Source organism: Lolium rigidum, chromosome 4 (assembly GCF_022539505.1).
Source record: "Lolium rigidum isolate FL_2022 chromosome 4, APGP_CSIRO_Lrig_0.1, whole genome shotgun sequence".
In the NCBI taxonomy this organism is placed as follows: domain Eukaryota; kingdom Viridiplantae; phylum Streptophyta; class Magnoliopsida; order Poales; family Poaceae; genus Lolium; species Lolium rigidum.
The window spans coordinates 243,520,357-243,592,445 of NC_061511.1; the positions used below are offsets into that span (position 1 = coordinate 243,520,357).

The 72,089-nt window shown below is 44.2% G+C and overlaps 2 protein-coding genes across 2 annotated transcripts; both read right to left on the reverse strand.

The window, feature by feature from the left end:
• Positions 1–19,181: 19,181 nt before the first annotated feature.
• On the reverse strand, positions 19,182–23,374 carry LOC124707425 (B2 protein-like). The gene is made up of 6 exons (XM_047239079.1): positions 23,231–23,374; positions 21,286–21,895; positions 21,077–21,177; positions 20,029–20,112; positions 19,840–19,950; positions 19,182–19,650 (listed from the first exon to the last, which is right to left on the reverse strand). The coding sequence occupies exons 2-6, from the start codon at positions 21,878–21,880 to the stop codon at positions 19,609–19,611; spliced, it is 933 nt and encodes a 310-aa protein (XP_047095035.1). The 5' UTR covers positions 21,881–21,895; positions 23,231–23,374; the 3' UTR covers positions 19,182–19,608.
• Positions 23,375–35,927: 12,553 nt separating this feature from the next.
• On the reverse strand, positions 35,928–38,133 carry LOC124648506 (probable serine/threonine-protein kinase PBL7). Its single transcript, XM_047188263.1, has 7 exons — positions 38,030–38,133; positions 37,678–37,946; positions 37,186–37,367; positions 37,106–37,138; positions 36,879–37,068; positions 36,373–36,764; positions 35,928–36,230 (listed from the first exon to the last, which is right to left on the reverse strand). Exons 1-7 carry the CDS (start codon positions 38,131–38,133, stop codon positions 35,928–35,930), a joined length of 1,473 nt encoding a protein of 490 aa, XP_047044219.1.
• Between the last annotated feature and the right edge of the window lie 33,956 nt (positions 38,134–72,089).

Sequence of the window (72,089 nt, forward strand, 5' to 3'; positions counted from 1 at the left end):
AGTTTGGGATTCTCAGAACTTGATTATTCAGAGATCACTTGGTCATTTCCATGCATGGCTGTCGAATGTCAAACAAATCTAGTCTATTACCCACATGAACAGATTGTCTGTCAATCTTATGGCAGCTCAAATAGCTATTGTTTATTCCAGGGAGGACAACCAAATTGATGAACAGTCTGCATTTTTTTTTTTTGCTTAGTTAAATCTATCGATGTTTCAGGCAGTAATTATTGCTCCAATTCATTAGTAGTATCAGTACTGACAAGTACTCAACTCTTACTGCTGCATTTCAAGCTTGAAATTTGAATTCGAATGATGTGGTGTGGGTTAGCAACAAAAGAAAGATCATGTTCTTTATTAGTACTAGTCTACTGGATTCTCTTGCTGCAAATTGTAGCTACAGCCCTTCCTAGAATTGGATCTCCATATCCAAAACCGGTACAATTATATCTCAATGAAAAAATGCATCTGACCCAAAATTTTGTTAGGTGGTACATGGACATCCATACTACAATGATGAACATGAACTAGCCCACTACCTAGTACTCCTAACCATCGCCATAGAAACTTTTGTTGAAATATTGGGCCCATTTTTAGTGGCCCAAATTAGATTTCAGTTTTTCCTATAAATCTCAAAGCCCACATAGTGGCAGCCTTGTGAGTTTGAGCCCAAGTTGGTGGCAGCTCACTAGGAGTGGCAAGAGGTGGGAAGTTTAGTCCCACATGGAAAGTTGGGAGGAAGTTAGACCACCTTATAAGGTGGGTTGTTCCACCACTAGTAAGTGAGTGAGAATAGGAGTGCTACACGCGCGCTCCTCCTCCTCCTCGCTCGCTCGTCTCGACTCGACTCGACTCGACTCGACTCGACACGTCACGACGCGCGCCGCGCTCGTGGTGAGTGGATTGAGCCTCGAGCCGAGACTTTCCTTACTTTTTGCAGCTCAGGAAAACGAACAGAGTCCTAGACGGACGCGTCGCAGTTAGTCGGTTCGGTCGCTCCCGGATCGTGGGCTATCTGTAACCGACTCGAAACGTTCGTGCGACGTGGGCGTGGCCCACATTGCCTAGGGTTTCCCGAGCCTATATAATCTCCCGCCCGGCTACCGCAGAAATACATCCAATACACGAGTTAGGGTTTCCACCTCTCTCGCTTGCGCCGCCATCGTAGCCTACTCCATCCCGCGAGCCGACGTGCATCGGCGAACGGGAGAGCAGGTCTCCGGAACCGCTCGTCCTTGCGATCCCGTACGGGAGAGGGCGAATTAGGTTTTTGGGAAGCGCTCGCGCGATCGCTCAAGCTCTTCATCACGGGTCGCCTTCCATCCAAGTCGGGCGGTGCTGCCTACCGTCGTCTTCAACGCCGTCTACTTCGACCCGTCGTCCCCGTCGTCAACAACGTTGTCATCAACAACGTTACTCGCTGCGACATCGTCCGCTACACCTCCACCGCCACCACCACCGGATCGGTACGTGCGACATATCTCGATCCGTTTAGCGATGGATGCTTTACCGTTTGCGCTGCTGCTACTCATGTTGATTAATGCATCTAGTATGTTTGAGTTTCACATGTTAGTAGTTGCTGCCATCATGTTTTATATTCTGGAATTAATCATGGAAATTGTGCCTAATTATCCAACAATCCAAAAACCTAATTGTAGGCAATTTCCGAGTTAACAATGGCTGGTTTTTCCGATGCACCGAGGCCGGATAAGTTTACCGTGTGCACTTTAAGAGATGGCGATATAAGGCCATGCTCGGCTTACTCATCCGAAAGTGTTCGAAGTTACCGATGGTTTACCCGAAGGAACTATATCTCGACCAAGATCAGAACAAGTTCAAGGAAAACAATACTCTCTTCGTCGGATGCGTTCTAAGTATTCTTGCCGATCGTCCGTGTGATGTGTACATGCACTTAACGGACGGTAAAGAGCTCTGGGATGCACTCGAATGCTAAGTTCGATGTAACCGATGCGAGCGAGTGAACTCGTACATCATGGAGAGCTTCCATGACATCAGGATGGTTAACAACCGTTCGTAGTCGAACAAGCTCATGAGATACGAGTGCATTGCGAAAGAGCTTGAACTCCTTAAGTGTGCCTTACCCGACAAGTTTGTGGCTGGATGCATCATCGCTAAGTTGCCCCCTTCATGGAGGAACTTTGCCACAACTCTCAAACACAAGAGACAGGAGATATCGGTTGAAAATCCGATAGCGTCTCTTGATGTTGAGGAGAAAGCTCGGGCTAAGGATAATACCGAGAAAGGAGAGGGTCGGCCTAGCGCCAACATGGTGCGGAAGAAACCCTACAACAAGAACAAAGGGAATAACAAGCCCTCCTTCAATAAGCCTATGAAGACTACAACCTTCAAGAAGAAGAAGATGATAAACAAAGCGGATCCGAGCTGCTTTACCCGTGGAGAGGCTGGCCACTTTTCTAAGGACTGTCCGGAGAGGGCAGACCGCAAGAAAAAGGGGAGGCAAGTCAACACGGTGACCGCTAGCAATGCCGATGGGTACGGTAATCTCTTTATCTGTTCTTTCGGTATTTCAATCTCCATGTTGGTGGATTGATACGGGTGCTAATGTTCATGTGTGTGCCGACATATCCATGTTCACTTCTTACCAGGTCGCCCGGGATTCTTCCGTCTTGATGGGGAATGGGTCACATGCTTCGTTCGTGGTGTTGGCACGGTAGATCCGAAGTTCACTTCGGGAAGATCGTGCGGTCGAGGAACGTGCAAGCATGTCCCTACTATGAACAAGAATCTCGTTAGCGGCTCCCTTCTATGCAGAGATGGGTTTAAGGTTGTTTTAGAGTCGAATAAAGTAGTTGTTTCCAAGTTTGGACAATTTATTGGTAAAGGCTATGAGTGCGGAGGCTTGTTCCGCTTTTCGCTTTCCGATTTCAGTAATAAGTCAGTGAACCATATTTGTGCAGTGTTAGTGATGATACCGGTGTATGGCATTCTCGTTTATGTCACATTAATTTTGGTTTAATGTCTCGGCTATCCAGTTTAAGTTTAATTCCGAAATTCACCATTGCCAAAGGTTCTAAGTGCCATAGTTGTGTGCAATCAAAGCAACCTCGGAAGCCCCATAAGGCGGCCGAGGAGAGAAACTTGGCACCTCTAGAACTCATACATTCCGATCTATGCGAGATGAATGGTGTGTTGACAAAAGGTGGAAAGAGATATTTCATGACATTGATTGATGATGCGACTAGATTTTGCTATGTTTATTTGTTGCGAACTAAAGATGAAGCTTTAGACTACTTTAAAATTTATAAGGCCGAAGTTGAAAATCAACTAGAGAGAAAGATCAAGCGTCTTAGGTCGGATCGTGGTGGCGAATATTTTCCTAAAATCTTTGATGAATTCCGTGAGGAACATGGCATTATTCATGAGAGGACGCCTCCCTATTCACCCCAATCAAACGGGGTTGCCGAGAGGAAAAACCGCACGCTGACCGACTTGGTGAATTCCATGTTAGCCACTCGCTGGTTTATCAAAGGCATGGTGGGGGAGGCTTTGCCGACTACATGTCATGTCCCGAATAGAGTTCCTAACAAGAATAAAGATAAAACCCCTTACGAGGAGTGGACTGGGAGAAAACCATCACTTTCGTATTTGCGCACATGGGGATGTTTGGCGAAAGTCAATATTCCAATTACTAAGAAGCGCAAACTTGGACCAAAGACAGTGGATTGTATCTTTCTAGGTTATGCTCCTCGGAGTGTAGGATATAGATTTTTAGTAGTTCAATCCGAGGTACACTGATATGCATGTTGATACTATTATGGAATCTCGTGATGCAACATTTTTTGAGAATATGTTTCCTATGAAAGATATGCATAGCATTGCTAGAATTTCTACCGAGATAATTCCCGAGTCTAGTACATCTAATGAGTATTTTGAACAATCACATGAGAATGTTACGAGAAGGATGACAATGAAGCTCCTAAACGGAGCAAGAGACGAAGGATTGAAAAATCCTTTGGTGATGATTTCATTGTGTACCTTGTGGATGATACTCCCACGTCCATTGCAGAGGCATATGCATCTCCGGATGCGGATGATCTGGAAAGAAGCTGTCCATAATGAGATGGACTCGATTCTTTCTAATGGAACTTGGGAGCTATCGAAACGACTCCCATGGATGCAAGCCTCGTGGGCTGCAAATGGGTGTTCAAGAAGAAGCTAAGACCTGATGGTACTATTGAGAAGTACAAGGCGCGGCTTGTAGCTAAAGGCTACACGCGAGAGAAGGCGAAGATTACTTCGACACCTATTCACCTGTCGCTAGACTTACCACCATTCGAGTACTACCGTCCATGGCTGCCTCCTATGGTCTTATCGTTCATCAAATGGACGTAAAGACAGCTTTTCTTAATGGAGAGTTGGAAGAGGAAATCTATATGGATCAGCTCGATGGATTCGTAGTAAAAGGTGAAGAAAGAAAGGTGTGCAAGTTGCTGAAATCTTTATATGGCCCGAAACAAGCACCTAAGCAATGGCATGAGAAGTTTGACAGAACTTTGACTTCGTAGGCTTTGTTGTCAATGAGGCCGACAAGTGTGTTTACTATCGCCATGGTGGGGGCGAAGGTGTTATACTATGTTTGTATGTGGATGATATTCTGATCTTTGGTACAAACATGAAAATAATACACGAGGTCAAGTCTTTCTTGTCAAAGTGCTTTGATATGAAAGATCTGGGAGAAGCCGATGTGATTCTGAACATCAAGCCGATTAAGAACGAGAGTGGGATTACTCTAACGCAATCCCATTATGTTGAGAAGATCTTGAGCCGGTTCGGCTATATTGATAGCAAGCCTTCTTCAACACCTTATGATCCCAGTGTGACACTACGCAAGAACCGGAGGATTGCCATAGATCAATTGAGATATTCTCAGATCGTTGGCTCACTCATGTACTTAGCGAGCGCGACTAGACCCGACATCTCTTTTCTTGTTAGCAAGTTGAGTAGGTTCATGTCAAACCCGGTATCGATCATTGGCATGCACTTGATAGGGTCATGCGCTACCTATGTGGTACAATGAGTTATGGGATTCACTATTCGGGGCACCCAGTCGTGCTTGAAGGATATAGTGATTCGAATTGGATCTCGGATGTAGCTGATCCGTACGCCACAAGTGGGTATGTATTTACCTTTGGAGGTGGCGCGTTGTCATGGAGATCTTGTAAGCAAACCATATTGACGAGGTCAACTATGGAAGCAGAACTTCATCGCTTTAGACACAACCACCGTTGAATCGGAATGGTTGCGTGAGCTCTTGATGGACTTGCCTCGTGGTTGAAAAACTCGTTCCGACAATCCTTTTGAATTGTGACAATCAAACTGTAATTGTCAAAGTGAACAATTCTAAGGATAACGCGAAGTCATCAAGACACGTCAAGAGACGTTTGAAGTCCGTCGAGAAATTGCGAAACTCCGGAGTAATAAGCGTTACATATATTCAAACGGACAAAAACCTGGCAGATCCCTTTACAAAGGGACTATCACGTAATGTGATAGAAAGTGCATCGAGGGAGATGGGTTTGAGACCCGTTGATGTTACGCCATAGTGGTAACCCAACCTTTGTGATCGGAGATCCCGTGAATTAGGACTCGGGAAGAACAAACTAGTGGTTTAATTGAGGAGAGTATTATGTAACCCTCTCTATGTGAAGATGCACAACTCTCGGTTCTTTGTAAGGCAGGTTGGCAACAAGCCTTAATGTGTTTATGTTGGCTATTTTAGCAAAGATGCTGTCCTACAGAGCATTCTTGAAATAACACACCTATATGAGTCCGATTGTTAAACGTCGCAATCTATGAGATTTGGGTGATCTCTAGTAAACTCATGAAGAGACCACGAAGTATGACGCATATGCTTCACCCGCGGGGTAGGCTACTGGCAGCCATGTACTGGTCATGACTTTGAGTGAAACCCTGTTCACGCAAAACTTGCAATTCAAGGCTTAGTCCATTGTTCAAGTGTGAGTGGATGTAGCTTAAGGTTCTAGGCGGAAGTTCAACTTAACGGTCTCACTTGAAACACCTGGTATATAAACAAGCAGCGAGTATTGGTAAATCTCTAAATGGGATTTGAGATCCGGTGGGGGATTGTTGAAATATTGGGCCCATTTTTAGTGGCCCAAATTAGATTTCAGTTTTTCCTATAAATCTCAAAGCCCACATAGTGGCAGCCTTGTGAGTTTGAGCCCAAGTTGGTGGCAGCTCACTAGGGAGTGGCAAGAGGTGGGAAGTTTAGTCCCACATGGAAAGTTGGGAGGAAGTTAGACCACCTTATAAGGTGGGTTGTTCCACCACTAGTAAGTGAGTGAGAATAGGAGTGCTACACGCGCGCTCCTCCTCCTCCTCGCTCGCTCGTCTCGACCTCGACTCGACTCGACTCGACACGTCACGACGCGCGCCGCGCTCGTGGTGAGTGGATTGAGCCTCGAGCCGAGACTTTCCTTACTTTTGCAGCTCGGGAAAACGAACGGAGTCCTAGACGGACGCGTCGCGGTTAGTCGGTTCGGGTCGCTCCCGGATCGTGGGCTATCCGTAACCGACTCGAAACGTTCGTGCGACGTGGGCGTGGCCCACATTGCCTAGGGTTTCCCGAGCCTATATAATCTCTGCCCGGCTACCGCAGAAATACATCCAATACACGAGTTAGGGTTTCCACCTCTCTGCGCTTGCGCCGCCATCGTAGCCTACTCCATCCCGCGAGCCGACGTGCATCGGCGAACGGGAGAGCGAGTCTCCGGAACCGCTCGTCCTTGCGATCTCGTACGGGAGAGGGCGAATTAGGTTTTTGGGAAGCGCTCGCGCGACTCGCTCAAGCTCTTCATCACGGGTCGCCTTCCATCCAAGTCGGGCGGTGCTGCCTACCGTCGTCTTCAACGCCGTCTACTTCGACCCGTCGTCCCCGTCGTCAACAACGTTGTCATCAACAACGTTACTGCTGCGACATCGTCTGCTACACCTCCACCGCCACCACCACCAGATCGGTACGTGCGACATATCTCGATCCGTTTAGCGATGGATGCTTTACCGTTTGCGCTGCTGCTACTCATGTTGATTAATGCATCTAGTATGTTTGAGTTTCACATGTTAGTAGTTGCTGCCATCATGTTTTATATTCTGGAATTAATCATGGAAATTGTGCCTAATTATCCAACAACTTTAAGTTTTTTTTGTTTTGCAAATTAATAGCATCTCTAATGCACGGAACAACTGCTTTTCATCCAATATCAGACGTATCGAGGATACAAGCATCACATATAACAATAAACTAAATCAACTCGCTAGAAGTCAAGGCAGCAAGGCTGTCGGTATTACCCCTTATCCAGAAAAAAGGTAAGACAACAAAAACATTTCTTTCATGTTTCTCGGTTCAACAACAATTGTCGTCACATGCATACTTAGTTCTTTGGGCGTATGCCGGTTTTACCATTCTGGAAGAACTACAAACATGATTCAAGCTTTTTGGATCCGAAATGCAATGGCGGTCAGAAGTAAGTAGGCACACTCTTCTGATGTCAAGTGCACATGCATGTACCAATGTATCATCTATCGAGTAGTGTCACGAACATGTGAACGTGTATTATGCTACATTTATAATGCATGGAGAATTAATTTATCACATGTACATGATTTCGGTTCTCAAGCTCCATAGAGAGTCCTTGTTTTCTTAATGCAAAAGCCACATTTAGTGAAGGAGATATGCCCTAGAGGCAATAATAAAATGGTTATTATTTATATCTTTATATTTATGATAAATGTTTATATATCATGCTATAATTGTATTAACCGAAACATTAGTACATGTGTGATATGTAGACAACAAAGAAGTCCCTAGTATGCCTCTTAAACTAGCTTGTTGATTAATGGATGATTAGTTTCATAATCATGAACATTGGATGTTATTAATAACAAGGTTATATCATTGTATGAATGATGTAATGGATACACCCAAATTAAGCGTAGCATAAGATCTCGTCATTAAGTTATTTGCTATAAGCTTTCGATACATAGTTACCTAGTCCTTATGACCATGAGATCATATAAATCACTTATACCGGAAAGGTACTTTGATTACATCAAACACCACTCGCGTAAATGGGTGGCTATAAAGGTGGGATTAAGTATCCGGAAAGTATGAGTTGAGGCATATGGATCAACGAGTGGGATTTATCCATCCCGATGACGGATAATATACTCCGGGCCCTCTCGGTGGAATGTCGTCTAATGTCTTGCAAGCATATGAATAAGTTCATAAGAGACCACATACCACGGTACGAGTAAAGAGTACTTGTCGGGAGACGAGGTTGAACAAGGTATGGAGTGATACCGAAGATCAAACCTCGGACAAGTAAAATATCGCGTGACAAAGGGAATTGGTATTGTATGTGAATGGTTCATTCGATCACTAAAGTCATCGTTGAATATGTGGGAGTCATTATGGATCTCCGGATCCCGCTATTGGTTATTGGTCGGAGTGAGCACTCAACCATGTCCGCATAGTTCACGAACCGTAGGGTGACACACTTAAAGTTGGATGTTGAAATGGTAGTACTTGAATATGGAATGGAGTTCGAATATTTGTTCGGAGTCCCGGATGAGATCCCGGACATCACGAGGAGTTCCGAATGGTCCGGAGAATAAGATTCATATATAGGATGTCATTTTATGTGAATTAAAATGTCGCGGAAGGTTCTATGGAAGGTTCTAGAAGGTTCTAGAAAAGTCCGGAAGAAACCACCAAGGAAGGTGGAGTCCACATGGGACTCCACCTCCATGGCCGGCCAACCCTAGTGGGGGAGGAGTCCCAAGTGGACTCCCCCTTAGGGGGCCGGCCACCCCCATATGGGAGGTGGAACTCCCACCTTTGGTGGGAGTCCTAGCTTGGCTAGGTTTCCCCTCCTTATGGAAGGTTTTTTGTTCGGGTCTTATTCGAAGACTTGGAGACCAACTCTTGGGGATCCACCTATATAATGAGGGGCCAAGGGAGGGGGCCGGCCACCCCAAGACCACAAGCTGGCCGCCCCCTTGAAGTGGCCGGCCACCCCCTCCCAAACCCTAGCCGCCCCCTCTCCTCCATATCTCCCGCGTAGCTTTAGCGAAGCTCCGCCGGAGTTCTCCACCGCCACCGACACCACGCCGTCGTGCTTGTCGGATTCAAGAGGAGCTACTACTTCCGCTGCCCGCTGGAACGGGAGGTGGACGTCGTCTTCATCAACAACCGAACGTGTGACCGAGTACGGAGGTGCTTGCCCGTTCGTGGCGCCGGAACCGATCGTGATCAAGATCTTCTACGCGCTTTTGCAAGCGGCAAGTGAACGTCTACCGCAGCAACAAGAGCCTCATCTTGTAGGCTTTGGAATCTCTTCAAGGGTGAGACTCGATACCCCCTCGTTGCTACCGTCTTCTAGATTGCATCTTGGCTTGGATTGCGTGTTCGCGGTAGGAAAATTTTTGTTTTCTATGCAACGTTATCCTACGGTGGTATCGAGCCGTGTCTATGCATAGATGGTTGCACGAGTAGAACACAATGGTTTTGTGGGCGTTGATGCTCTTGTTATCTTTAGTTGAGTACTTTGCATCTTTATGGCATAGTGGGATGAAGCGGCTCGGACTAACTTTACATGACCGCGTTCATGAGACTTGTTCCTCGTTCGACATGCAACTTGTATTGCATAAGAGGCTTTGCGGGTGTCTGTCTCTCCTACTATAGTAAAGATTCAATTTACTCTTCCATTGACAACATTAGTATCAACGTTGTGGTTCATGTTCGTAGGTAGATTAGATTTCTCTCGAAAACCCTAAACCACGTAAAATATGCAAACCAAATTAGAGACGTCTAACTTGTTTTTACAGGGTTTGGTGATGTGATATGGCCATAATATGATGATGAATATGTATGAGATGATCATTATTGTATTGTGGCAACCGGCAGGAGCCTTATGGTTGTCTTTAAATTTCATGTTGAGTAGTTTTTCAAAGTAGTTGTAATAGTTGCTACATGGAGGACAATCATGGAGACGGCGCCATTGACCTTGACGCTACGCCGACGATGATGGAGATCATGCCCGAAGATGATGGAGATCATGTCCGTGCTTTGGAGATGAAAATCAAAGGCGCAAAAACAAAAGGGCCATATCATATCACATATGAACTGCATGTGATGTTAATCCTTTTATGCATCTTATTTTGCTTAGATCGCGACGGAAGCATTATAAGATGATCCCTCACTAAAATTTCAAGATAGTAAAGTGTTCATCCTTAGTAGCACCGTTATCAAGTCTTGTCGTTTCGAAGCATCTCGTGATGATCGGGTGTGATAGATTCAATAAGTACATACAACGGGTGCAAGACAGTTTTGCACATGCGGATACTAAGGTGGCCTTGACGAGCCTAGCATGTACAGACATGGTCTCGGAACACATGATACCGAAAGGTAGAGCATGAATCATATGGTTGATATGATGAACACTTTGAGTGTTCGCCATTGAAATCACACCTTTTCTCGTGATGATCGGGTTTAGGTGCGGTAGATTTGGTTCGTGTGATCACTAAGACAATGCGAGGGATATTGTTTTGAGTGGGAGTTCACCTAGGTTTTTAATTATGTTGAATTAAAATTTGAACTCAATTTGTCATAAACTTAGTCTAAACTTTTGCAAATATGTGTTGTAGAGATGGCGTCCCCAATCAATTTTAACCAGTTCCTAGAGAAAGAAAAGCTTAAGAACAACGGTAGCAACTTCACCGACTGGTTCCGTCATGTGAGGATCTTCCTCTCTGGTGGAAATCTGCAATATGTGCTTGATGCACCGCTAGGTGACCCTCCTGCAGAAACTGAAACCGATGAAGTAAAAGCTGTTTACGAGACTCGGAAAACTCGGTACTCTCAAGTTTAGTGTGCCATACTGTGCAGTCTGGAATCCGATCTTCAAAAACGTTTTGAGCACCACGATCCTCATGAGTTGATGAATGAGCTGAAAGCTATATTCGAGACTCATGCGGCCGTGGAATGCTATGAAGCATCGAAACAATTCTTCGACTGCATGATGGAAGAAGGCAGCTCCGTTAGTGAGCACATGCTCGCCATGACCGGGCATGCGAAGAAACTCGGTGACTTGGGAATAGTGATTCCTAACGGATCGGGGATTAATCGTGTCCTTCAATCACCGCCACCAAGTTACAAGAACTTTGTGATGAACTACAATATGCGTAACATGAACAAGGAGTTACTCGAACTCTTTGGCATGCTAAAAGCTGCTGAGATTGAGATCAAGAAAGAGCACCAAGTGTTGATGGTCAACAAGACCACCGGTTTCAAGAAACGAGGGCAAGTCTAAGGGAAAATTCAAGAAGGGTGGCAAGAAAGCTGCCACACCTCCCGTGAAACCTAAGAACGGCCCTAAGCTTGATGCTTGAGTGCTATTACTCGCAAGGAGAAGGGACACCGGAAGCGTAATTGCTCCAAGTATCCGGCTGATCCGAAGAGCGGCCTTGTCAAGAAGAAGAAAGAAGGTATATCTGATATACATGTTATAGATGTTCATTTCACTAGTTCTCGTTCTAGTACCTGGGTATTTGATACTGGTTCGGTTGCTCATATTTGTAACTCGAAACAGGAACTAAAGAATAAACGACAACTGCTGAAAGATGAAGTGATGATGCGCGTTGGAAACGGATCCATGGTCAATGTGATCGCAGTCGGCACACTTCCTCTACATCTACCTTCGGGATTAGTTTTAAGCCTAAATAATTGTTATTATGTACCTGCGTTGAGCATGAACATTATATCTAGATCTTGTTTAATGCAAGACGGTTATTCATTCAAGTCTGAGAATAATGGTTGTTCTATTTTTATGAATAATATCTTTTATGGTCGAGCACCACAAAAGAATGGCTTATTTCTGTTAGATCTCGATAGTAGTGATACACATATACATAACATTGATGCTAAGCGAATTAAAATGAATGATAATTCTACTTATATGTGGCACTGTCGTCTTGGTCATATTGGAGTGAAACGCATGAAGAAACTCCATACTAATGGATTACTTGAATCACTTGACTTTGAGTCACTTGATAGATGCGAAGCATGTCTAATGGGAAAAATGACAAAGACTCCATTTTCTGGTATGATGGAGCGAGCTACCGACTTATTGGAAATCATACATACCGATGTGTGCGGACCAATGAGTGTAGCATCGCGCGGTGGTTATCGTTATGTTCTAACCTTCACGGATGATCTGAGTAGATATGGGTATATCTATTTCATGAAACATAAATCCGAAACTTTCGAGAAGTTTAAGGAATTCCAAAGTGAAGTAGAAAATCAACGTAACAAGAAGATCAAATTTTTACGATCTGATCGTGGAGGTGAATATCTGAGTTATGAGTTTGGCATGCATTTAAAGAAATGCGGAATACTTTCACAATTGACACCGCCAGGAACACCACAACGAAACGGTGTGTCCGAACGTCGTAATCGAACTCTCTTAGATATGGTTCGTTCTATGATGTCTCTTACCGATTTGCCGTTATCATTTTGGAGTTATGCATTAGAGACAGCCGCATTCACTTTAAATAGAGCACCATCAAAATCCGTAGAAACGACACCGTATGAATTATGGTTTAATAAGAAACCTAAGCTGTCGTTCCTGAAAATTTGGGGTTGCGAAGCCTATGTAAAGAAGTTACAACCGGACAAGCTAGAACCCAAAGCGGAGAAATGCGTCTTCATAGGATACCCTAAGGAAACTATAGGGTATACTTTCTATCACAAATCCGAAGGCAAAATATTTGTTGCTAAGAACGCAACCTTTCTTGAGAAAGAATTTCTCACTAAAGAAGTGATCTGGAAGAAAAGTAGAACTCGATGAGATTGATGAATCTATACTCGTTGATCGAGTAGCGCGATGACCGGAAGTTGTACTCGTACCGCCTACACCGGCAACAGAGGAAGCTAATGATAATGATCATGAAACTTCGAACGAGGGAACTACTGAACCTCGCAGATCGACAAGGGAACGTACCACTCCTGATTGGTATGATCCTTGTCTAAATGTCATGATTGTGGATAACAATGATGAGGACCCTACGACGTATGAAGAAGCGATGATGAGCCCAGATTCCAACAAATGGCAAGAAGCCATGAAATCCGAAATGGGATCCATGTATGATAACAAAGTATGGACTTTGGTAGACTTACCTGATAGCTGCAAGGTCTGTCGAGAATAAATGGATCTTCAAGAGAAAAACAGATATTGATGGTAATATTACTGTCTATAAAGCTCGACTTGTCGCAAAGGGTTTCCGACAAATTCAAGGAGTTGACTACGATGAGACTTTCTCACCTGTAGCGAAGCTAAAATTTGTGAGGATTTTGTTAGCAATAGCTGCATTTTTCGATTATGAGATTTGGCAGATGGATGTCAAAACGGCGTTCCTTAATGGAGACATTGAGGAAGAGTTGTATATGGTACAACCCAAAGGTTTTGTCGATCCTAAAAATGCCGACAAAGTATGCAAACTTCAGCGTTCAATCTATGGACCGAAGCAAGCATCGAGAAGTTGGAACCGACGCTTTGATAAGGTGATCAAAGACTTCGGGTTTATACGGTGTCATGGAGAGGCCTGTATTTACAAGAAAGTGAGTGGGAGCTCGTAGCATTCCTAATATTATATGTAGATGACATATTATTGATTGGGAATGATATAGAACTATTAAGCAGTGTTAAAGGTTATTTGAATAATAGTTTTTCAATGAAAGACCTTGGTGAAGCATCGTATATATTAGGCATCAAGATTTATAGAGATAGATCAAGACGCCTAATAGGGCTGTCACAAAGTACATATCTGGACAAGATTCTAAAGAAGTTTAGAATGGACGAAAGTAAGAAAGGGTTCTTACCTATGTTACCAGGCAAGGTCTTGAGTAAAACTCAAGGACCGGCTACGGCAGAAGAAAGAGAAAGGATGAGTAATATCCCCTATGCCTCGGCAGTAGGGATCTATCATGTATGCCATGCTATGTACTAGACCGGATATAGCACATGCTCGTTAGTTTGACTAGCGAGATATCAAAGTGATCCAGGGAATGGAACACCGGACAGCGGTCAAGAATATCCTGAAGTACTTGAAAAGAACTAAGGATATGTTTCTTTGTTATGGAGGTGACCAAGAGCTCGTTGTAAATGGTTACACCGATGCAAGTTGGAACACCGATCCCGATGACTCTAAGTCACGGTCCGGGTACGTGTTTATATTGAATGGTGCTGCAAGTAGTCGGGCAAGCTCGAAGCAGAGTGCACGGTGGCGAAGTCTTCAACAGAATCGGAGTACATAGCGGCTTCGGAGGCTTCATCGAAGCGGTATGGATGAAGAGGTTCATTGTAGAGCTCGGTGTGGTTCCTAGTGCATTGGACCCATTAATCATTTACTCGTGAAAACATGGGTGCCATCGCCAATGCACAAGAGCCAAGGTCACACAAGAGGCTGAAGCATATCAAGGCTGTGTTACCACTCGATTCGCGAGTACATCGAAGATGGAGAAGTAAAGATTTGCAAAGTACACACCGATCCGAATGTAGCGGATCCGTTGACTAAAGCTCTCCCTAGGGCAAAGCATGACCAACACCGAATGCCATGGGTGTTAGGTATATTACAATGTAATCTAGATTATTGACTCTAGTGCAAGTGGGAGATCGAAGGAGATATGCCCTAGAGGCAATAATAAAGTGGTTATTATTTATATCTTTATATTTATGATAAATGTTTATATATCATGCTATAATTGTATTAACCGAAACATTAGTACATGTGTGATATGTAGACAACAAAGAAGTCCCTAGTATGCCTCTTAAACTAGCTTGTTGATTAATGGATGATTAGTTTCATAATCATGAACATTGGATGTTATTAATAACAAGGTTATATCATTGTATGAATGATGTAATGGATACACCCAAATTAAGCGTAGCATAAGATCTCGTCATTAAGTTATTTGCTATAAGCTTTCGATACATAGTTACCTAGTCCTTATGACCATGAGATCATATAAATCACTTATACCTGGAAAGGTACTTTGATTACATCAAACACCACTCGCGTAAATGGGTGGCTATAAAGGTGGGATTAAGTATTCGGAAAGTATGAGTTGAGGCATATGGATCAACGATGGGATTTGTCCATCCCGATGACTGGATAGATATACTCCGGGCCCTCTCGGTGGAATGTCGTCTAATGTCTTGCAAGCATATGAATAAGTTCATAAGAGACCACATACCACGGTACGAGTAAAGAGTACTTGTCAGGAGACGAGGTTGAACAAGGTATGGAGTGATACCGAAGATCAAACCTCGGACAAGTAAAATATCGCGTGACAAAGGGAATTGGTATTGTATGTGAATGGTTTATTCGATCACTAAAGTCATCGTTGAATATGTGGGAGTCATTATGGATCTCCAGATCCCGCTATTGGTTATTGGTCGGAGTGAGCACTCAACCATGTCCGCATAGTTCACGAACCGTAGGGTGACACACTTAAAGTTGGATGTTGAAATGGTAGTACTTGAATATGGAATGGAGTTCGAATATTTGTTCGGAGTCCCGGATGAGATCCCGGACATCACGAGGAGTTCCGGAATGGTCCGGAGAATAAGATTCATATATAGGATGTCATTTTATGTGAATTAAAATGTCGCGGAAGGTTCTATGGAAGGTTCTAGAAAAGTCCGGAAGAAACCACCAAGGAAGGTGGAGTCCACATGGGACTCCACCTCCATGGCCGGCCAACCCTAGTGGGGGAGGAGTCCCAAGTGGACTCCCCTTAGGGGGCCGGCCACCCCCATATGGGAGGTGGAACTCCCACCTTTGGTGGGAGTCCTAGCTTGGCTAGGTTTCCCTCCTTATGGAAGGTTTTTTGTTCGGGTCTTATTCGAAGACTTGGAGACCAACTCTTGGGGATCCACCTATATAATGAGGGGCCAAGGGAGGGGGCCGGCCACCCCAAGACCACAAGCTGGCCGCCCCCCTTGAAGTGGCCGGCCAGCCCCTCCCAAACCCTAGCCACCCCCTCTCCTCCATATCTCCCGCGTAGCTTTAGCGAAGCTCCGCCGGAGTTCTCCACCGCCACCGACACCACGCCGTCGTGCTGTCGGATTCAAGAGGAGCTACTACTTCCGCTGCCCGCCTGGAACGGGAGGTGGACGTCGTCTTCATCAACAACCGAACGTGTGACCGAGTACGGAGGTGCCGCCCGTTCGTGGCGCCGGAACCGATCGTGATCAAGATCTTCTACGCGCTTTTGCAAGCGGCAAGTGAACGTCTACCGCAGCAACAAGAGCCTCATCTTGTAGGCTTTGGAATCTCTTCAAGGGTGAGACTCGATACCCCCTCGTTGCTACCGTCTTCTAGATTGCATCTTGGCTTGGATTGCGTGTTCGCGGTAGGAAAATTTTTGTTTTCTATGCAACATTATCCTACATTTAGAAGTCTCGGAAGCTCCAAAAACATTCTACCATGTACTCCCTTGGTCTGTGTTTGTAATACCCCTGACCAACAAAATATGAAACGTTTGCCATAAAAAGGTATGTTGTAGATTTTTTTCAAATAAGATAACCATGATATAGTCAAAATTTTAGGAGGCCTTAAACCTTTGATAGTGAGGAGCACATTTAGGTTTATATCTCTACTTGATTTCATAGAAAATTATTCTCAAATATAGCTGCACGAAAAGACAAATATAGTGATCTAAATTAGCAATCATAGTAGATGAAACTAGGGCCGGCGTGAATAGGAAGTTAGAGCTATGGAAGCAAAATTTGGAGTCAAAGGGGTTTAGACTTAGCAGGACCAAGACCGAGTACATGCGATGCGACTTTAGTGGTGTTGGTGGCGAAGACGGAGATATCAGTTTAGAAGGAAAGATAGTGCCCAAGTGAGACACCTTCCGTTACTTGGGATCAATGTTGCAAAGCAATGGTGATATCGATGAGGATGTTTGCCATAGGATCAATGCAGGGTTGATGAAGTGGAGGCAGGCATCTGGTATCCTATGTGACAAGAAGATCCCACAAAAGCTAAAAGGTAAGTTCTATAGGACTGCTGTCAGACCGGCGATGCTTTATGGGGCAGAATGTTAGCCCACTAAAAGACAACATATCCAATAAATGAGTGTCGCGGAGATGTGCATGCTGCGTTGGATGTGCGGCCATACAAGAAGGGACTGGATTAGGAACGAGGTTATTCGTGATAGGCTAGGGGTGGCACCGATCGATGAGAAGCTAGTCCAACACCGACTAAGGTGGTTTGGGCATATCCAGCGAAGGCCTCCAAAAGCTCGTGTTAACAGTGGAACTCCAAAGAGTATGGAGGAATCTAGAAGGGGTAGAGGACGACCAAAGTTGACGTGGGCGGAGGCGATAAAAAGAAACCCGAGGGATTGGAATGTACCTAAAGTCTTGGCTCTTGATAGGACTGTATGGAGATCAACGATCCATGTGCCGGAACCTTAGTCACTCGCTGCTTTTCTCTTTCCTTTTTTCCCTTTTTTCCTTCTTTTTCTTTTTTCTTTTTCTTTATGTCTCCTTGTTTTGGTTCTCTTTTTTGTTGGATTTCATATCTAGCCTACCCCAAATTGCTTGGGAAAAAGGCTTTGATGTTGTTGTTGTACTTAGAAGATAAAACCATTTACCATGAATTTCAATTATCTAAAATGTTTTTTAGTGAACTTGTTATAGCTTTAGTGATACATCATACTGTTTACAGCGATAGATATTACACCATGCATTACAAGGAGCCACAAATGACTTCCTGCACCTAGAAGCTAAAGCAAAGCAAGCGAGGTTATGGGCCTCACTATTGGAATTCCGTCCTTCATGAACGAAAATCACTTGATCAAACTCACTGATCTGGTATTCATTTCATTCATAATATTGTCATAGGCGCGTCCAAAGTCTAGTTGATATCATATAGCTCCGGCTTGCAATGACAATCAATCTACAGACGCCGAAGGGTAAGGTAAGGTACCACTTGATCAAACTCACTGATCTGGTAGGGAACCTTGGTTTTGCTACGGGGGAGCTCTTAACATGCCTATATGTGAAACAATTATGTCCAAGAGAAACCTTGGTACTCCCTTCGATCCATATTAATTGACTTCAATATGGATGTATCTAGAACTAAAATGTGTCTAGATATATCCATATTAGAGTCAATTAATATGAACCGGAGGGAGTACTAGTTTTCCGTTTTTGAAACTTGTAACACTGTAGGCCCATATTTTTCTTGAGCCTTGGGGAGTCGCTCTTCTTGCCCCAGCCCAGGACCAGCTAGTCCACCATATGGCAGACCTTTGCTAATGCTTTGCAAAATCCGTTTCGAAAATAACATCAGTTGAGCTCAATATTACAAGAGATTTTAACTACAACATGGCCTCATATAAAAAAAACTACATGACCTCAAAACATAATATTTTAGGTGATGTCACAGAGAGCACTTGAACTGATACAATGTCACTATGTATTCTGTTCACGCATTAATGAAGTGTTTGGTGTATCTACAACACAACCTTGATCTACTTTTTTTTACATGACCTTGATCTACCTTTTGATACAAACAATTCAGCTCACCAACTTTCAGCAGATATTCAGCAGGCCATTTCAGTACCTACATCACCCAAATTAAGCCCTGCCAATATTGGCTGACCGTTTTTTTGGCATAGGAATCAGCCGCCCACAGTTTGCCCGCAAATTGGCCTGAAATACACCGTGTGTGGCCAGTGTAGGCCGAGCTAGCCAATTATTTGGTCTCCAACCAAACTCAACTAAAGAGTCATCGGCTTGCAAACTTTTGGCAAGGCCTCCAGACTATGCAAAAGAATCGAGGCCGGGGGGTGTCGTCCATCAGGGCCCCCCCCGCCTTACAAATGGGCCGTCCCCTGCAGCAGTACCTTGACCAACTCCAGGCCCAATAGAAGCAAGCCCTACGGCCAATCCAGCAGCAAGCTTTGGCATAAAGACCAAACAGACCCTAAATTGCCCTATGCTACATGGCCAAACCTGAACAAAATGTGTATTTAAGACTCAGCACCAAGTCCATCGGCAGCCAAAGCATTTACATGGCGTAAACACAGAACACTGGGTAGAGAAAAATAGCAGCAACAAGTCAAAATGCAAGGTTTCAATTTTCACCACTGGCAGTACGGAAGCAGCATCAAGTCAAATGCAAAGGTTTTAACTTCCAAGGTACAACACAGATAAACTCCAGCATCAACCGCCCTTACTTTAGGGCATCATGATGCAGATGCATTACAGTAACCACATCTTTCGGGGTTCCCCGTTGGGTAGACTGCAACTACAATACATAAATAGGAAAACATACACTTCACCAAGATTAGGGACGGCACGACACAGACAGGCGCACATCTTAGAGGCCTTCGAAGCACCAGGTCCTTTCTGGGGGAAATGCAAACAACAACAGCTTGCGCTTCATGAACGAGAGGACATCACGAACCATCTTCCACAAGATTACAGGGATGATATTTACTAAAACCACAAGGCAACCACCTCTGCAGCAAACTCAGACATCGTCTGACTTGCACAGGTCTAGCAGTGACAGTGTCTGCAAAATTGAGAGAAAGAGTGTTCAGTTCTAGTGATCACATTGGAAATGAACCTTATAAACATGATAATGCATATACAAGTATGATTAAACCCTGCCTCGTGCTTCTACAGTTCCTTTGTAGGTAGGAGCTGTGATTGCATGGCTGAATACTAAATTAAGAACAAGCAGCCAGGACAAGGCATATACCTCTGCTATGGAGAGCTCAAGGCGAAATTTAGGACCATCATAGTGGTGCAACACTGGCCTAAAAGCATCCTCTTCCAAAGCTTTGCAAAGCTTTCTAATGCGAATCCTCACCTGATACAGTTGATGATGTCAGAGCATGAAAATCCAAATCCCAAAGTCCCACTGACATATGTCAAATTGAGTAATTACCTGTGCTGGGAATCTGGATTCACCTTTACACTTTTTATCTTCCCAAGCGGTGGGATCAATGTTGGATCCTCCAAAACTAGCAGCCTATCACAAAGAAAATCTGGTTAGAACACTGAAAGACAATCACTATAACCTATAAGATTTCAATCAAGACTACATTTCAAAATGGAACTTCATGAACAAGGTACACACTGGCGGACCATGGCTGCCACTCAAGGCAGGGCCAGTTGAGGTAGACTGGGCCAATTATTGTTGATAAATCAATACTTAATGAACCTGATGGCTAAAAATAATTTGCTAATACTGTTTTTCAGTTAGCAAAGACTAGGCCATAGCCTGGTTTGGTGCCCAAGAGGGTCCGCCGGTGAAGGGAAGGGCCACAAAAACACATTTGGCTAATAGTATTTCCATCACAAGGATCACATAGATTATTAGGTTATATATATAAGAATGCTGTTCAAAAAGGCAAACAACTTCATGATAATTGGTAAATAATAGTTCAAGCAGTATGATTCCCTAAAGCAGCCTAAGAAAGAAACTGCTACATCACTGCAATAACCCGTACAGAACAAAGTGTAAGAATGTCCCACAAATGTTGCCGAGACACGTACAACAGGTTATATATATAAGAATAGTAATACTAATACGTAACAACTCTAGTAATTCTAAGTACTAACTGAAATGGCCCTAAGGATCGCTATGCATCCACACAAAGTGGACACAGTCTACAAAAGTGATATTCGTGAAAGTCATGTTTCTTGGTTAGATATTGTAGAGTATCTAGATCACCAGAATTACCATTTCTATTTAATGTTGTTACAAGAAAATACACATGCAAAGAACAAAAGGAAAAAAAACGAAGAGAACACACGATAATTGAATTTATTACTTTGTTGCATATTGATCTCTAAGCTGCACACATGCGCATCAAGTGATATAAGCATTTAAGTAGGGAAAATGAAACCATTTAAATATCTTCATGAAGAGGCTTGCAGGTTTGTTCAAATAAGGGGGCTTGTGCATATAAGAAAATCAAATAATCACACACCTCAAACACCCCATGGAGCTGGTGGGTGGTGTAGTTGTAGAGGAAAAGAGGTAGACCAGGAGTAATCGCCCGGACTGAATCACGATATCTTGCTGGCAAACCTGCATAACAGTAACAAATCTTGAGAGGCCATATAAAGAAGTAGCTTATATGATCTTTGTTTTAAATGATAACTGAAAAGGAAATTGTGTAGTAGCAGTAGCACATACCAAAAAGCTGCCTCTTGAGATCCTCCTGCATGGTATCATTGTTGCAGACAAAGATGTATCCACCAAGAACTTCATTCCTTGGCAGCATCTCGCTTGTTGGCAATGTCTTGAAGCGCTTGTCGACAGAGTTGTTGTTGCTGTTGCTTCCGTTATTGTTGTTACTACCATTGTGTTTGCCATTTGCCTCTTTCCCATTTATGTTATTCGAATATTTGTTGACCCCAGCATTCATCTTGAATGAATTGACATTACCATTGTTTCCCTTGGGGTACATCTGATTCATGTTGTAGGGCATGTTGCGGAAAGGGTACTTCATGGCAGCCTCGTTCATCTTGATATCATTCATCTTAAAATCTAAGTTCATGAGGCCAAGATTGAGGTGGTCGATCTTGCTGTCATCTTGGTGGTAGGGTAGCCTATCCCACTGCTTCATCTCAGGGACAGCGTTCATCCGCGCATAGTCAAAGTCATTCATCCTCTCAGCCTTTGACTTTGTGATCTCAGCCAACTTTGATGTCATCAGAGACCATTGACGGTCCTCCATCACCTTGGACTGCCCACGGAACTCATCTCCAAGATGCCACAAGTTGTCCATAGCTCAGTTCAAGCTCTGCACGTTTTACAAGAATAACATAAATCAGGTCACAAGCATATGCTAGTAGGATACCTTGTTTTCCAAACTAAATGCACCACAAGACATAATGAGATTGCAGCACCATATCTCTCATACAATACACTTTGCAATTAAGAAATTTATAGAAGCTGCTATTTAACTTCAGGATCGACTAGACCACAACTTCAACAAAGGAAATGCCAAGATAAAAAAATATTTACAACTCAGACTAGGTGAGTCATGATAGACCAAGCCAAAGCAAATCCTTGGATTGATAATTTATGGGCAATCATCAAGACCGTCCAGTTTCGACACCAACATAAGCTCTCAAATGTACCTCTCCCCCTTCCATTTCCGTCCTGTCCCATTTGTTATTGTGCTGCTCTCACAACTACAACTCCCTCTTCTCGCTTTCTGCTCACGTGCTAGTCCATCGTTTCAACTACTCCCTCCGATCCGTAGTAAGTGTTGGTGATTTAGTAGAACTTCAGTACAAAGTTGTACAAAACCACTAACACTTGTTATGGACCAGATGAAGTAGATCATACCAAGTTCAATACCAGAACAAATGGAAATAACACTGACCCTATTCATGTTCATGACAACTGTCTACTGCAACCAAGCTTTCTATTACGACAAATCAATCTTCCAACCGCGCAAAATTAATTGTCTATATACGGATACGGAGGTATGTAGACATATTTTAGTTACAGTTAATTGTCTATATACGGATACTGAGGTATGTAGACATATTTTAGTTACAGATACATCCGTATCTAGAAAATGTTGAGCGGATTTTTTTTTTGTGACAGAGGGAGTACTAATTTGGTACTCCTAAGTGAATTCGTCACCAGAAAAATCCTCAATCACAACTTCAGCTAGATCTATCGGAGCTCTAAACGACTCAACCCAATTTCACGGAGCACCAATCCCCAATCCCAGATCTGCCACCCCATCCCTCCTACCTCGCCTCGTAGCGGGCCTAGGCGGCAGCCAGCGACAGCACGGAGTCCACGAAGGGTGGCTCCGGCGCGCGACACCTAGGGAGGACGGCCGCTCAACGAAAAGCTAACGCACGCGGCTGGAATGATACAACGGCCGCGGCAAAACCCGTCCCCCAACGCCCGAGACCGTGCCGCGGCCGGGGGACGGCAACGCGCGAGGCGAGGAATGGAGGAACGGCAGCGCATCGGTCGCTACGAAATGGAGATGAAAACCAAGGCAAATCTGGCGGAACCACCCTCACGACCGCGTCGAAATCGACGGGCGAAACACCGGCGAGATCGCACTGCGGAGGGTGGAATCCTGAGATAGCAGAAGAGGATCCCATACCTGGCTCGATCCGGCGACGAATTCCGCCGGGGAGGTGGCCGGATTTGGGGGAGCGCTGCGAGAGAGGAGAGGAGACTTGGCTGGGCTGGCTTGGCTCCCACTTCGCTGCGCCCAGTCCACCGGTCAGAGGGATACAGATGCAGAGGGGGAAGGGAGGTGAGCTGTCCTGATGGAATTTATAGAGAGTGGTGGCGAAAGGGGGCACCGGGGTGCGGGGTATTTACGTGGTGTGCCACTGGTGGGGCTGGGGAGTCATTTGTTTGCTTTGGTTGGTGGTCGGCCGGACTCGATGGTGGTTGTTTTGGGTGGAGCGAACGTAGTTTGGAGAACTCGGTAGAAAATGCTAGATGTTGTTTGTATGTTGCTAGTGTTGGCTAGAATCTCTTAGAAGACTTAGACCATAGTACTTGGTTTAGATATGTCTGATTTTTTCCCTTTGCAATGAACCCAATATTTGCCGCCTATATAAACGTTCTATGCAACACGTGCTCATGATGGTATGTATTTCACGGCGTCAATGTGCATTTGTCTTGTATAATGGCGGGGGAAACGAGATAGTACATGGTAGGTTGCACAGTTATCCAGATGTCTAGAAACAAACATACGGGCACCGATATAGATAGCGGTACGAGTTTGCCAACATGTACATCATCATCGGATAGATAGATAGAAACATCAATCCGAAGACGTGTACACCAGGAAATATAAATCCCCAAGAAATGAAATCTAAAAGGACGTACTCCGGATGGATAGATAGGTAGATAGGAGAGACATATCATGCATACACGCATTTGCATACTCTGAATTCAGGGGCGGAGCTGGAGAGAACATCTCCCTGATGAACATCTAAGCTTGGAGCCTTTTCTACTTATATTTCTACCTCTCTGTTGCACGTTTTGCTGCCTAACCTGATGCACTACCTCTCATTAAGCTCATAAGTAGTAGTAAAAAAAATTCTTACCCTGATGCGTGTGCATCAGGGTTAGCCCAAGCAGATCCGCCCCTGTCTGAATTGACACATACGTCGCATCATTTGCGTGGCGGTGCGTCTTTAGTGACGTGTATGAACACACGCTTCTCATATAAGAACAAAAAAGAAGGAGCAAAGTGGTAAGCGGTTCCATTAGTCGGTCGTCTAGAAACAAACACATGTGCACCGTTATCGATAGATAGAAACCTAGCAATACTGACACCATCGTCGGTTAGATAGAAACATCGATGCGAAGGAGTATAGACAACACAACAAAATCTTCAAGCAAAGAAACCAAAAAAAGGAGGTAATCTATCTAGATATATATGAACGTCATAGAACCATTTATGGCTTGTTCGGTGGCAGAGGAGAGGGGAATCTTATTAGCCTTTACGAATGATGTACCTTTGAACATGAAACTTTTTCAATATATGTTATTATTGATGCACGACCAATATGCGAGAATGCCTGAGGTTGTAATGTGGATAATTAAACGTCTTGTTAATTTGGTTGCACAACTCTACCCTCCAGGACGTAAATCTTGATTCTCGATTATGAACATGTAAAATGATTTTGATGAGAACGATGTGCGATTTTGGATCCCCCCCCTCGGCCCGAATCTTTGCCGCTTGTATAAAAGTTATATGCAAAATTTGCTCACGAGGGTGTATATTTCGCGGTATCAATGTGCATGTGTGTGACATGCATGGTAGGTTGCACCGCTATCTAGATGTCTAGAAACAAATACATGCACCGATATGGATAGCGGTAGAAGTTTGTCAGTTTCCAACATGTACATCATCATCAGATAGATAGAAACATCAATCCAAAGAATTGTACGCTAGAAAATAGCCCAAGAAATGAAATCTAAAAGGACGTATTCTGGATGGATAGATAGATAGGAGAGACATATCATACGTCCATTTATGGCACACTCCTGACACATGTCTCGTCCTTCCTGTGGCGGTGCGTTTTTAGTGACGTATATGAGCACGAGTTTCTTGTATGACAACAAAAAAGAAGGAGCAAGGCGGCATGCAGCGCCATTAGTCGGTCGTCTAGGAACAAACATCGGTGCACCGCTGTCTATAGATAGAAATCTAGCAATGCTGACACCATCATCGAAGAGATAGAAACATCGATGCAAGGGAGTATATACAACACAACAAAAACTTCAAGCGAAGAAACCAAACAGACGAACGTAACAGATGGATAGATAGAATGTCATAGACCTATATATGGCTCGGTCCCTTTGACCATGACCCTTTTTCATCTTCGTCTTTTGATCCTTTTAACCATATCGCCCTTCACTGTTTCACCTCTCTTCCTCTTGTTGGAGTTGCCAAATTTACTGTTATCGCCTCGCGTCGCCTCACCGACAAAGAGAAAAAGGATTGAATGAAACAATCCTAAATGATATGGAACAACGGGGAAGACATCTCAAGCTCAATCAAACGGGATCTCCTTTGGCTCCCTCGATTGCCTGGAGCCCTATATAGGAAACGTTGGTTGCTTGGTTGGTAGATCTTCAGGGTGCGAGAATTGTTATCATAGTATCAATGTTGTTAGTGACATTAATCGCTTTTACTAGAACTATTTAATAATATACTGCGTACGCAATGTCACTGGCATATTTAAAGAAATGACACGAAAAAAGTTATTTTCCTCGCTTCATGTTGATTAAATCACGTAGGCAGACATGTATCAACGAGTGTTTGAAGGAAATTTATCAAGTGTGATTTTATAAACATTGTGTACAATAACTAAGTGAAACACAATAAAACATACAACCTCGGTTTCTTTAATACAAAGTACTCCCTCCATCCCAAAATACAAGGCATACAAGATTAGTCAAAAGTCAACATCTTCTAAGTTTGACCAAGTTTAGTTTATATACAAAATTATAAACTTCTAGAATATTTAATCAATGTCAATAGGTTCACCATAAAGTATATTTTCTCAATATCTCTATTAATATTGTAGACATTGATATATTTTCCATAATTATTTGGTTAAACTTAGTAGGATTTAATTTTTTACTAATCTTATATGTCCTACATTTTGGGAGGGGTGGAGTATAAGACATTTTGACAGTTCAAATTAAACTGCCAAAACATCTTATAATTGGGAAAGGAGGTACTAGTTAGCACATGTTCAGGAAACATGTAATGCTTAGTTAGTAGCAGTGTTAAGATCTAATGACTCTTGATGCCATATCATATCTCATATTGACTTATTTTCGGCACTTGCCATACAAAGTACTACATTTTTATGCGTGATTAAGCATATTGTCAAATAATTAGCACAAGTAATTGATGCACTCCTTCTGTCCTAATCCTAAAGCAAGTCATGTTGAAGTACTCCCTTAAGTTTCTATGTTCCGACACATTTTAGTTGTAGATACATCAATTTTAGCATGAAGTAATATGGATCGGAGGGAGCACTTGGTTTAGATATGCCTGATTTTTTTCTGGAAACTCAATTCGGCTCCCGGGTGCATATGCTCTCTCTACGAAAAAACACTGTTAAAAAATTAGGCCGATTCAGCGATTACTAGGCCGATTAATCGCTACCAGGGGCATGACCATGTCAATTACCATTAATCTCTTGTGTTAATCCTTTAGCCCGATTAATCGTACCGAAAGTCCGATTACTAGGTATTTTCCCGATTAACTACTACACTTGGTCAAAAAAGTTATAAATTTTTCAATGCATATAGCTAGTACAGGCGCTGCCCCTCCCCAATAAAGTAGGTTTTGCAAAGCTCCCGCTTGATTGCAGCCTCCAACAGCTCGAATTCCGTTGTTGCCAACTAGTTCCTTGCCCTCCCAGACCAGTTACTCTCAGTTGCCTAGATACAGGAGCTCGACCACCTTGAGTAGCTCGTGCAGGAGCTCAAGGGCGCCTTCGATAGGTTAGGTGGTTGAGGTGTAAGAGGGGTCGTACCCTAGCTAGGTAGGTGGTGGGAGAAGATAAACTTCAGAGGTGAGAGGATAAGATGTGGAAGAAAGAAACACAGCTTCGACTAGTGGATCTTGATTCGCTCGTGACCTTGAAGATTAGGTCACGGAGGAGAAGCATACATGTTTTTCTGGGATTTTAGGCTCTAGAGAAGTAGGGCCAGACATATAGAGGCTCATATACTATTTTTTTTTATATAAACTGTTTTTTACGTGCTAATTTGTGTAGGTTAGATCGATTAATAGCTAAGCGATTAAATCAGTTAATCATCCGAATTCCGATTAATCGCTAGTCCCAAGCCGACCGAGTATTTAACGATTACCGATTTCCTTACCATTGCAAAAAACCATATTTCGGACTATCAAAAAAAATTGAGATTTTTTTTACATGATATATGTGGGTTCATCAAGTTTTGCGAAAAAGCGATAATTTTTATGGTCTATGTAAAAAAGAGAAAATTTATCTTGTGAAAAGCCTTAAATTTATCACCGAATTTTGTCATTTTGACACATGGCACATGACAAGTCGATTTTTCATGAAACAACTTTGTTAGCGTGTAACACATGAACATGTACATTCGATTTTATTTAAAAAATCTAACATTTTAAAATATGTTTAAAACGTATTTCAAAATAAAGGGAGCATATGCTCCCATGTGTCAAAACATCACTCCCTGATTTTTTCCTTTGCAATGAGCCCATCTTTTCGAAAGCGTAATGAGATTTTGTTTATCATCATGGATTCAGTTATACATAGGTTTATTAATGCACAACCGATGTGAGATAACGCTTGAGATCATAAGGAGGAGAAACATCTAGATAGATAGGAGCGTCATACACCCATATATGGTTCGTTCGGTGGCAGATGAGAGGGGAGTCTTATTAGACTTTAGTAATGAATGTCCCTTTGAACATGAACCTTTTTAATCTTCGTCTTTGGATCCTTTTAAACATCTATTCCTTCGCCATTTGACCTCTCTTTCTCTTTTTGTAGTTGCCAAATTTACTGTTATCTTCTCGCATCGCCTCACCGACAAAGAGAACAAGGACTGAATGAAATAACCCTAAATGATAAGCAACAACGGGAAATACATTTCAAGCTGAACCAAACGGGGTGCTCCTTTGGATCCCTCGATTTCCTGGAGCCCTATATAGGAACCGTTGGTTGCTTGCTTGGTAGATCTTCAAGGCGCGAGCATTCTTATCATAGTATCGATGTTGTCAGTGACACCAATCGCTTTTACTAGCTTTTTTTAAGAATATATGAAGTACGCAATGTCACTGGCAGATTTAAAGACATGACATGAAAGAAGTTCTTTTCCTCGCTTCAACGTTGATTAAATCATGTAGACATGTATCAACCAGTGTTTGGAGGAAATTTATCATGTGTGATTTTATAAATATTGTGTACAATAGCTAAGTGAAAAACAATAAAACATACTACCTCGTTTCTTTAATACAAAGTACTCCCTCCATCCCAAAATACAAGGCATACAAGATTAGTCAAAAGTCAACATCTTCTAAGTTTGACCAAGTTTAGTTTATATACAAAATTTTGAACATCTAGAATATTAAATCAATGCCAATAGGTTCACCATAAAGCATATTTTCTCAATATCTCTATTAATATTGTAGACAGTGATATATTTTCCATAATTATTTGGTTAAACTTAGTAGGATTTAACTTTTGACTAAAACATCTTATAATTGGGATAGGAGGTACTAGTTAGCACATGTTTAGGAAACATGTAATGCTTAGTTACAAGCAGTGTTAAGATCCTCACACTAATGATTTGATGCGATATCATATCTCATGTTGACTTATTGTCGGTACTTGCCATACAGAGTACTACATTTTTATGTGTGATTAGGCATAGTGACAATTAATTAGCGCAAGTAATTGATGCACTCCTTCTGTCCTAATTAATCCTAATGCAAGTCATGTTGAAGTACTTCCTTGAGTTTCCATGTTCCGACTGATCTATCCAACATATATGATTAGTGCATACGAGTCAATTTCAACATGGTATAAAAAACTCAAATGTGAGAGGAAAAGGAGTGTTAAGAATAAATACGCATATCACATCTTTTTTGCTTTTAGTCTCACACGGTAAACCACAGGTCAGCACTAGTGGGTTAGGAAAGAAACACATGAAAGGCAATCTCATCAATTCGTGTATATCCATCTTTCTCCAACCACACCGCTCCTGCTTTCTGGCAACACACATCGCTTTGATATGTGCTTTTGTTGTTCCAACGCATTGTATCCACACAATGTAGCAACGGGCACTTTGAAGATGTCACGTCCAAGACCAACGGGCACTTTTTGAAGATGTCACGTCCAAGACAAACGGGAGTATATATCAATACTATGCATGCATGTATCTAAACTGGAGTACTACTATAGGGGTAGGAGCAAGTACATTTTGAATTTGAACGGAAAGAGTACGTACGAGTTCCAGTGATATTATATTTGTTAGCTTATGGGGATCGAAGAGGTCGGTTTCTCTCTCTGTACAAGTTTTATACTTATATGCATTGCATGTGCATTGTCTCGCGCAATGCGTCGTGACTGGGAGGCAGGGACGTGGCAACCCGCCGCGCATGGAGCAACGGGAAAATGACGGTGCAGGGGGCATTGTGCCGCACGGCCGCTCTCACATATTCCATTTGTCAGTGGGTACTGGGTAGTGACAAGTTCGCACATGGAGTTGTTCTCTTGGGTCGCAATAGTACCCAGTACTATTTTTGTTTGTATATTATTCGGATTTTGAATTTTGAATCGGGTCTGGCATCTTGCTACCATTGGAAGATTCTTCAGACCTTGGCCTGATTGATTAACAGAATAAATAGATGAAATATTAGCAGAGGATATATACCAAGATCTGCAAAGAATATCCATCCAATTCGGATAATCACAGCTCACAGGCTTCCTGCTCTTCAGAAAAAGGAAAAAAAGGAGATAATCACATGGTTCAGTTCATTACTTAATTGCTAGTTGCAGCGCATCTGAACTGCTACTAGCACTTCAATCTTCTCCAACATCTTTCTTCGATAGATTAGGTGGATATAGTACTGATCTAGCCCAATAATTAGCTTAGGCCATTATTATGTTCTCCAAAAATGAATTAGAGTAGATAAAGCAATTCTCATAAATTAGGATCACATGGAGCTAGTGGCCATGTGCTCCAGCTTTCAGTGGGTGCATATGCCATCACATGAGCGAACCGGCCTCCAATTAAGCACGGCATTGACCATCACTGGTTCCCAAGGATGCATATCAACATGTGAAGAGCATAATTAGCTGCATTAATCTGCAACATACAGCGTACTTGTGCACCGTAAAGAGGAGTACGAATGTCTATTGAATGGGAGCTGCGAGAACACGAGGAAACAAGGAGAATCCTATGCAAACTCTCCTTGAGATAGCAGGATGTGAGTGATCTCCATCACTGTACTGCTGTCCTCTGATCATGTTAGTGCTAGATAAACCCAGGAGATCCTATGCAAGCTCGGATAGCAAGATGTGAATGACCTCCATAAGTGTTCATACTACTAGATGAAGGCAGGAGATATTAATTTTGCCTTGTGACTTGTTAAGCCCATCACCTCCTCCCAAACTCCCTGTGTCGCCTCACCCGTGGTGTCGTGGGGGCTGAAACCCTAATCGCCATAGGCCCTCCAGCCGTAGGGCCACAGGGCCCGCTCCCAAAGGAGCGGGTTCTTCTGGCAGTCCTGTGCAGGCGACGGACGGAGGATCTCGGGCGGCGGCTAGCATGAACGTGGTGGACGACGCTGTCGGAGTTGGTGGCTAACGAGGGGAACCTTGACAATGTCCATGGATGATGGACTTAGGGTTCCAGGGAAAAGAAGTGCACTAATGGTTTCGTCTGCTGGTCAGACAACCAAGGCAATCCGATAATATATTAATTATAAGTCAAAGTCGCCGTAATACTAGAGTAAAATCTAGGGTTACAACAAAGGTTTGCTCCTCCTAGCCTTTATATAGGAGGCTAAGTCCCGGAGTCCAGTTCGATGTGGTTTGCAATTGTTTATACAAGGCTATGTTTATGTCAGCTCGTCTGATGGGTCTTTCCGTATTCGATACGCTTTGGCTCCTACGCTTCAGTTGCCTTCGTCTTCTGGTCTCATGGGCTTCTCCCGAATACGTACCAGGGTTACATGCCCAATAAGGCATACCCATGTCATCAGTGGCGGTGCAACCGGCCGCTCCTCGGCTCCTCCAGTCTGCGGGGTGTAGGGTGCTCGCTCGACGAGGTCGTCTGGCGTGATCTTGTTGGTCGGTGGTCGATCTGGAACGGCCGTGTTGCTCCTGCTACTTCTGTGTTGCTGGTGGACTATTGGTGGTTGCTCCTATCAGCGCGGTGTAGGGAGGAGCTATCTTTGATCTGGTGTAGGATGGTTAGGTTATCTTTCCTCCAATTATGGTTTTTTGGAGGTGTGGAGTCAGGTTTGGCTGACGGTGAGGGATCTGTAGGTGGCCGGCCCGATGTGCAGGCTCCTGGATGGAGTTCTCGAGGCAGATCCGAGTGAAAACTTTGCTCTTGGTGTTTGCCGGAGCTGGTGAGGCTCCAACATCTACCTTGGAGGGAAACCTTAGATCTATGGATCGGATGATGGCGGTGACCCTACGTCGTTTCTCCAATGGGGCCATCATCCTTGGAGTTGTGCATTAGACAGAGGGACCAGTCGGTTGGCTTTGGTTGTGTAGGGTGTCGTGTGGTGGCTTGCGTGGCAACGACGACGGTGACGAGTGAAGGTTTGGTTGCAGCAAGGTTTTGTTAGTCGGCTTCTTGTTGTGGCGTGTCCGACTCGTCTTCATGTTGGTCTCCCTCTGTTGTGAAGTTGGAGCTACTGCCTCGAGCGGCGAGTGACGACGACATGCGTTGTGTGGTGGCCTGGTCTCGAAGAACTTCATCGACACGAGTCCTGCACATCTCCTCTTCCGAGCTCATCTTCAGAGTCAGAGCTACCAATCTTCGGTGCAAGGGTCATATGTTTGGCACAGGACAAAGTGGACTTCATGAGGCCACTTCGATGAGTCTCTCTTGGTGGTTGTTTCTTCGTGAAGTCGGAGTCTATGGCTCGTGGAGGAGTGATGACGATGATGCCTCTGAGCAACCATGCTGACCCTCGTGTTTTGCGGCGTGTATGGGGTGCGTGTTTGGTAGCTAGGGTAATTGTGCATGCCCTCGCCACTGGCATGTTCCATGACTGCAGGCTAGGTTGTTTGTACCCGTTTTTGCCTAGTTTTCCGCTAATTAAGGGCATCTCCAACGGGGCGACGCAAACGGTTGTTGATCGGGTCGAAAATGTGTTAGGTACCACTTCTAGTGGGGCAACGCATCGTGACCGGGCCGTCCGCAGCGACGCAAACCCGGCGCATATTTGCGCCTGGAATGCGTCGCGGTGGACGCTGCGCGGACACCCCAAGTGACCGCTCGCTTCTCCACCGGGCCCGCCTGGCAGCGAGCCTGTATCGAGGGCATCGCTTCTGCGGTCAGCGCTTCCGCGTATGCGCCGCAGCCTCGCCATCAATGTCGCGGCTGCCTCTTCTGCGCGTGCACTGGCGGGCGGCGGCTGGGCTTCTGCACTACCTTCAATGGCATCGTTTCCCGTGCGCGTCCGGCCTTAAAAGTCCACCGACATCATTCTTGCCATCGCCCACACCTCCACTCCCACCACCACCGCCGCGCGCAGCCGCAACACCACGGGGAAGAAGAAGAATGACTTCGAGGCGTCCGACAGCGGCACCAAGAAGTTCAAGCGGCCGCACAGGGTACCTCTTCCCGTCAGCGTGGGGCGGATGATGCACGCGAACTGGATGCCGTGCGACGCCTGGGGGGAACGTGCACATGCCTGGCGGCTGGCTGCTCAACTACTGTCGGGTGCCCGTCCCGCCCGTGCCTGCGCGCGAGCCAGATAGGAGCGCCGAGATCCGGCGAAGGAGGCGGTACCTCCCCCTGGACCTCCGTGCCGATCCTGCCTACACCATCGACTCCGACAGCTGGCGCATCTATCTCGAGTCCGAGAAAGATCCGAGGAGGAGGACGGGCTTCATGGGCGACAGGGACTTCCCCTTTGACCGGCCGCCGGCGCCTCGTCGTCGAAGACGGCAGGCGCAGATGCCTGCACAGGACGACCACGACGACGACGACGGCAACGACGACGAGGACTACAACGAGGCGCTGGTGTACCACAACGAGGAGGCCAAGGACGACAGCGACGACTACGTCACGTGCATTTTCCAAAAATGGCAGTTGGCCATGGCGGAGGGCCGGGAGTTTGAGTACCCGGGCAACATGACGGACGACGAGATCGCGAGGCTCGGTGTCCTCGTCTCGGAGGTGGACCGACCTGTGCAGCCGCCGCTGCCCCGGTACGCCACCGGCATCACGCCGCCGGGCGTCACGGAGGAAGAAGCCCTACGATTGGCGCTACAGGACTCGGCCACACCACCGGTTCAACCGCCGCCTCCACCTCCGCCGTACAACCCGTGGGGGCCTCCACCTCCGGCTTGGGCTCCTCCACCTCCGCCACAGACCTGGGCTCCTCCACCTCCACCTCCACCACATGCCTGGGATCCTCCACCTCCACCACCGCCGGCGGTACCGGTGTATGTTCCGCCGCTTCCCAATTGGCCATGGGCGGTACCGAAGCTCGTCGTGATCGACAGTGACAAGGAGAACCAGTAGGCGCATGCGTTCTTAGGGTTTTTATTTTCCTTTCTTTTATTATTAAATTATTTTTTAATGTTATAAAAAATGGAAAACCGAGAAAAAATGCGTCGTGCCGCTGGAGCCACCCCCGACGCAAACAGACGCGCGATCAATTTCGACCATTTGGACCGACGCAAACGAACGCGCCCAGACATTTTCGGACGCTACGTCGCCCCCATTGGAGATGCTCTAACCGACCAATCTCTGCCGCTTAATTAATGAAAATGACAAATCTTTTGCCCTCTTTTAAAATTAATATTTTTTGTCTTGTGGTTCAGAAGTCAAAACATTGCCTCTTGAACTGAAAAAACTGAAAGGTATCGTATATTTTTGTTGTTGTTGGAAGTTTTCGTTGTACTCCAGAATGCTGTTCAACGAACAAGAAAGAAGAGAGAGATACAACTGGTGCAATGGCTACCACAAGGGCCGCGACGTCGACGGTGACCTCTTTGTTTGCTTCTTGCTCCAGCTTTGATGGCAGACAGCTGCGGTGAGGCGTCCTTCTTTGTGCAGCTGCCACGTAGTTTTCCATCCCTCCTCTCTGGCTTTCCAGCAGGCAGCTGCGACATCAAGAGCAGGGAAAATAAATCGATCATGGGCCGAGCCAGTTTTGAGTTTTGACATCTCGCCTGACGGCCACAACAAATCCACGAACTGGCTGGGCCGTGGGCCGTCTGGATGCTTAACGCAACGCAGGACTTCGTGGCTTAGGCCCAGCCTCCGCACAGCCGTGCTCGTCGCTCCGGCGTCGTGAACTCGTGGTCGTGGGCGAGGGCGACCGCGGCCGCCTCTCGGCCGCCGGGCGCCGGCAGGTGACCAGCTCAGCTGCCCGCCCGCTCCCCGCTCGCTGCCCGACCAGAGGCGCCGGGATTCACTGGCTGCGCTTTTCCTCCCGGAGCTCCACTGCGTGCCGAGTTTGGCACTGGCAGCGATCAGGGATCAGCCATGGCCGTGCGCGGCTGCTCCTCCAGGCGCCCCCGGTGGATGGGATTATTTACCATTTCCGTCCCTCCGTCCTTCTTGCTTCGCCGCCCGGGCAGGTGCGTTCAGATTCCTCCTGCTGTACCTGTACACTGTACTGTACCCAGTGCAAGCTTCGATTTGGTACTAGAAGAAGAAATGCCATAGTTGTGGCCTGAACCAAACTGATGCCTGCATTAGTTCCGGACCAGTGGTTGCTTGAATCGAATTGATCGATTCTTGCCCTAGTTGACCGTATTGGATTGTTGGCAGTCCACCAGATTGCATTACACAATTACGTGCTCAGTTTTTTTATATGAATACACTACTGGTCAAACATTTAAAGAGGCACTTTTTTTTTATATGGGTACTAGAAAACTACTGATCCTGATATTTATCGGTCGCCTCTAGATGCTACTGGCTCTGCAACTGTTGATGTGGGAGCATCCCAGATCCAGTTTAAGTACCTCTCTTACTGAAATCTTTTCCCTTTCTACTTCATTCTTAAACGGAAAGGCTAATATTTAAGGTGGAGCTTTTCTTTTTTGCGATGTAATATTTAGGATTAGCTATTATTACCGATCCAGTTTAAGAGTAAGAACATGGTTACGACAAATTCTGTTTCCGTGGAAGGCGGTGAAAGAGTTTTGCGCCACGATTAGGCATTGTTGGGCCTAGTGTGGCTGTAGTGGTTGGTCTGCCATTTCATCTCATTTTTATCATGTCCAATAGGCAATCATTTGACACTAGTTCTATCTTAATTTTGGTCATCTTCGTGCAGGTGAAATCATCGAATGTCCATAATCGCATTCTACCATCAATTACTGGCTCAACTTTCGCACCAGGATATCTCTTGCTGCTGAAAATTTGTTATGCCTAATAAAAAACTTAGGCTGATCTCATTCAAGAATGCCATATGTTGTTACATTCTTCCTATATGTGCTGTACATCACAACAGAAGTTAGAGATACCATACAAATTTCGCGTCTCCTCCATCTGGTACCTCTACAAACCTTGCTGGCTTGATTCACCATCTGCTCGTCTCAGAATTCACTTCAGCTAACCATCTATTCACTTTTGCTGCAACTTTTTTCACCTAATTCAGGTTCTCTTAGGCTAAATTCTCTGTCGAAAAAGGGACCTGATATAGGTTGCGGTTCAATATCATCTGGAGGATCATAGTTTGGGTCGGCGAGAAATGTAAGGGCCGTCACCACATCACTAATTAGCGGGCGACTGGTTGCTTCTTCTTGTAGACACATTGACGAGATTGCAAGTGCCTGGTTTAGACCCTTCAGGGGGAACTTGTTGTCAAGCAGTGGATCAGCCATCTTGATGAACTTCTTCTTATCCTTGAAGAGTGGAGCTGCCTGCAGATATATGACACTTAGAAATGCAGCATCTTATTCACAGTATGGCAATCTTATATATCTGAAGTATGAACTATTTACTTGGTTACGATTTAGTATGTCTCCTAAGTGAAAATCTCAGTCAACTAAATGTAAATCTCACCCAGTGGACAAGAATCTGTTCGCGAGTCGGTTTTGTGGTGTCGATTGCTCGCCTCCCAGTGATGAGCTCCAGGAGAACCACACCAAAGCAATATATGTCCGACATCTTTGTTAGCTTGCCACTCATGGCGTACTCGGGAGCGCAGTATCCGTATGTGCCCATCACCCTTGTGGTGACATGACTTTTGTCGCCAACTGGACCAAGCTTTGCCAGGCCAAAATCTGCTAACTTTGCATTGAAGCTCCCATCCAAGAGAATATTTGATGCCTTAAGATCACGGTATATCACTGGTGGATTGGCTACCTCATGCAAGTACTCGAGGCCTCTGGCAGCACCAACCGCAATCTTCATCCGTGTATGCCAGGACAGCGGCTGAGATTTTGGAGTGAGATCTGCAAAATTCAAGTACCAAATGGGTATTACTTGCAAATTCGCAGTCGTAATTTCTGATCATCCAATTCTATTGAATATGATTGAAGACCAATAACATTATCATTCTATATTACCTAGAAGATGATCTTGCACCGAACCGAGTGGCATATACTCATACACTAGAATCTTCTGGTCACATTCGGTGCAGTACCCAAGCAAGGTGACAAGATTTGGGTGATGAAGAAGGCTAAGCATCAGCACCTCGACGAGGAACTCACGGTTTCCCTGCAACCCATCCTTGTCCAGCTGCTTAACAGCTATGACCTAGGTATGTACATAATTTACACCGGAAACGTGTTACTGTTGTATGTAGTACAACATCTTGGGGTGCCAACTTAATGAAACATAGAATGGGAAGCTAGGAGAAGGAATTTTTATTACTTCCATGGTCTCCGAAATGTATCCTCTATACACTCTTCCGAAGCCACCTTCTCCCAGGAGATTCTCCGGGCTGAAAGAATTGGTCGCATCTGACAATTGACCAAATGTAAATACCCTGCTAGGAATGTTGTGGTTGCCGATCCGTAATATCTCCCCTGCTGCAGCCCTGGCCTTGGGACTATCTGCGTTTAACACCTTTGCTCAGTTAGAAATGCTCACTCAATCTGCTTTCATTGTTCAAACATGAATTAATTCAGATATTACAAATTTGATGGGAAATTGGGTCCAAGAAGAGGGCGATCAAACTCCCTGAGCAATACTAATTTGGTGCTGCTACATGTGTGAACAAATAATTGTCACCCTCAGATTTTGGATGGAATATTTAAATGATCTTGACACATATATCTGGGTTGTGCAAATATTCACTATTGATCTACATTGGTGATTTAGTTTCTCGAAAAAGATGGATAATAAGATGATGGAAGGCATTACTTGCGAGTGAAATTTCTTTCACAAGGCTTGCCAACTGATCGTTCTTGGCTTTCTTCTTTCTCCAAATCCTGGTCTTGAGCCACCTTTTTTTGTCTGTCTCAGAGCTCGTCGCCCCGTTCTTCCTCTTCTTCTTTGTCTCTGATGTCAATGGCTCCTCTGCTTCTTGTGCTGTCTTGCCACAGAAGCCACGCCCCCATTTCCTCTTTGTTTTCTTTGTCTCCGATGTTGATGTTTCTTGCCCAGCCTCCCTCTTCTTTCTGCCACATACTCTGCGGATCCATGAACAACAGCACGTGCAGCTTGGGAGGCTGCGGATCCACGAACAGCAACACTTGCAGCTCGGGAGGCTCACGCGGCTGCATCTCCTGGCACAAACACCGCGCACCCACGAGCAACAGCACCCCATCGAATTGCTGGATCGACGCGAGAGTGGGCGAGCACTCTCGTGTCGATCATTACGATCGGCTGAGTAGAATTTTCGCCAGCGGGAAGTAGCGGCAAGAGGCAGAAGAATGCAAACACTTGTTGTCTCGTTTACCTGCTCAACAACCGCAGGTTTCCTCCCACTCCTTTCTTTGTGAATGGGAAAGTCTCTCTTTCTCTTGGACGCTTGGGTGATGAAAGGTCTCAAGCCAAGAAGCCATATTTGGTATGGTTTTTCTCCTAATTGTTATTAGTTTTAGTACTATTGGTTTTGCCACACCCTTAATTTTCGCATGCTAAATAGGAGTTTGTTCTCACCCATTGGCTGATAATGAGTTGAGGCATGCAGCCCATATATAGCACCATATCTGGAGAAACATTTCGTTGTGCATTATTCATGGGCTCTTATTATAATTGCATCAAACACAGTGACCACACGTCATGTTTATTATCAAGCTAAGGGGTGCATGCATGCATGCCTAAGCAACATGCGAGTATGGAGAGTTATAGCCTAGCACCGACTGGCCCTCCAGCCGGCAGATCGCTGGCAGCTGCGCTGCGACCTGCCTCGCCCTAGCGACCACCTCCTGGCGGGCTGACTGTCCTTGTCCCTCCTGTTGTGGCACGGTCTCACCAAGCTTATGTTGGGCTGGCTGCAGGTCATGTTGGCCATGGTGGAAGATGCTATGCCATGCGGAAAAGTTTGGCCGGGGTGGTATGACCCTGGTTGTTGCTGCTGTGGAAACGTTTGGCTGGGGCGGTACGACCCTGGCTGTTGCTGCGGAAAAGTTTCGCTGGGAAGGTACCACTCTGGCTCTTGCTGCTGCTGAGAAGTTTGGCTGGGAACGTACCACCCTGGCCCTTGCTTCTGTGGAAAAGTCTGGCCGGGATACCATCCTTGCCCTTGCTGCTGCGGAAAAGTTTGTCCGGGAAGGTACCATCCTTGCTCGTGCTGCTGCGGAAAAGTCTGGCCGGGAAGGTACCATCCTTGCCCGTGCTGCGGTGGAAAAGTCTGGCCGGGAAGGTACCATCCTTGCCCTTGCTGCTGCGGAAAAGTCTGGCCGGGGTGGCCAGGAAGGCACCACCCTTGCCCTTGCTGCTGCGGAGAAGTTTCACTATGCTGGAACAACCCTTGTACTTGCTGATGTTGCTGCTGCTGCTGCTTCCAGCTTTGTTCTTGTTGTACATCTCCTTGTTGTTCCTTGTCCGTGCCGGGGTAGTATGATCCTCCTCCGAGTGGAACCACGGCTTGATGCTCGTACTGACTACGATCTGGTGGATGGCGGCGGCACGACACTCGCGGCTAATGTCCCGGAGCTGTTGGCAGCAGTGCGCCTGCACCCACTTGGCGATGAGAGCTTGTGGAGAGAGGAAGAAGGGCCTCCGAGCGGCCAACTGGTTGTCCACGACCCGCCGGCACGAGTCAAGTGAGCTCTGCTGGAGCTGAAGTTTGCATGGCAGCTGCAGGATGTTATCCCCTTCAGCAGCGGAGAGGGCCACGAGGACCAAGAGGACTGCCGCGGAGAAGGCCAATTTAGCCATTTGTGTGGACTGCTAATGAAATAAACTCTTGTTTGTAGAGCTCGGTGCTCTTGGTGAGGAGATTGTGGAGAGTCGCTGGGTTTTTATATGAACGAGCTGAAGGTTCAGGACCTTGGTAGTCTGCACGGCAATGTTGGTTTACATTAAGAAGAAATCCGAGAAGAACAAAATAAGTTGTAGAAGTGCAGTTGTGCAATGCTTCCAAGAGTTATAAGGTAGACAGGATTTGGAGCTTGCAAAACAGAATTTTGGACTGTTTGCCAATGCTATGTAATCGGTTTAACCGTGCAAAATTACACCTGACGTACACCTAGAAAACCTTATCAGGATAGCTTTCGCATTAGAGTTTTATAGATTGTTCTAGCGTCATATTTGGAGAAGTGTGCACATTTGTATTGATCTATTTCTCATTATCCACGAAAGACGTTTGTAGTTCTCCAATTAATGTGTCTTTTAATTATTATTACTTATGCAAAACGTCTTCTCAAAAGTGTCATGTACTTTCGATTTTCAGGTAACACAAATCCATGCCATGAGTCACAGCTTGCCACACAATATCTATCCATGCTACTAGGGTGTCAAGCGGCGTCTCGCAAAAGCGAAGTTACGGCAAAACGTGTGACTAAATCTGATCGAAATTAATGCATGGTCAGTGAAAAAATTTCGCCGCATCCCGCGCCGCTTGCAAGCCTACATGCTACTATAACCCGAATATCAATTCACGCTGTGCCGCGGCAAACCAAAATTGGCGCCCATTTCCTCTGAAAAGAGTTGGTCCAATTTGTCCACGCAGAGCAAAAACTCAATCAAATATCTTTGTTAAGTCTATCTACAATTCTGCATACAGGAATGTTGGAGAAAATTAAAGCCAAATAGTTTGATTTCCATCCGAGCTTGAATTTTTTCCAAACGGCTCGATTAATGCAGATCTTTTAATCAACCCAACCAGGGGAAAATTTCGCACAAGGATCCCTGGCTACCCGTAGATGGATTGGTTCCCCTCTATTCTTGGGATACTTCTTATTTCTTTATGAAGATTTGTTTTTTGTGTGTGTTGGTTTTTGGACGAAAATCATGTACATGCATATTGGAAGTTTGGAACCGAGAAACATACAATATTCATGTCTATTGGATTGTTGTGTTGCATGCAAGAAAATTCTGAACATTATAAAAATGTAAATGCAATACTTGCTTGATGACACTGCAGTTTTCCTAATCTTGATGTTTTCTTTGTTTTCTTGCATAAACAGAACCGTAAAAGATAGTAATGAACAATGTATTTGGTGTTAAAAACGAGTCTTTACCAACATAATCTTGTTCCTAGAAATTAATAAGAAAAATACAATGGAACATTTTAATCTTGATGATGTCTTTGCTTTCTTGCATAAACAGAACCGTAAAAGATAGCAATGAACAATGTATTTGTTGTTAAAAACGAGTCATTAACAACATAATCTTGTTCCTAGGAAATTAATAAGAAAAATACAATGGAACATTTTACACTGAACGAAATGAAGCGTCGGAGAGCATGTGTAATGGATATTTCTTGGCCCAGGTCCAATTTAACATAATGTTGTGGAAAATAGATAATCAAAGAATTATGTATTAATTATATACTCCCTCAACCCATAATAAGTGTGCAGGGCTTTAGTTTAATTTACTCTAAATTTGAATTAAAGCTCCGATAGCGCCCATGATAGGCCCGAGACGCCACGTATATGTAGAATGGGATATTCATAGATAATAGTCACATGCTCCTAGTGCCGGGGTCCTTGGGAGAAGGATATCACCGCAGGGAGCAGGGCAGTGGCGCAACGCGCATCGGAGCATGGCGACATAGAAAATAATTAGATTGTGTGGAAGTTGATGGTCCAGTTCATTTGCTTGGGGAATGCCACACCATGTTTTTATTCTCCGGCTGCCGGTTGGAGTTAGGGTACATCCTAGTGCCACCGCCACCATGGCCAGAGCCACTAAAACGACCACCACCTCTATCTCCCATCAATGATGGTCTATATTGAGGCAAAGGGAGATCTCATCTAGGAGTCAACGAAACAACTAGCGCAAAGGACCAAGAATCACCACCAACTTTCCCCTTCCAACAAGAACTCACAACTGGAGGTTTTTCTTTTACTGGAGTAACCCTAGATCTTGATAAAAAAAATGAGAAAAGAGAGACTGCAAATGGAGAGCACGGCCTGGGTTGGAAAAAATAGCTATGTCCGCGGATGGGCCACGCCCCTGAAAATACGATACCCTCTGTTAGAACATCGAACGCTCACCCACTCCAGGAATGGCTTTGTTTGTTTGACTCTACGTCATCGTCCTAGCCCTAGAAAACCCGTTTCCCAACCACCGTTTCGATTGCAACAATGCCACCAGATATTCTGGTGATAGAGGAGAATTCTAGCTGAGTAACTCTGGAATTCTAGGGAGGCCCTGCCTGAATCACCTCACCAATACGAAGGGAACGTGAATCCACCACACACTCAAACTCATTGAGCAACATCACCCACCCCACATCATGCCTAAGCACCGGAATTCCATCACGAAAATGAACTCGATCAGGGTGTCGCAAAGATCCAGACGCAAAGGTAACACACCAACTTGTCACCCGAGAGGTTGAGGCAATAAAACTAACAAATCGCCGGGAGACTCACCACCCGTTGTATCCTTATCTCCCTCAGTTGTAGCATCACGCGTCGATGAGTGGACACAATGATCCACCCTCCCATCCGCCAGCACAAGAAATCGATCAACCTCATGAAGCGAGAAAGAAGCGATTACGATGGAGGCTTTTTGCCGCCACAACATCCAGCCTTGCTTGAAACCTTCTCGCCACTGCCCAAAGCCGCATCACCTCCTCCTGGTTACACGCTTTCCGATTCCAGCAAAAGAATAGGCCTCGCACCAATCTCCACCATGTAGGAAGCCAACATATGCTCGATGGACAACCTCTCCCTCTCCTCCGACGAAGCCAGGCAAGCCCTCAAGATGAGAATTCAGCGCCTCCACTTCTCCACAAGATAGAAGTCCTCATGCAAGGAGTAACCTCCCTGACGGCTCCCCACATGCCCGCACACATGATCTGCTCCCAAAGGATCCACCATTTCCACCCACCGCCACCGAGATCTCGGGGGAAGGTGCAATGACGGTGGACGAGCAGCGGCCATGAGGAGAGAGCGTATGTGTTATCACAAAGGAGAGAGCGCCGGCATGTGTGTCATACGCCAGGAGTGTAATCCGGCCACACCAATCCAGTCACCCCTTCTCCAGGACTTTCTCCACCTGGTGGATAAACAGCCGGCGATGGAGTTTGAGTGTAGCTGTTGGAAATAATTGCACTGGAATTGTTCAATCGTTGTCGCTCGCATGCACCTTGATAACAATATTACATGTTGATGCAAAGTCATTTTATGTTGCTATTTCTCGCCGGTTGATGCATGTATCAACTATCGACCTTGTTTGATCCTTGAGATATAAACACTTTGAACTGAATAATGCAATAAACACGACCGTGGTAAAAAAAATTGAACAGTGCTGGCCTTATAACAAAGACCCCCCCCCCCCCCCCAAATTTTTGTATTAATTGTTGAGTGAATGAAACCTCTACCTCTAGGGGTTTCATATTGGAAAAGGATTCTTGACAAATAGCCAAATGGAAAATGATTCTTGAAAAATAGCCAGGGGACAAATAACATGTACCTCTATTCTCTTTTTTCCCTTGAACGCTTGTATATGAAACGTATGAAGCCAAGAAACAATAATTGGTATGGTCTTTCTCCTTCTAATTGTTGTTAGTTTTTGCACTACTCCACACCCTTATTTTCACATGCTAAATCAGATCCTGCTGCCTAAGCGCCCGGATGCGACGGCGCTGGGTGACTATAGGCCGATTAGTCTTATCCACATCTTCGCCAAGTTGTTGGTGGCTAAAACATTGGCTTCTCGGCTGGCTCCTAGGATGGAGTCGCTGGTTGGATCGTAACCAATATCCGTTCATTCGCAGACGGTGCATCCATGACAACTTTATGTTGGTCCAGTAGACGGCTAGATTCTTGCACTGACGAAAGGAGCCGTGGGTGATGCTCAAGTTGGACATAGCTCGCGCGTTCGACTCCGTCTCGTGGGGTTCCTCATGGAGGTCCTCCGTAAGATCGGGTTTGGCCCAAGGTTCCGCGAGCTTGTGTCCATCCTGCTATCCACGACAAGTACCAGGGTGTTGCTCAATGGTGAGCCAGGCCCCCCATCTGGCATAAGAGGGGCCTGAGAAAAGGTGACCCCTTGTCGCCATCGTTGTTCGTCTTGATGATGAACTCGCTTAATAGGTTGCTGACCAATGCCATTGAGTTGGGTATCCTCAGACGTCTGGCTCGGCAAGATCTGGTGACGTCGGTATCGTTATATGCGGGCGATGTGCTGATCTTCTACCACTGAGATGAGACGGAATTGCGCGCCGTCTGTGGCATTCTGGAGCTCTTTGGGCAGGCATCAGGATTACGCACCAACTTCGCCAAGTTCTCGGTTTTCCCCATCGCCTGCTCGGATGAGGAGGCCACTGGCGCCACTGGGCTCATGGAGTGCCAGCTGGTGCCCCGGTGAAGTACCTTGGCATTCCGCTTTCCATAAGGAGGCTTTCGGCTGCGTCTTTCCACCCCTTGGTGGACCAGCTAGCCAACAAACTCCTACCTGGCAGGCATCCATGATGCCTAGGTTAGGGCGTTTGGCGCTGACCCGCGCGGTTCTCGCAGCTATCCCTTTACACCAGCTGATGGTACTGGGCCTTGACAAGAAGACGCTTGACGGCCCACAAGTATAGGGGATCGCAACAGTCTTCGAGGGAAGTAAAACCCAAATTTATTGATTCGACACAAGGGAAGACAAAGAATACTTATAAGCCTTAACAACGGAGTTGTCAATTCAGCTGCACCTGGAAAAGCACTAGTAACAGGGGTGATGTGAAAGCAGAAGTAATATGCGAGCAATAGTAATAGTAACACAACATCAGTAGAAGTAACATAGAGACAATGGCACCAGAAAATATTCCAGTGCGTAGTTGATTGTAGAGCAATGATGATGACAGAAGCACCGGGGTTCCCAACTATCTACACTAGTGGTAACTCTCCAAACAAATAACATGTGTTGGGTGAACAAATTATAGTTGGGCAATTGATAATTGTGAGGGCATGACAATGCATGCTATGATAAGATAAAGTTTACTGTAGTATTTAATTGAGCATTACAACATGACACAAAGACCGCTGTCCAACATGCATCTATGCCTAAATAATCCATATTCAGGTTAGCATCCGCACCCCTTTCAGTATTAAGTTGCAAGCAACAGATTACTGCATCAAGTACAGTGCATAATGGCACAATTATCCTTGGACAAAGCATTGTTGTTTTACCCCTAGTGGCAACAACACATCCACTACCTTAGAGGTTGCTATCACTACCCAGATTAAATGGAGACTGAACCCACTATCTAGCATAAATACTTCCTCTTGAAGATACATGCAACTACTTGATCAGGGTAACCACAAGTACTAGAGAACATGCAAGATCTTAAATAAACAATAGTATGATAACATGATGAGCAATATGATCACAATTCCAAAATTTATCGGATCCCAACAAACACAACACCAATTACATCATATGGATCTCAATCATGTAAGGCAACTCATGAGATCATTGTATTGAAGTACATGGGAGAGAGAGTACCAACTAGCTACAGCCAAGAACCCGTAATCCATGGGGGAACTACTCACAAACCATCATGGAGTCGAAGTGGAGGCGGTGGAGTCGATGGAGATGGCTCCGGGGGTCAATCCCCGCTGCGGCAGGGTGCCGGAACAGGAACTTCTGACCCCCGAAACATGTCTTCAGAGCTGCGGAACATGATACACAGACCGCTATCTAGCATGCACCTGTTCCTAAATAATCCACCTTCAGATTAGCATCCGCACCACTTTCAGTATTAAGTTGTAAGCAACAGATTACTGCATTAACTAAAGTGCATAATGTAAACAACACAATTATCCTTGGACAAAACATTGTTCTTTTACCCCTAGTGGCAACATCACATCCACAACCTTAGAGGTTGCTGTCACCCCCCACAAGATTAAATGGAGACAAAACCCACTATCTAGCATAAATACTTCCTCTTGGAGATACAGGCAACTACTTGATCAGGGTAACCACAAGTACTAGAGAGCATGCAAGATCTTAAATAAATAATAGTATGGTAACATGATGAACAATCTAATCACAATTCCACAATTTATCGGATCCCAACATACACAACACCAATTACATCATATGGATCTCAATCATGTAAGACAGCTCATGAGATTATTGCATTGAAGTACATGGGAGAGAAAGTACCAACTAGCTACAACAAGAACCCGTAGTCCATGGGGGAACTACTCACAAACCATCATGGAGTCGAAGTGGAGGTGGTGGAGTCGATGGACATGGTTCCGGCGGTCAATCCCCGTCCCGGCAGGGTGTCGGAACAGGAACTTCTGACCCCCAAAACTTGTCTTCGATGGTGGCAGAGCTGTGGAACTTTTTGGGGGAATATGAATCAGGTGTTTAGGTTTTTCCCGAGGATGTGAATTTATAGGAGAAAGTGCGATGTCGGTGGGCGCCCGAGGGGCCCACACCATACCTAGGCGCAGCTAGAGGTGTGGGCCCGCGCCATGGCATGGTGTGGCCACCTAGGTGCCCTCATCCGTCTCTGCTTTGGACTCCGTCTTCGTGTCGGGAAAAGTAGAAGGTTTGACTTTTGTTTCGTCCAATTCCGTGAATATTTCCTGTACACATTTTCTGAAATACAAAAACAACAGAAAACATAAACTGGCACTGTGGCATTTTATTAATAGGTTAGTTCCAGAAAATGCATAAAAATACCACAAAGTGTAAACAAAATATATAGAAATTGGTGTAAAACAAGCATGGAACATAAAAAATTATAGATACGTTTGCAACGTATCAGCATCCCCAAGCTTAACTCCTGCTCGTCCTCGAGTAGGTAAGTGATAACAAAATAATTTTTGAGGTGACATGCAGTCAACACAATCTTGATCAAGTTATTGTAAAAGCATTCTAAGCTGAGATCAAAGTACTCTAAACATATGCATGATAGATATAATTCTAACAATGTAACTTAGCAACTATGTTACAACATGAAAAGTAACTCAAACAAAATATCATGAATAATAGTGCACTGAAAGCAACTGGTTTTTTTAGCATAGAGAAAACATAGCAAAGAGGTATTCGGCTTGTCCTTCATGGAATAGCAAAACATAAATGCATAGGACACATTTAAAGTTCATAAGGGTGACTAGATACAAATAATTTGAGAACAAGCAATACATAATTATGAATCAATCAATAATAAATTTTGGGACTATGCACATTATACTCAGAATCACAACTATGCTCTCTTAATTGGTGCATAAAGTTAGAAGATGACCACTCAACATAAAAGTAAAAGAAATGCCCTGCGCAGAGGGAAGCAAAGATTACTCATGTGCTAGAGCTTTTTATTTTGAATAAAACAAAGGTGTTGAAATGTATTTTGAGAGGTATGTATGTCTATGTCAATGACTGGTCTCGTATGGTTTATCATCCTTTCATATAGTGACTTCAAGAGCGGCTCCCATATAGTTCTCCATTTGCACACCATTATTTAGAATCTCTCCAGTACATAGTGTGCGGAGCTTTATTTGTTTATTTTATATTTTTTGTGGGCTAGGCACCCAGTTGCCTTGATAATTTTTCAATAATAAGGACTAGCACATTATGCATGCTAGTCAAGATGGAAGTCATGAAAAGACAATAAAGCATTCAATACTTCCTCATGAGCTAAAACAGGAACACAAAACAGGTAATAATTTTTGAAGATTTTAAAGGTAGCACACAAGCAATTTACTATGGAGTGGCGGTGAAATACCGCATATAGGTAGATATGGTGGACACAATTGGCAATTTGGTTTCTTGGGAGTTGGGTGCACAAGTAGAGCTCATACTCAGTACAAGTGAATGCTAGCAAAAGACTGTGAGCGACCAACTAAGAGAGCAATAATGGCCATAATCATGCATAGCGACAAAATATTATTAATCAAAGCATAAAGTGATATTACAAGTCAAAAACTAAATGATCATAGAGGCTTGAGGTGACTGGTTTGTAGTCATAACATGGTGGAAGTATGTGCCAAGTCAACCTAATTAAAGCATCAAAGGAGAATACAACAATATTATGCTTTTGTATGATGGAAACACCATATGATTCTTTCAATGGCACATTAAGAACTCTCAGCTATTTGAGACAAATCATGCTACAACAATAACTACTAAGCATATAATTAAAATAACATCTAACATGACACGCTAAAGTCTAAGCCAGAATCTAAACAAGCTTCCTTTTGCACCACTATAAGCATGAAATATTTTACTCGTTTCGAACACCAATCAATTTATTTAAAACAACTCTCATAGATAATAATCTACAAAGACCAGAGAGCCAATATTACATAACTAAACAAAACTAACAAGCTCTGAACAAAATACGAGTGGAAAACAAGAGCTAAACGCAGTACTAGCAAAAGAGAACACTCGCAGAACAATAAGAGTGAAAACTAGCGTGTTCTATGCAATAAAAACGGAGTGTGTCATTGTCCTAAACAAGTATGCTGAGATCCAACCATATACTACAACAAACAAATCAAAATAAAACTAAAAAAAAATAAAGATGCTCCAAGAACAACACATAGCATATAAAGAAATACAAATATAGTGTCTTGAAAGATGACCTGATATTTTTGTTGATGAAGAAGGGAATGCCTTGGGCATCCCCAAGCTTTGACGCTTGTACCTCTTGGATATTTCTTGAGGTGACATGGGCATCCCAAGCTTGAGATTTTTTCCATTCTTCATCGCATCACACCATTCTTCTCTCCCTACACTTGAAAACATCATTCATACAAAACTTCACACAATTTTCATTAGCAGCATTAGTGCAATCAAAATAACAAATCCATTTTGGTTGGTTCATTTCTAACATAAGTAAAACATCCATTAAAAAATTAACTACTGTAACAACTTATTTTTAAAAACTCTTTCGCTCAAAAGAAATAAAAAATAAAAAGGTTAAGAGGCAAATACAAATAGTGGTAGAAATTAATCTCTCAAAACACAACAACCGGTAAAGATCGTTTTTTCTCGAAAATCCTCTGTTTCTCAAATCGAAAAGTGCAAAACTAATGAAAGTTATATAATAAACCGGGGTATATGTTCAAAAAATTTCAGATCAATCCGATGTTCTGGCTGAGAATAATAATTTTTTTGGTGGCAGCACAGAATCTGTTTCGGGACAACAATTTCCCCAAATCTTACCTTCTTCCGATCAGAGGCTATCATTGGCACAAAAAGGAAATAAAAAGGATAAGGATATGTTATTACAGAGGTAACAACTTCCAAGACTCAACAAAAGAAAAATTACAGAAATAAAATATGGGTTATTGATACGTCTCCAACGTATCCATAATTTCTGATGTTCCATGCTTGTTTTATGACAATACTTACATGTTTTGCTTGCACTTTATGATGATTTTATGCGTTTTCCGGAACTAACCTATTAACAAGATGCCACGGTGCCGGTTCTCGTTTTACTGCTGTTTTTGGTTCCGGAAAAGGCTGTTCGGGCAATATTCTCGGAATTCGACGAAACGAAGACCAAACATCATAATTCACCGAGACGGACCGGGACACCGAAGGGGAGTCGAGAGGGAGGCTCGGGGCCCCCACACCATAGGGCCGCGCGGGCCGGCCCCGGCCGCGCCGGCCTATGGGGAGGGCACCTGTTGCCCCTCTGCGCCGCCTCTTCGCCTATATAAGCCCTTTCGACCTAAAAACTCGAGACCAATTGACGAAACTCCGGAAAAGACTCCGGGGCGCCGCCGCCATCGCGAAACTCCAATTCGGGGGACAGAAGTCTCCGTTCCGGCACCTTGCCGGGACGGGGAAGTGCCCCGGAAGCCATCTCCATCAACGCCATCGCCTCCATCATGCTCCGTGAGTAGTTCCCCCATGGACTACGGGTTCTAGCTGTAGCTAGTTGGTATCATCTCTCCCATGTACTTCAATACAATGATCTCATGAGCTGCCTTACATGATTGAGATTCATCGATGTAATCGGTGTTGTGTTTGTCGGGATCCGATGGATTGTTACGTTATGATTGTCTATCTACAAAGTTTGTGAAGTTATTGTTGCTGCAATCTTGTTGTGTTTAATGCTTGTCACTAGGGCCCGAGTGGCATGATCTTAGATTTAAGCTCTATACTTATTGCTTAGATTGTATCTACAAGTTGTATGCACATGTCTATGTCGGGAACCAAAGGCCCCAAAGTGACAGAAATTGGGACAACTGGAGGGAAAGGCTTAGATGTGAGGATCACATGTTTTCACGGTGTGTTAATGCTTTGCTCCGGTACTCTATTAAAAGGAGTACCTTAATATCCAGTAGATTCCCTAGAGGCCCGACTGCCACCGGCTGGTAGGACAAAAGATGTTGTGCAAGTTTCTCATTACGAGCACGTACGACTATAATTGGAAAACATGCCTACATGATTAATGATCTTGATATTCTGTCTTAATGCTATTTCAATCCTATCAATTGCCCGATCTGTAATTTGTTCACCCAACACTTGTTATTGGAGAGTTGCCACTAGTGTAGATAGTTGGGAACCCCGGTCCATCTTCCATCATCATATACTCGTTCTACATGTCATTGGAAGTAGTATCAACTATTTTACTGGTGTCATTGCTCTCGTGTTACTATTCACTGCTTGCTTCGTGTTACCGTTACTACTTGCTCTCATATCACTGCTACTTTCACATCACCCACTGTTGCTAGTGCTTTTCCAGGTGCGGCTGAATTGACAACTCGGTTGTTAAGGCTTATAAGTATTCTTTACCTCCCCTTGTGTCGAATCAATAAATTTGGGTTTTACTTCCCTCGAAGACTCGCTGCGATCCCCTATACTTGTGGGTTATCAAGACTTGTTTTACGGCGCCGTTGCCGGGGAGGCATAGCTCTACTCATAAGTTCACCTGGGGAGTACACTCTACCTCTCTCTCCGTTTTTATTTTATTTTATTTTGTTTTGCTTAGTTTACTTTTATCTAGTTTATTTGTGCTTAGTTTATCTCTGTCTAGTATTATTTTTCTTAGTTTACTTTTGCTTAGTTTCTTTTTGTCTTGTTTTATTTTCCTCATATACCCAAAAATCCATAAAAATTTGAAAAATCGAAAAATTAAAAACTGCTATTATGGGAGAACCTACAACCTATCTGGAGCTTATAGAATTATATAATAATTATAGAAAATCAAGAGCGGGAAAAGTGATGAGTGCTGTGATAGAAAAATTGAATACAATTGCTAAAATCTTGCTTAAACGCCATGATATAAACTGTTGCTCTCAACAGGACTCTAAACATCTTAAATTTCAATGTGGCTTTAGTGAGGAATTTTTAATTGAGAACTATAATCGGAATAGCTATATTCATTTTGGGTTCGAAGAGGTAGAACAATTTGTCATATTTATGAGAGCCTCTGAGATAGAATCCTTCATTGCTAAAAATTATGAAACTTGTGTTGTTTGTAAGGACCTTAAAGATTATGTCTCTTCTATCCTTAATTTTTGCATAGAAAGCTGCAGTGATAATCCTTATATCATTGATTATAAAGAGAGACTCATTAATGCACAAGAATGCACTCACAATTTGCGGGAACCAGTGGAAGAAGAAATTGATGAACACGAAAGCTCATTGGATGAAAAAGAGGAGGAAATCGATGAACCTAAAAGCTCATTGGATGAAAAAGAAGAGGAGAGTGATGAACAAAAGGAGGAAGAATGGATTAGCTACCCATGCCAACCTTCTAATGAGAGTAACTCTTTATCTCTTACACTATTTGATTGTCCTCCATGCTTACCAAAGGAGGTTGAATGTTATGTTCCTGTGGATTCTCTTGAAATATTCCCTATGAGTAAAACTTGTGAGAATAATTATGCTACTGTTATTCATGATAATCCATGCTACTTTGATAAATCTTATGATAATGCTTTGTTTGTGCTCGATGTCGAAATGCATGGTACTAAAGAATTTTGCGTAGCAAATGTTTATGATAAAGCTCTTGATGATGGTCCTATGTTACTTGATAATATTAATTGTACTACTAATGAAAATGGGATTGGAGAGGTCTTGACATTATCTATGAGTCCCATATCTCTTGAGATTGATCAACCATCTTGTTATATTATTGATAAAAGTGTGTTTGAAAGTTTTAATCGCACTATTTTTGAGCTTGATAAAAATTATGTGTTTATGGATCATGAAAAGCATGCTATATGTGATAGTTATATTATTGAGTTTGTTCATGAAGCTACTGAAAATTATTATGAGAGAGGAAAATATGGTTGTAGAAATTTGCATGGTACTAAAACACCTCTCTATATGCTTAAAATTTTGAAGTTACTCTTGTTTTATCTTCTTATGCTTATCATTTTGTTCTTCATGAATTTATTTGTGTACAAGATTCCTATGCATAGGAAGTGGGTTAGACTTAAATGTGTTTTGAATTTGCTTTTTGATGCTCTCTTTTGCTTCAACTCTTATTTCTTGCAAGTGCATCATTAAAACTGCTGAGCCCATCTTAATGGCTATAAAGAAAGAACTTCTTGGGAGATAACCCATGTGTTTATTTTGTTACTGTTTTGTTGGGTCTTGGAAGTTGTTACTACTGTTGCAACCTCTTCTTATCTTTATTTTATTGCAATGTTGTGCCAAGTGAAGCCTCTAATCGAAGGTTGATACTAGATTTGGATTTCTGCGCAGAAACAGATTTCTATCTGTCACGAATCTGGGCTGTTTTCTCTGTAGGTAACTCAGAAAGTTATGCAAATTTACGTGCGTGTTCCCCAGATATGTACGCAACTTTCATTAGTTTTGAGTTTTCTGATTTGAGCAACGGAAGTACCTCTTTAAAATTCGTCTTTACTGGCTGTTCTGTTTTGGCAGATTCTGTCTCTGTTTTTTTGCATTGTCTCTTGTGGACTTTAAGCAAGGCTTTCTACACGTGGAGAGCTGTAGCTAATGTTTTATTGAGTTCTTGCAATGTGTCACTACAGGACCAAGATGGATTCAAGTTTTTTAAGTACTAACCCCTCTAATGAAGTTTATGAGAAGTTTGGTGTGAAGGAAGTTTTCAAGGGTCAAGAGAGGAGGATGATATATGATCTAGAAGAGTGAAAAGTCTAAGCTTGGGGATGCCCCCGTGGTTCATCCCTGCATATTTCAAGAAGACTCAAGCGTCTAAGCTTGGGGATGCCTTGGGCATCCCCTTCTTCATCAACTTATCAGGTTCTTCTATTGAAACTATATTTTTATTCGGTCACATCATATGTGCTTTACTTGGAGCGTCTTTGTGCTTTTATTTTTGTTTTTGTTTGAATAAGATCAGATCCTAGCAATCCTTGTTTGGGAGAGAGACACGCTCCGCTTTTTCATATGAACACTTGTTCTTCGTTTTACTTTTAATGTTCAATGATAAAAGTTGGAAGCTACATCACTTATGGTTATTTGGTTGGAAACAGAAAATGCCTCATATTGTCTTGAATAATTTGACACTTGGCAATTGTTTTGAGCTCTCAAGTAGATCATGATTAAGTTTTTTTTCATGTAGTTTAAACCTATTAGTGGAGAACTACTGTAGAGCTTGTTGAAATTGGTTTGCATGATTGCTCTCTCTTAAGGTCTAGATATTTTCTGGTAAAAGTGTTTGAGCAACAAGGAAGACAGTGTAGAGTATTATAATGCTTGCAATATGTTATTATGTAAGTTTTGCTGTACCGGTTCATACTTGTGTTTGCTTCAAATAACCTTGCTAGCCCAAAGCCTTGTACTGAGAGGGAATGCTTCTCGTGCATCCAAAACCTTGAGCCAACCACTATGCCATTTGTGTCCACCATACCTACCTACTACATGGTATTTCTCCGCCATTCCAAAGTAAATTGCTTGAGTGCTACCTTTAAACAATTCAAAATTTATCACCTCTGATTTGTGTCAATGTTTAATAGCTCATGAGGAAGTATGTGGTGTTTATCTTTCAATCTTGTTGGGCAACTTTCACCAATGGACTAGTGGCTTCATCCGCTTATCCAATAACTTTGCAAAAAGAGCTGGCAATGGGATTCCCGAGTCCCAAATTAATTAACAAAAATAGACACTCCTCCATGGTATGTGATTGTTGGACGGCACCCGAAGGATTCGGTTAGCCATGGCTTGAGAAAGCAAAGGTGGGGAGGAGTGTCATCATAATAAAACTAAAATAAAAAGGCACTCCTTCATGGAATGAGATTGTTGGCAGGCACCCGAGGATTCGGTTAGCCATGGTTTGTGAAAGAAAGGTTGGAAGGAGTGCCACACAAAAATAAAAATAAAATGGGAGCCGCTCTTTGAAGGTTTGTCTGGCAAGGGGTTAGAGTGCCCACTACCATTCGTTGACAACAACAAACACCTCTCAAAACTTTACTTATGCTCTCTTTATGTTTTCAAAACCAAAGCTCTAGCACAAATATAGCAATCAATGCTTCCCTCTGCGAAGGGCCATTCTTTTACTTTATGTTGAGTCGGTTTACCTACTTCCTTCCATCTTAGAAGCAAACACTTGTGTCAACTGTGCATTGATTCTTACATACTTGCTTATTTGCACTTATTATATTACTTTATGTTGACAATTATCCATGAGATATGCATGTTGAAAGTTGAAAGCAAGCTGCTGAAACTTAAATCTTCCTTTGTGTTGCTTCGATGCCTTTACTTTGAATCTATTGCTTTATGAGTTAACTCTTGTGCAAGGCTTTTGATGCTTGTCTTGAAAGTACTCTTCATGAAAAGTTTTGCTATATGTTATCTATTTGTTAGCAACTATAGATCATTGCCTTGAGTCACTTCATTCATCTCATATGCTTTGTAATAGTATGATCAAGGTTATGTAAGTAGCATGTCACTACGAAATTATTCTTTTTATCGTTTACCTACTCGAGGACGAGTAGGAACTAAGCTTGGGGATGCTTGATACATCTCCAACGTATCCATAATTTCGATGTTCCATGCTTGTTTTATGACAATACTTACATGTTTTGCTTGCACTTTATGATGATTTTATGCGTTTTCCGGAACTAACCTATTAACAAGATGCCACGAGTGCCAGTTCATGTTTCTCGCTGTTTTTGGTTCCAGAAAGGCTGTTCGGGCAATATTCTCGAATTCGACGAAACGAAGACCAAACATCATAATTCACCGAGACGGACCGGGACACCGAAGGTGAGTCGGAGGGAGGCCTGGGGCCCCCACACCATAGGGCCGCGCGGGCCAGCCCCTGGCCGCGCCGGCCTATGGGGAGGGCACCCTGTTGCCCCTCCTGCGCCGCCTCTTCGCTATATAAGCCCTTTCGACCTAAAAACTCGAGACCAATTGACGAAACTCCAGAAAGACTCCAGGGGCGCCGCCGCCATCGCGAAACTCCAATTCGGGGACGAAGTCTCGTTCCGGCACCCTGCCGGGACGGGGAAGTGCCCCCGGAAGCCATCTCCATCAACGCCATCGCCTCCATCATGCTCAGTGAGTAGTTCCCCCATGGACTACGGGTTCTAGCTGTAGCTAGTTGGTATCATCTCTCCCATGTACTTCAATACAATGATCTCATGAGCTGCCTTACATGATTGAGATTCATCTGATGTAATCGGTGTTGTGTTTGTCGGGATCCGATGGATTGTTACGTTATGATTGTCTATCTACAAAGTTTGTGAAGTTATTGTTGCTGCAATCTTGTTGTGTTTAATGCTTGTCACTAGGGCCCGAGTGGCATGATCTTAGATTTAAGCTCTATACTTATTGCTTAGATTGTATCTACAAGTTGTATGCACATGTCTATGTCCGGAACCAAAGGCCCCAAAGTGACAGAAATTGGGACAACTGGAGGGAAAGGCTTAGATGTGAGGATCACATGTTTTTACGGAGTGTTAATGCTTTGTTTCGGTACTCTATTAAAAGGAGTACCTTAATATCCAGTAGATTCCCTAGAGGCCCGACTGCCACCGGCTGGTAGGACAAAAGATGTTGTGCAAGTTTCTCATTGCGAGCACGTACGACTATAATTGGAAAACATGCCTACATGATTAATGATCTTGATATTCTGTCTTAATGCTATTTCAATCCTATCAATTGCCCGACTGTAATTTGTTCACCCAACACTTGTTATTGGAGAGTTGCCACTAGTGTAGATAGCTGGGAACCCTGGTCCATCTTCCATCATCATATACTCGTTCTACATGTCATTGGAAGTAGTATCAACTATTTTCTGGTGTCATTGCTCCTGTGTTACTATTACTGCTGCTGTCGTATTCTTGTTACTCTTGCTCTCATATCACTCGCTACTTTCACATCACCCCTGTTGCTAGTGCTTTTCCAGTGCAGCTGAATTGACAACTCAGTTGTTAAGGCTTATAAGTATTCTTTACCTCCCCTTGTGTCGAATCAATAAATTTGGGTTTTACTTCCCTCGAAGACTGCTGCGATCCCCTATACTTGTGGGTTATCAGTTATCTTACAAGAGTGCTTTTCTCTAACGCCTTTCAGCTAGGCTTGATAGTTTTAATGATGATCTCATGAAAATAGAAAATGAAGCAAAAGGAGCATCAAGAAGCAAATTCAAAACACATTTAAGTCTAACCCACTTTCTATGCATAGGAATCTTGTACACAAATAAATTCACAAATAACAAAGTGACAAGCATAGGAAGATAAAAACAAGATAACTTCAAAACTTTCAGCATATAGAGAGGTGTTTTAGTACGATGAAAACTTCTACAAACATATTTTCCTCTCTCATAATAATTTTCAGTAGCATCATGAATAAACTCAACAATATAACTATCATATAAAGCATGCTTTTCATGATCTATAAACACATAATTTTTTATCAAGCTCAAAAATAGTGGGATTAAAACATTCAAACCCACCTTTAACAATTTTATAACAAGATGATTGATCATTCTCAAGAGGTATGGGGCTCCAAGATAAAGTCAAGACCCCTCCAATCCCATTTTCAATAGTATTACAATTAATATTATCAACCAATATAGGACCATCATCTAAAGCTTTATCATAAACATTTTCTAAGAAAAACTCTTTAGTACCATGCATTTCGAAGTTAGGCACAAATAAAGGATTATCATAAGATTTATCAAAATAGCAGCGATTATCATAGATAACAGGAGAATAATTATTATCACAAGTTTTACTCATAGTAAATATTTCAAGAGAATCCACAGGAACATAACATTCATCCTCCTTTAGTAAGCATGGGGGACAATCAAATAGTGTAAGAGATAAAGAGTTACTCTCATTAGAAGGTAGGTATGGGTAGCTAATCCATTCCCGCTTTTTGTTCATCACTCTCCTCCTCTTTTTCATCTAATGAGCTTTTAGGTTCAAGAATTTCTTCTTTCACAAGTTCCTGCAAATTGTGGATACATTCTTGTGCATGATTGAGTCTCTCTTTATAATCAATGATATAACAATTATTGCTGAAATTTTCTATGCTATAATCAAGGATAGAAGAGAACATATCTTTAAGGTTATTACAAGCAACACAAGTTTCATAATTTTTAGACATGAAGGATTCTATTTCAGAAGCTCCCATAAATAAAAAATTGGTCTACTTCTTCAAATCCAAGAAGACTATAGGTATTCCAATGATATTTCACAATTAAAACTTCTTTACTAAAGCCACATTGGAATTTAAGATGTTTAGTATCTTGTTCAGAGCAACAATTTATATCATGGCGTTTAAGCAAAATTTTAGCAATTTGATTCAACTGTTTAACACGCCTCTCATGACTCTACCCTTAATTGATTCTCTATACTTTATAAATAATTCTTTAAGTTCCATAGAGGTTCTAGCATGTTCTTCCATAAGAACAATTTTTTATATTTTTTCGTTTTTCAAAATTTCATGGATTTTCTGATACTCCCTCCGTTCCATTCTATAGTGCCTATAGTTTTTTAGCACGGAAATTAGCGCAAGAATATTCTTTACATAATACCCCCTGGCTTAACGATTTAAGATCAGAGTAAGATGAGGAAATCGATAACTTCCTAAATTAACATAACAAATCCCACAAATCTCTCTGGTTGACTCTCCATATATCTGCAGCCAGGTTCTACTATTAAGGAAAGAAAAACAATGCTTCCTAAATCTAAGGAATCGTTGGGGTCATGCATTAGGAATCTCAATTAGTTGTTTCCCTTTTGTATGAATTTTTTTCATGCATGTCGTGTGGGAGCTGACCGGTAGATGGGGTAGTTGAAAAAAAGTCAAGCTACAACCTTATATTCTGAAACAAATGCTACAAATCTATAGGCATTATAAAAAGGAACTGAGGGAGTATATAAGAAAATAAAACAAGACAAAAAATAAACTAGACAAAAGTAAACTAACCAAAACACAATTAAACAAAAATAAACTAAGGAAAAATAAATTAGATAAGAAAGGACAAAATAAAATAAAAATAGAGAGACCTGTAAAATGTACTCCCTAAGTGAACTTATGAGCTATGCTCTCCGGCAACGACTCCAGAAAATAGTTTTGATGACCCACAAGTATAGGGGATCGCAATAGTTTTCGAGGGAAGTAAAACCCAAATTTATTGATTCGACACAAGGGGAGACAAAGAATACTTATAAGCCTTAACAACACGGTTGTCAATTCAGCTGCACCTGGAAAAACACTAATAACAAGGGTGATGTGAAAGCAACAATAATATGAGAGCAATAGTAATAGTAACACAACAGAAGTAGTAGTAACACAGAGGCAATGACACCAAAAAATATTTCAGTGCATAGTTGACTGTAGAGCAATAATGATGACAGAAGGACCGGGGTTCTCAGCTATCTACACTAGTGGTAACTCCCGAAACAAATAACATATGTTGGGTGAACAAATTAGAGTTGGGCAATTGATAATTGTGAGGGCATGACAATGCATGCTATGATAAGATAAACTTTACTGTAGTATTTAATTGGGCATTACAACATAATACACAGACCGCTATCTAGCATGCACCTGTGCCTAAATAATCCACCTTCAGATTAGCATCCGCACCACTTTCAGTATTAAGTTGTAAGCAACAGATTACTGCATTAAATAAAGTGCATAATGTAAACAACACAATTATCCTTGGACAAAACATTGTTGTTTTACCCCTAGTGGCAACAGCACATTCACAACCTTAGAGGTTGCTGTCGCCCCCCCACCAGATTAAATGGAGACAAAACCCACTATCTAGCATAAATACTTCCTCTTGGAGATACATGCAACTACTTGATCAGGGTAACCACAAGTACTGGAGAGCATGCAAGATCTTAAATAAATAATAGTATGACAACATGATGAACAATCTAATCACAATTCCACAATTTATGGGATCCCAACATACATAACACCAATTACATCATATGGATCTCTATCATGTAAGGCAGGTCATGAGATTATTGCATTGAAGTACATGGGAGAGAAAGTACCAACTAGCTACAACCAAGAACCCGTAGTCCATGGGGAAACTACTCACAAACCATCATGGAGTCGAAGTGGAGGTGGTGGAGTCGATGGTGGTTCCGGCGGTCAATCCCCGTCCCGGCAGGGTGCCGGAACAGGAACTTCTGACCCCCAAAACTTGTCTTCGATGGTGGCGGAGCTGTGGAACTTTTTGGGGGAATATGAATCAGGTGTTTAGGTTTTTCCCGAGGATGTGAATTTATAGGCAAAAGTGCGATGTTGGTGGGCTCCCGAGGGGCCCACACCATACCTAGGTGCGGCCAGAGGTGGGCCCGCGCCATGGCATGGTGTGGCCACCTCGGTGCCCTCCCCCGTCTCTGCTTTGGACTCCGTATTCATGTCGGAAAAAAAGGAGGTTTGACTTTTATTCCGTCCAATTCCGAGAATATTTCATGTACAAGTTTTCTGAATACAAAAACAGTAGAAAATAGGAACTAGCACTATAGCATCTTCTTAATAGGTTAGTTCCAGAAAATGCATAAAAATGCCACGAAGTGTAAACAAAACATATAGAAATTAGTGTAAAACAAGCATGGAGCATAAAAAATTATAGATATGTTTGCAACGTATCAACGCTGAAGCAGGTTAACAAGATCCTGCGTGGGTTTCTCTGGGTTGGCAGGGCAGACACCAATGGTGGCCACTTTCATGTCAACTGGTCCAGAGTGTGCCAGCCGCTGCGGCTGGGGGGCCTGGGGTTCCCCGACTTGGCGCGCATCGCGATCGGTTTGAGGGTGCGCTGGATTTGGAGGATGCGTACAGATCCCATGCGACTTGGCGCGGGCTCGATGTGCAGTTCTCGAAGGTGGAGCTTGATGTATTTGCGGCCTCCACCTCGATGGAGGTCGGCAATGGGGAATCCGCCCTCTTCTGGGAGGACAAATGGATGGATGGCAAGTCCATCAAGGAGATGACGCCTGAGGTTTACGCGCTGGTACCTAAACACCACAGGAAGGCACGTACGGTCTGAGAAGCGCTGGTTCATCATGCTTGAGTCCGTGACATTGCTGGCGCGCCAAGTGCCCTTGCACTTTGGCAGTACGTGCAACTATGGGGTAGACTCAGGGATATGCAGCTGTCAACGAACCAAGATACGATGCTTTGGTGCTAGATGACGGATAGCCAATACACTTCTCGTTCCTGTTATGACACTCTCTTCTAGGGGGCCATCATCTCAGGATCTTGGAGACTGGATTGGAAATCCTGGGCACCGTTGTGAGTGAAGTTCTTTATCTGGCTGGCCTGCCTGGGTAGGTGTTTGATGGGCAAGAGGATGGCGCGGCGTGGTCTACCGCATGCGCCTAGATGCCCACTCTGTGACCTGTCGGTGGAGACCATGACGCACCTACTCACTGGGTGCTCTTTCTCCAGGACGATCTGGTATGAGGTCCTCTCGTGGATCCGATCTACCTCTGGTCCTCCCACGGTTGAGGGTGACTTCGCGGAGTGGTGGCCGCTGGTGGTGCGGACCGCCCCTTGTAAGCTGCGCAAAGGCACTTCATCGATAATCATGCTTACGACGTGGTGGATTTGGAAACACCGGAATGCTGCGGTCTTCGAGAACGCACATCCTTCGGTGACGTCCATGTTCAATGACATTAGGCCAATGCACGGCAATGGGCAGATGCGGGAGCCCGGGGTGTCCGCGAGCTCCTCCCCTAGAATAGCTTTCTTTTTCTTAGGTCGAGTTGTAAGGCGAGATGTTTGTCCTCTCTGGAACTTGTACATATAACCTTCTTTCTATCAATGTATCGAAACACAATGCTTTTGCGTTTTCGCGGAAAAAATCGGGAGTATGTTAACTTGAGCATGCATCCCACATATACCACACTTGGATCTGTGAGACTGTGACCACCGTCACTTTTATTATCTAGCTAGGGCTGCATGCATGCCCAAGCAACACGGGAGTTTAGGAGAGTTATAGTCTAGCTAGTACTGTCTGACGGAGAAGGTGCGACCCTCGAGTAGGCACATCGCCGGCAGCTGCACTGCGACCTGTCGCGCCCTCGCCACCACCTTCAAGTGCATCCTCCTGCGGGCTGCCTCCTGCTCAGTGCAAATGTGAGGTGGAGATGAAAACCCGCCGAACTCTGCGTGGCTTTGCCTGCCACAGTACTGATCTTGTTCCTCCTGCTGGGTTGGCTGTCGGGTTTGCTTTTGTTGTTGCGGAAAAGTTTCGCTAGATTGGAATGATCCTACTCCTTGCTGCTGCTTCGGCCACTGTTGTTGTTGCTGTGGAAAAGCTTGGCACCCTTGTCCTTGCTGATGCTGCCTTTCCCAGTCTCGCCCTTGTTGCGGATAAGTTCCGCTAGGGTAGTATGATCCTCCTTGTTGCTGCTCCTCCTCCTTACCGGGGTAGTATTGTTCTGTCAGCGGCACCACACCTTGACGCTCGTACTGTCTCACAATCTGGCGGATGGCGGCGGCGAGACACTGGTGGCTGATGTCCTGGAGCTGTTGACAACACTGCATCTGCAGCCCTGTACTCAACCGCGATGGTCGCGGGAGGAAGAAGGGCATCTGTACGGCCAATTGGTGGTCGACAACTTGCCGGCATGCCTCAAGCGAGCTCTCTTGGAGCTCACGCTGGCACTGCAGCTGCAGGGTGTTATCTCCTTCAACGGCGGACAGCAGAGCCACGACGAGTGCAGTGAACAAGACCAATTTAGCCATTATTTGGTGCTCTTGGTGACGATGAGATTGTGGAGAGTGACTTGATTTTTATAGGAGCAAGGTGAAGGTTCGGGACCTTGGTACGAGTACTATATATGCACGGCAAGGTTAGTTTACATCATCAAGAAGAAACACGACAAGTAAAAAATAAGTTGGAGAAGCGCAAGAGTGCAATGATTCCAAAGAGTAGTACAATGTTGATTTGGAGCTTGCAAAACAGAAATTTTGGACTGTCTGCCAACGCTATGTAATCGGTTTAATCGTGCAACGGGACACCTAACAAGTTAGCTATTAGATGAGTGTTGATGAGATTGTACTAGCTAGCTAGCGTCATATTCAGACAAATGTGCACATCTGTATTGATCTATATCTATTTCCGTTTATCTACAAAAGGCGGCTATAGCTCTGGGTTTTTGGCGTGTCTTGCAGTCCTTATTACTTGTGCAAAACATCTCAAAAGCTTGTCTTGTAGTTTCGACTTTCAAGTAACACAACTCCATTCTACGACCAGCATCAATCTAGCTTAACGCACAATACCTATCCATGTTGTCACGCTGTAAAGCAAAAGTGGGAAGTAGCATTCATCTTCCACTAATACCTTCCCAAGGCACCTCCATAAATCAACAAAATCGAGTGGCTCTCCCAACCTTCATAACCACGTCGAATATCTTTCATTTGTTGTGTCAATCGTTAAACCTGACTAATCACTCCAACAACCTGATTACTAGGTATGTTCCGGAATAACTACTACACTTGGGTGAAAAAGTAATAAAATTTTCAACGCAGATCGCCCATCCAAGTGATAGCCCGCCTAAGTTCCGGAAGCGGGTATGTGCACAAGCGACACGGCGGCGTACCCAGGTTCAGGGCCCTCGTATGGAGGTAACACTCACTATATGAGATATAAGAGGTACAATGGTGCTCCTTGAGCTGTATCCGGCTGTGAGAGGGAGCTGGAGTTAGAAGAAGACCACTGGCTCCTCTCATAACGATGGTTCTATACTCTATAGTGGAATGAATCGACCCCCCCCCCCCTGCGGAGGGGGTGCTACTGGGCCTTATACGACCCCTAGTTTACACAGGGGAAAACCCTAACGCTCATGAGGGAGGCCGGGTTCTCCGTCTCATGCGCTCCTTCCCAAGGCGATGTCAGGGTCCACCGGGTGTGTTGTCTTGTCTCCTAGTAAGTGACGGCGCCAGGTTCTATGTTATAAAAGTGACATGCAAATAACGAAGAACGATAAAGGAAACGCAGCGGAGACACGAGATTTAACGTGGAAAACCCCTTCCAACACAGAAGGGAAGAAAACCATGGGCGCCAGCCTGCAAAACTTTACTATATCAGGGAGTGTTTACAAACGTCGTGGGTTATCTTATAATCTGATAAATCCTAGCCGACGGCTTACAAGATGTATATATAGGCGATGACAACGATCCGTACCGTGGGGGGCTGCCTCCCCCCACCCCCTTCGCACGCATCGCTGCAGGGCACGCTGTATGGACTAACTTTAGACTTCATCTACGCTTCGGCCCAAGCCTACCGGTGACGCGTTCGTCAGAAGTTAGCCTCCCTTTAGTATATGAATTTGGATCACAGTATAACAAACTTCACCTTGAGACAAATTTCATCTTGTAGCATGAACTTCAATAATCTCCTGAACAACAAAGAAAACACTCGCTGGTGCCAACAACCACTTGGGATAAACAGTTATACCAACCAAGCTCGAGCGAAGCTTAAGCTTGAAAATAGGAACTGGCTTTGTCATCACATCAGCTGGATTATCATGAGTATTTATCTTGCATATCTTCAGTTTACCTTGTGCAACAATGTCGCAAACATAATGGTACTTGATATCAATGTGTTTTGTCCTCTCATAGAACATTTGATCTTTAGTAAGATATATATTGCACTTTGACTGTCAGAAAACAAGTTAATGCAATAATCATCTCCACAAAGCTCAGCATACAATAATATAAACCTTTCAACCAAACAGACTCTTTGCAAGCTTCAGCAATAGCCATATATTCTGCTTCAGTTGTAGATTGGGCAATAACAGGTTGTAACGTTACCTTCCAACTCACAGCACATCCACCAATAGTGATTAGTGAACACATAATCTGTGAGGGATCTTTTCTTATCTAAATCGGCCCAAACCTACTGGCGACGGGTCTCATTCCGCTCGTCAGAAGTTAACCTCCCTTTAATATATGAATTTAGATCACAATATAACATTCTAATCGCTAGGTGTTCATTTTTTTTAAAGAAAAGATCGTCTCAATACAATATACTGTACCTAATTTTCCTTTAAGACACTATGTCTGCTAAGCTAATCTGCTACGCGCGTGCTTCTGAAGAAGTGAAAGGTACCTGGCCGGCTAGCTGCTGCCTTCAGCGTTTTGCCATCGCCCGGTCGCTGTCGGCCGTCGCCTGCAGTCTGATCCGTCTCCGCAGCTCCGCTGGGCGCTGCTCCCTTCCCGCCCCACCGAGCCGCTGGTCGCCTCGCATGCGGCATGCTCCGCCTCCGCTGAGACGCTGGCCGCTGCTCCGCTTGCCGCCGGACGCTGGCCCGCTGCAATCGCTAGTTGCAAGGTTTCCGTGCCGCCTGCGTGCGTGAGGCCAGGCGTGCATTGGTCGAGTGCCCGAGACCGAGAGGCAGTTCTACCGACATTCGGCAGCGACGTGTGGGCCAGCGAGCAGAGCGTGCGCGCTGCTGTTAGTTGGCCTGTTGGGCATGCTCAAAAAAAAAAAAAAAAAGTTGGCCTGTTGGGCTGCAAGCCTGCAATGCTGTATGGTACTATCGACCAGCTGACTACATGCATAAAATTTATTTTTGCACAAGATCATGGCCTCATGGGTATTCATCTGAATGCAGGTGCATACCCCCAGCACCGCCACTGCTCCTAGTCGCAGCTGACAGGGACAGAGAATTGAGGGCTACAAACATAGGGGTACCATGCGCCTCGTAGCCCTACGCCATCCCCGCTGTCCAAGCCATCATCACGCTACATGTTATCATGCGCTATCATCACGCACAGTGTCCCGCGGAGGGTGGAATATGACCTGAGCGTGGACTTCCGGAACCGGATGGCGAAGGTCCAGCCGGCCATGGCACTACTAGAAAACCCTAATGAATGGCGCACCACATATGCTCATCAGTGGCGCACCCCGTGCGCCACTGCTATCATGCCACTACTGATGGTTAGCAGTGGCACACCCGTGATGCCATAGCCGGCTAGATGAGACCTCAGCCGGCTAGGCGCTGCCGTAGCCGACCAAGGTGATGGTGAGCCGACCAAGGCGAGGCCTCAGCTGGCCAAGGAAAAACCACAGCTGGCCAGGGCCACGGTACAGCTAGCCCAACATTCAGTTCTTCCCCTCTGTTTGGTATACTGGGGGGCCATCCCCCGACAAGCACCCTTAGGGTCGGACCTAGGTCGAATTGCATAACCCCTCCATAGCCCTCCTCTCCCATAGCTATGCCTCTGCCTCCACAGCGTCCGCCGCCACCGTCGCTCCCGTTGCTAGGGTTAGCGGTCGTCGTTGGGTCAAGACTCAGAGAGAGGATGGTGGGGACGAGTCGGGTTGGGTCGTGACATGTGGTTTTCCTTTTTTTTCTTTCATTTTTTCGTTCCAATCCATGTATCGATAAAAAAAGTGTATACTAGTCCAGAAAACAAAGTTTTAGTGGCAGGATCTAACTGAATTGACGGTAGGGAGATATAAGAAAGGAACTGAAAATTCAGTGTCAAAAAGGGAAGGAAGTATTTTCCGTGCCCAAGAAAGGAACCCAAATATCAATTAGGGCCAAATAAGAAATTATCTCCTACTGGTTTTTCCACACCATTGTTTTTTCACATGCAAAATACTCCCTCCCTTTTAATTAATATGGCATACAAATTTAGTTAAAGTCAACAACTCCTAAATTTGACCAATGTTTAAAAAAAAGAACGATTACCATACCAAATCAATGTCAATAAATTCACCATAACAAATATTATTACAATGTATTTGTTTTATGTCGTAGATGTTAATATTTGCACAATGTATAGATGTTGATATTTTATTTATATGTTTGGTTAAACTTAGTAAATTTTGGCCAATGACTAATTTTATAAGAATTATTCATTGGAGTGGAGATAGTCGGAGCTTGTTCACTCTAATGAGTGCACCATATTTGGAGAAGAATTTTTTTGCGCATTGTTCTTAGGCTCTTATTATACTTGCATCAAAAACAGTGACCACACGTCACGTTTATTATTAAGCTAGGGGGAGCATGCTGCCAAAGCAACATGCGAGTATGGAGAGTTCTAGCCTAGTACTGACTGGCCCTAGAGCCGACAGATGGTTGGCAACTGCGCTGCGATTTGCCGCGCCCTAGCGACCACCTCCAGTTGTATCTTCAGGCGGGATGCCTGCTGGTCGGTGCCAGAAAGAGATGGAGATGAAGACACACCGAATCCCGTCTGACTTTGCTTGCCGCAGTACTGACCTTGTACCTCCTGATGTGGCATGGTCTCACCAAGATTATGTTGGGCTGGCTGCACGGCTTGGCGGTAAAGGTTGTTGTGCATGTGGGAGGGATCATGGCTTCCCTGCTGCTTCTTCATGGTCGACTCACTGAAGGACTGTTCTCCCTGCTGTAGTGGTGGGAAGGCTTCGCTGGTGGAGGATAGCCCTTGCTCTTGATGTTGTGCGGCCTCGCCGGACGACTCATGTCCGGCTACTGGCTTGCCCTGTTCAATGGAGCCAAAGGGCTTCTGTTGTTGCTGGTGAGGAAAAGTTTGGCTGGGGTGGTATGACCCTGGCAGTTGCTGCTGCGGAAACGTTTGGCTGGGGCAGTAGGATCCTGGTTGTTGCTGCGGAAAAGCTTGGCCGGGGTGGTAAGACCCTTGCCCCTGCTGCGGCGGAAAAGATTGGCCGGGAATGTACCACCCTTGCCCTGGCTGCTGAGGAAAAGTCTAGCCGGGAAGGTACCACCCTTGCCCTGGCTGTCGTGGAAAAGATTGTCCGGGGAGGTACCACCCTTGCACTGGCTGCTGCGTAACAGATTGACCGGGGAGGTACCACCCTTGCCCTGGCTGCTGCGGAACAGATTGTCCGGGGAGGTACCACCCTTGCCCTGGCTGCTGCGGGAAAGATTGGCCGGGGAGGTACCACCCTTGTCCTGGCTGCTGCGGAAAAGTCTGGCCAGGAATGTACCACCCTTGCCCTGGCTGTTGCGGAAAAGATTGGCCGGGGAGGTACCATCCTTGCCCTTGCTGCGCCGGAAAAGTTTCGCTAGATTGGAACGATCCTCCTCCGAGTGGCACCACGGCTTGCTGCTCGTATTGGCTCACGATCTGGCGGATAGCGCTGGCAAGGCACTCGCGGCTAATGTCTCGGAGCTGCTGGCAGCATTGCGCCTGCACCCAGTTGGCGGTGACAGCTTGTGGCGAGAAGAAGAAGGGGCTCTGAGTGGCCAGCTGCTGGTTCACGACCCGCCGACATGCCTCGAGTGAGCTCTGCTGGAGCTGAAGTTGACACGACAACTGCTGGATGTTATGCCCTTGAGCGGCGGAGGGCAGCTGCAGGATGTTATCCCCTTCGGCGGTGGAGTGGGCTAGGAGGGTTGCGAGGACCACCGTGAAGAAGACCAACCTAGCCATTTGTGTGGACTGCTAAGTGATTAAACTCTTGTTTGTAGAGCTCGATGCTCTTGGTGATGATGAGATTGTGGAGATTGGCTGGGTTTTTATAGGGACGAGGTGAAGGTTCAGGAACTTGGTTGTGTGCACGACGAGGTTAGCTAACATTTAGAAGCAGCATGATCAGACAAAATTAGTTGGAGAAGGGCATGAGCGCAATGCTTCCAAGAGTTAAAAGCTAGAGAGGATTTGGAGTTTGTAAAACAGAATTTTGGAACGTCTCTCAACTTCGTGTAATCGGTCTAATCGTTAGAGAAAGACATCTTACGTACGCCTAACAAACCTTATCAGGCCAGCTCGCACATGGGATTGATGAGATTGTTCTAGCAGCATATTTGGAGAACTGTGTACATTTTTTTGATCTATTTTTTATCAACAAAAAATGGTTATTGTTATGGGATTCCAGCAGATTGATTTGTCTTTTACTAGTCATTACTTGTGCAAAGCATCTTCTCAAAAGGTGCTATGCATCTAGTTTCGACTTTCAGGTAACATTAATCCATGCTATGACTCACAATATCAATCCAGCTTGACGCACAATATCTATCCATGCTACTATGACCCAAATATCAATCCATGCTGTGACGCGGCAAACCGATAATGGCGCCAATTTCCACCAAAAGTGGCTCATCGAAGCAGCAGCCCTTCTTCCAGTAATACCTTCCCAAGACACCCAGGGCCGGTCCTGATATTTTGGGGGCCTGGGGCGACATTGTAATCGGGGGCCCTTTACTAAAATAAAAAATAATTAGCATGTAAAAGAAGTTACCAATATATATTACGGTGCATTCAAAAACGTTATTTATGTGAAATAATATTAACTTAAATTATTACAATATCTGTTTTATAGCTATTATCGATAATATCGTCCATGAGAGGGTCGGTAATTTGTAGTCTCTTGCTCTTGTATAGGAAGCTATCAAACAATGTCGTGTACTGTGCCTAGTAGATGAAAAAATAAACTCTTCTGCTTTTGCTAATCGATGAGAAAACTCATTACCTAACTATGGCCTTGCAGTTTCGCCTTTACTAGCTATTAGAGAAATGAACGCTCAATAAAAAGGGAAAATGTATCAGATACAAAGTTTAGCAGGAAATGAGTGTCTACTCTGAGTACGTTGCATCTCCTGATTGGTATTTAAGCGTCAAGCTCATGGGCCCTACACTTATAATGTATTTGTAGCTAATTTAATGGAAAAAGCTCACCAACGAAGGAAGGCCCAAGCTAACAAAAGAGAAGAAGGCCCGAGTACAACCTAACTGGCTTCCACTATAATGCTTCATCCCTGGTCATTGCGGTCAACCGTACGAGAGAAGTGAAGAAGCACCGGCCTGCTCTAATGGCGACCTGACGAATTCGTCCACGCTGCTGCTAGCTCGCTAGGACTTGGGACTTAGGAGCTGGGGCCCAGGGCGGCCGCCCTGCCTGCCCCTCCTCAGGGGACCGGGTGAAGGGGAAGGGTCCCGAAACCACTTGGTGACAAAAATATGAGGAAGTAAACAAGGCCTAAGTGTAGTTGTTAATTGCATAATTGTTATTTTAACAAGCATTACATGATTATGAAGTAAAATGTTATATGCATAAATTATAAGCATGTAAAGTTTGATTAAAACTGTGTTATTTGACAAATATGACTGGGTTCATAGATTCACTGGTAGCATCTCATAATATGATGCTATGAAATAAATATCGTAGATATAAATAAAATCTCTCACATGCATGATGCATCTACAAAAACCGCATTTTAATCTACCGATAGTTCATATAGGAAGTACATAACCCAATAGCCATGGAACTACACTAGTAGAAAAGAGGGCTTCCATCCCAACCCATTAGTCCCCAAATATTTTGGCCCGGGACTAATGGGGTCTTTAATCCCGGTTATGCAGGAGAACCGGGACTAAAGCTCTGGACCCAACGATCTCCGTCGATAGCGGGTGTACGGCCAGGCCTTTAGTCCCAGTTGTTGTGGCCAACCGGGACTAAACCTTCTTAGGCCTGGCCCGAGCACCTTTAGTCCCTCTTGGCAATACCAATCGGGACTAAAGGCCCACCACTATAAATACTAGTTGCAGCACACTTTGGCTTGTGTGTGAGTCACTTGGTGTTTCACTTCTACTCACAAGGGGTGGTGGGTTTGGCTTTTATCTTCTTATGCACAAGAGGTGTTCGATGAAAGGCCCGAGAGCATGATCCCACTTGTGTTCACACAAAACAAACATGATATGAAGTTTCCGAGCCACACTTAAGCTTTCTCATTTATTTTTCCTCCTCGATCGCGGTTAGCAACTTGAACCTTTCATGTGTCATTGATAAATATGCATGTGTAGTTCATAGTTTACTTTTTATTATTTCTAGTTAGTTTAATACATACATGATGGTTAATTATATACTTTACATAATAATGATGCAGATGAACCGGCAATGGATGTACGGTAACCGACTATGTGACGAGTTCATTATGTGTTTGAATGATTTCCTCGCTGTGGCTAATGTGAACAAGAGGGGTGGTTTTATTCTCTGTCCATGTGCTGACTGTAAGAATCAGAAGGGTTACTCTTCGTCAATAACCGTTCACGTTCTCCTGCTTCGGCGCGGTTTCATGCCAAGCTATAATTGTTGGACCAAGCATGGAGAAAGAGGGGTTAGAATGTACGATAATGAAGAAGGGGATGATGACAACTATCATGATTTCGGTGATACATTCATGGAGGATGCTGAAGGAGGGGAAGGTGAAAGGGAAGGTGAAGAAGATGCACGTGATGTGCCAGCTGATGATCTTGGTCGGACCATTGATGATGCACGGAGAGACTGCGAAACTGAAAAGGAGAGAGAGAGAATTTGGATCGCATGTTAGAGGATCACAAAAGTCGCTGTACCCAGGATGTAATAATGGTCTGAAAAAGCTGGGCTGCACACTGGATTTGCTGAAATGGAAGGCACATGAAGGTCTATCTGACTCAGGATTTGAAAAGTTGCTGAAAATGATGAATAATATGTTTCCAAAGAATAACGAGTTGCCCGCCAGTACGTACGAAGCAAAGAAGATTGTCTGCCCTCTAGGTTTAGAGTTTCAGAAGATACATGCATGCATTAACGACTGCATCCTCTATCGCGGTGAATACAAGAATTTGAATGAATGCCCGGTATGCACTACATTGCGTTTTAAGATCAGAGGAGATGACCCTGGTGACGATGTTGAGGGCGAGAAACCCAGGAGGAGGGTTCCCGCCAAGGTAATGTGGTATGCTCCTATAATACCACGGTTGAAATGTCTGTTCAGGAACAAAGAGCATACCAAGTTGTTGCGATGGTACAGAGAGGACCGTAAGTCGGATGGGGAGTTGAGACACCCCGCTAATGGAACGCAATGGAGAAAGATCGACAGAGAGTTCAAAGATTTTGCAGGTGACGCAAGGAACTTAAGATTTGGTCTAAGTACAGATGGCATGAATCCTTTTGATAAGCAGAGCTCCAGTCATAGCACCTGGCTCGTGACTCTATGCATCTACAACCTTCCTCCTTGGTTGTGCATGAAGCGGAAGTTCATTACGATGCCAGTGCTCATCGTAGGCCCAAGGCAACCCGGCAACGACATCGATGTGTACCTAAGGCCATTAGTTGATGAACTTTTACACTTGTTGGGCAGAACTGGTGTACGTGTGTGGGATGAGCACAAAGAAGAAGAATCTAACCTACGAGCGTTGCTTTTCGTAACCATCAATGATTGGCCTGCTCTTAGTAACCTTTAGGGCCAAACAAATAAGGGATACAAGGCATGCACACACTGCTTACATCAGACTAAAAAAATATATTTCGATAATTGTAAGAAGACTGTGTACCAGGGGCATCGTCAATTTCTTGCCCGACATCATAACTTAAGAAAGAAAGGCAAGAATTTCAACGGCAAGGCAGATCACTGGCCGAAGCCGATATGGATAAGGACATGGAACTATTGGACCCCGCTATCCTAGCAGCTGCTAGAGCACAACAAATGACTGTAACTGTGGCCAAAGAAAGAGCGGCTGATGTCTACGGGAGCTTCTATTCTTGTAGACAGTGTTGGGCCTCCAAGAGCAGAGGTTTGTAGAACAGCAGCAAGTTTCCCTTAAGTGGATCACCCAAGGTTTATCGAACTCGGGGAGGAAGAGGTCAAAGATATCCCTCTCATGCAACCCTGCAACCACAAAGCAAGAAGTCTCTTGTGTCCCCAACACACCTAATAGGTGCACTAGTTCGGCGAAGAGATAGTGAAATACGGGTGGTATGAATAAGTAGTAGCAACGGCACCGGAAAAGTGCTTTGCCCGGGACGAGTAAACAAGCGGTAGTAACAGCGAGTAAAACGGTAAACAAGCGGCGATAGCGATATTTAGGAACAAGGCCTAGGGATTAGACTTTCA

Coding starts and splice junctions, on each gene's coding strand:
- LOC124648506 (XM_047188263.1), bottom strand. CDS start 38,133: ATGATCGACACGAGAGTGCTCGCCCACTCTCGCGTCGATCCAGCAATT. Junction 37,139..37,185: donor ACATTTCGGAGACCATGGAA/GTAATAAAAATT, acceptor TGTTTCATTAAG/TTGGCACCCCAAGATGTTGT. Junction 37,069..37,105: donor ATGTTGTACTACATACAACA/GTAACACGTTTC, acceptor GTACATACCTAG/GTCATAGCTGTTAAGCAGCT.
- LOC124707425 (XM_047239079.1), bottom strand. CDS start 21,880: ATGGACAACTTGTGGCATCTTGGAGATGAGTTCCGTGGGCAGTCCAAG. Junction 21,178..21,285: donor TCTCAAGAGGCAGCTTTTTG/GTATGTGCTACT, acceptor ACTGTTATGCAG/GTTTGCCAGCAAGATATCGT. Junction 19,951..20,028: donor AATCCAGATTCCCAGCACAG/GTAATTACTCAA, acceptor CAACTGTATCAG/GTGAGGATTCGCATTAGAAA.